We start from the raw sequence: 72,089 nt of genomic DNA on the forward strand, positions 1-72,089 counted from the left end.
GTGCCCCCACTGGTACTATTCGGGCAGATCAGCTCTGATCTGTTCAGATTACGGAAAATACATATAAAGATAACTGCCGGTACAAGCACTCGGCAGAAGTCTCGGGGACTACACCCACTGGGTTCACTCGGAGTGAACCCACTGCAAAATCATCCTACTGTATCCGAGTATATCGCTGAAACCCCCAGTGGGTAACAAGAGGAAAGTAAACACTTACTAGCGCACTTACTCGGATATCGTCCCGAAGTTCCAAGATTTTCTTGTACAAAGACGCGATGGAGTCATACGCTCCCTTGGCGTCACCCACCATCACCTCCATCTGCACCATGGCATCCTTGGCGGCCCCCACCTGGTCTTCCGGGAGGCATCGGGCGTCATATTGAACGGTTGACGGAGTCGGTGCGACAGAAGACTCCTTGGGCATCCCGAGCTCCGCTCTAGTCGGTTACGCCGTGAGGGGCGCCGTCTCAGTCGGTGGCACGTTCATGGTGGGAGCAGCAGTAGATGGGACAACCTCAAGGACAGGCGCCAAAGCTGGCTCCGACCCCCTTTGGTCGTCGTCCTCCAGATGGATCACCTCCGAAGGAAGCCCGACTGAACAACATGAAATTACAGAAAAAGGGCAAGATCAAAGACAACACTCGCGAAACAATAAGACAAACTCTCGGAGTCGTGACAACGTACCTTGCTGGGACGTGGTGGCGTTATCCGTGTCCATGGGATCATCGTCCTGGCGCGGCAGAGAGGTGGCGGAGGTAGCAGCTCTGTTGAGTGAAATCCACTCGACGGATAAGCATGAGTTCAATCAGATATTGAAGGAAGATGGAAGAACAAGACACTTACGCTGAGGCGACTGGAACAGCGATCCTCATCCGAGGCAAAGCTTTCCGAGGCTTAGGCCCACTAGGTTTGGCCACCTTGGACGGCTGGTCCGTGGGATCGGCAGCAGCGTCCCTGGTCCTCTTCACACTCCGAGCACTCGGAGCCACGCGAGGGGCTGGCGGAGCATCCGGGGCCGCTGGAGGAGCCGGCGGAGCAGCGGGATCATGACGACGCTTAGTTCGGTGCTCTGGTGGTGAAGGTGGCGAGCTCTGCTCCCCATCCTCCTCCTCCTCCTCTTCCGTCTCCTCCTCCGTCTCCCCACTGTCGGAGGCGTACTCGGCGCTATCCACGCTGCCCTCCTGGCTGCCCTCCTCTTCCTCGGCTGGATTCCCGTTCGAGACGGCAGAATACGAGTTGGTCCACTCCTGCACAAAACACAGTCGGCAACGTCAGTCGGCGGGACAAGAAAAGCAATAAATCTAAGAAGATTAAAAGCACTCGACAAGATTGTTGGAAATATGCCCTAGAGGCAATAATAAATTAGTTATTATTATATTTCTTAGTTCATGATAATCGTTTATTATCCATGCTATAATTGTATTGATTGGAAACACAATACTTGTGTGGATACATAGACAAAACACTGTCCCTAGTAAGCCTCTAGTTGACTAGCTCGTTAATCAAAGATGGTCAAGGTTTCCTGGCCATAGGCAAGTGTTGTCACTTGATAACGGGATCACATCATTAGGAGAATCATGTGATGGACTAGACCCAAACTAATAGACGTAGCATGTTGATCGTGTCATTTTGTTGCTACTGTTTTCTGCGTGTCAAGTATTTATTCCTATGACTATGAGATCATATAACTCACTGACACCGGAGGAATGCTTTGTGTGTATCAAACGTCGCAACGTAACTGGGTGACTATAAAGATGCTCTACAGGTATCTCCGAAGGTGTTAGTTGAGTTAGTATGGATCAAGACTGGGATTTGTCACTCCGTGTGAACGGAGAGGTATCTCGGGGCCCACTCGGTAATACAACATCACACACAAGCCTTGCAAGCAATGTAACTTAGTGTAAGTTGCGGGATCTTGTATTACGGAACGAGTAAAGAGACTTGCCAGTAAACGAGATTGAAATAGGTATACGGATACTGACGATCGAATCTCGGGCAAGTAACATACCGAAGGACAAAGGGAATTACATACGGGATTATATGAATCCTTGGCACTGAGGTTCAAACGATAAGATCTTCGTAGAATATGTAGGATCCAATATGGGCATCCAGGTCCCTCTATTGGATATTGACCGAGGAGTCTCTCGGGTCATGTCTACATAGTTCTCGAACCCGCAGGGTCTGCACACTTAAGGTTCGACGTTGTTTTATGCGTATTTGAGTTATATGGTTGGTTACCGAATGTTGTTCGGAGTCCCGGATGAGATCACGGACGTCACGAGGGTTTCCGGAATGGTCCGGAAACGAAGATTGATATATAGGATGACCTCATTTGGTTACCGGAAGGTTTTCGTGCATTACCGGAAAAGTTTCGGGCTCATCGGTAGTGTACCGGGAGTGCCGGGAGGGGTGCCGGGGACCATCGGGAGGGGTGTCACGCCCCAAGGGGTCTCATGGGCTATGGGAAGAGATAAACCAGCCCCTAGTGGGCTGGAATAAGTTCCCACTAAGGCCCATAAGGTTTGAGAAGGAAAAAACACAAGGTGGAAAGAGTTTCCAAGTGGGAAGGTGGAATCCTACTCCAAGTAGGATTGGAGTAGGACTCCTCCACCTCCAATTTCGGCCAAACCTTTAGGTTTTGAGGCTGCCTCCTCCCCTCCCTCCCACCTATATATACGGAGGTTTTAGGGCTGATTTGAGACGACTTTCTCACGGCTGCCCGACCACATACCTCCATAGTTTTTCCTCTAGATCGCGTTTCTGCGGAGCTCGGGCGGAGCCCTGCTGAGACAAGATCATCACCAACCTCCGGAGCGCCGTCACGCTGCCGGAGAACTCTTCTACTTCTCGTCTCTCTTGCTGGATCAAGAAGGCCGAGATCATCGTCGAGTTGTACGTGTGCTGAACGCGGAGGTGCCGTCCGTTCGGTACTAGATCGTGGGACTGATCGCGGGATTGTTCGCGGGGCGGATCGAGGGACGTGAGGACGTTCCACTACATCAACCTCGTTCACTAACGCTTCTGCTGTATGATCTACAAGGGTAGGTAGATCACTCATCCCCTCTCGTAGATGGACATCACCATGATAGGTCTTCGTGCGCGTAGGAAATTTTTTGTTTCCCTTGCGACGTTCCGCAACAGTGGCATCATGAGCTAGGTTCATGCGTAGATGTCTTCTCGAGTAGAACACAAAAGTTTTTGTGGGCGGTGATGTGCGTTTTGCTGCCCTCCTTAGTCTTTTCTTGATTCCGCGGTATTGTTGGATTGAAGCGGCTTGGACCGACCTTACTCGTACGCTTACGAGAGACTGGTTTCATCGTTACGAGTAACCCCCTTTGCTCAAAGATGACTGGCAAGTGACTGTTTCTCCAACTTTAGTTGAATCGGATTTGACCGAGGAGGTCCTTGGATGAGGTTAAATAGCAACTCATATATCTCCGTTGTGGTGTTTGCGTAAGTAAGATGCGATCCTACTAGATACCCTCGGTCACCACGTAAAACATGCAACAACAAAATTAGAGGACGTCTAACTTGTTTTTGCAGGGTATGATTGTGATGTGATATGGCCAACGATGTGATGTGATATATTGGATGTATGAGATGATCATGTTGTAATAGAAATATCGACTTGCACGTCGATGGTACGGCAACCGGCAGGAGCCATAGGGTTGTCTTTATACTAACGTTTGTGCTTGCAGATGCGTTTACTATTTTGCTAGGATGTAGCTTTAGTAGTAATATCATAAGTAGCACGACAACCCCGATGGCAACACGTTGATGGATGATCATGGTGTGGCGCCGGTGACAAGAAGATCGTGCCGGTGCTTTGGTGATGGAGATCAAGAAGCACGTGATGATGGCCATATCATGTCACTTATGAATTGCATGTGATGTTAATCCTTTTATGCACCTTATTTTGCTTAGAATGACGGTAGCATTATGAGGTGATCTCTCACTAAAATTTCAAGACGAAGTTGTGTTCTCCCCGACTGTGCACCGTTGCGACAGTTCTTCGTTTCGAGACACCACGTGATGATCGGGTGTGATAGACTCAACGTTCACATACAACGGGTGCAAAACAGTTGCACACGCTGAACACTCGGGTTAAGCTTGACGAGCCTAGCATGTGCAGACATGGCCTCGGAACACATGAGACCGAAAGGTCGAGCATGAATCGTATAGTTGATATGATTAGCATAGGGATGCTTACCACTGAAACTATTCTCGACTCACGTGATGATCGGACTTGAGATAGTGGATTTGGATCATGTACCACTCAAATGACTAGAGAGATGTACTTTTTGAGTGGGAGTTCTTAAGTAATATGATTAATTGAACTAATTGTCATGAACATAGTCTAATGGTCTTTGCGAATTACGATGTAGCTTGCGCTATAGCTCTACTGTTTTTTTATGTTCCTAGAGAAAATTTAGTTGAAAATTGATAGTAGCAAACTTTGCAGACTGAGTCTGTAAAACCGAGGATTGTCCTCGTTGCTGCGCAGAAGGCTTATGTCCTTAATGCACCACTCGGTGTGCTGCACCTCGAGCGTCGTCTGTGGATGCTGTGAACATCCGACATACACGTTTCTGATGACTACACGATAGTTCAGTGCAAAGTACTTAATGGCTTAGAAGCAAGGCACCGAAAACGTTTTAAACGTCACGGAACATGAGTGATGTTCTAAAGAGATGAAATTGTGATTTCATGCTTGTGCCCTTGTTAAGAGGTACGAGACCTCCAACAAAATTCTTTGACCACAAAGTAAAGGAGAAAAGCTCAATCGTTGAGCGTGTGCTCAGATTGTCTGAGTACGACAATCACTTGAATCAAGTGGGAGCTAATCTTCCAGATGAGATAGTGATGGTTCTCCAAAAGTCACTGCCACCAAGCTTTGAGAGCTTCGTGATGAACTATAACATATCAAGGATAGATACAATGATCTTTAAGAGATTCGCGACGTTTGACACTGCGAAAGTAGAAATCAAGAAGGAGCATCAATAGTTGATGGTTTGAAAAACCACTAAGTTTCAAGAAAGGCGAGGGCTAGAAGGGATACTTCGTGAAACGGCAAAACAGTTGCTGCACTAATGAAGAGACCCAAGATTAAACCCAAACCCGAGACTAAGTGCTTCTGTAATAAGGGGAACAGTCACTGAGGCGGAGCAACTCTAGATACTTGGTAGATAAGAAGGCTGGCAAAAGTCGAGAGAAGTATATTTGATATACATAAATGTTGATGTGTACTTTACTAGTACTCCTAGTAGCACGAGGGTATTGGATACTGGTTCGGTTGCTAAGTGATTAGTAACGCGAAATGAAAGCTACGGCATAAACGGAGACTAGCTAAAGGCGAGGTGACGATACGTGTTGGAAGTGTTTCCAAGGTTGATATGATCAAACGTCACACGCCCCCTTTACCATCGGGATTGGTGTTGAACCTAAATAATTGTTATTTGGTGCTTGCGTTAAGCATGAACATGATTGGATCGTGTTTATTGCAATACGATTATTCATTCAAAAGGAATAATGGTTACTCTATTTGCTTGAATAATCACCTTCAATGGTTTATTGAATCTCGATTGTAGTGTTACACATTGGTGCCAAAAGATACGAGTTAAATGATGATAGTACCACTTACTTGTGGCACTGCCGCTTGAGTCATGTTAGTATAAATTGCATGAAGAGGCTCCATGCTGATGGATCTTTACTCACCTGATTTCGAATCACTAGTGACATGCAAATCATACCACATGAGCAAGGCCTTGTTTTCATTGAGATGAAACAAGATAGTAACTTGTTGGAAGTGATACATTTTGATGTATGCAGTCCAGTGAGTGTTGAGGCACGCAGTGGATATCATTATGTTCTTACTTCACTGACGACTTGAGTAGATACAGGAGTATTTACTTAATGAATCACAAGTCTGAAATATTGAAAAGTTCAATTCTGTTTCAGAGTGAAGTTCGTCGTAACAAGAGGATGAACTGTCTACGATATGATCATAGAAATGAATATCTGAGTTACGAATTTTTGGTACACAGTTAAGACAATGTGGAAATTGTTTCACAGTTCATGCCACCTGGAACATCATGGTGTGATGATGTGTCTGAACGTCATAGCCACGCACTATTTAGTATGGTGCATGCTGGGATGTCTCTTATCGAATTACCACTATCGTTTATGGGTTATGCATTAGAGACAACCACATTCACTTTAAATGGGGCACCGCGTATTTCCGTTGAGATGACACAGTATAGACTGAGGTTTAGAGAAATCTAAACTGTCGTTTCTTGAAAGTTTGGGGCTTCGAAACTTATGTGAAAAAGTTTCAGTCTGATAAGCTCGAACCCAAAGCGGATAAATGCATCTTCACAGGATATCCAAAACAGTTGGGTACATCTCCTATCTTAGATCCGAAAGCAAAGTGTTTGTTTCTAGAAACGGATCCTTTCTCGAGAAAAGGTTTCTCTCGAAAGAATTGAGTGGGAGGGTAGTAGAACTTGATGAGGTTATTGAACCATCACTTCAACCAGTGTGTAGCAGGGCGTAGGAAGTTGTTCCTGTGGCGCCTACACCAATTGAAGTGGAAGCTGATGATGGTGATCATTAAGCTTCGAATCAAGTTACTACAAACCTCGTAGGTCGACAAGGTCGCGTACTGCTGCAGAGTAGTACGGTAACCCTGTCTTGGAGGTCATGTTGTTGAGCAACAGTGAACCTACGAGTTATGGAGAAAGCGATGGTGGGCCCAGATTCCGACAAATGGCTGGAAGCCATAAAATCCGAGAGAGGATCCATGTGTGAAAACAAAGTGTAGACTTTGGTAGAACTACTTGATGGTCATGGGACTATTGGGTAAAATGGATCTTTAAAAGAAGACAGACGATGATGGTGATAAGTCACTATTAAGAAAAGCTCGACTTGTCGCAAAGATGTTTTCGACAAGATCAAACAGTTGACTATGATGAGTCTTTCTCACTCGTAGCGATGCTAAAGGTCTGTTACAATTATGTTAGTAGTTGCTGCATTATTTATGAAATATTGCACGTAGGATGTCAAAACATTGTTTCCTCGACGGTTTCCTTGAGCAAACATTGTATGTGATACAACCAGAAGGTTTTGTCGATCCTAAAGATACTAGCAAGTATGCAAGCTCCAGTGATCCTTCAATGGACTGGTGCAAGCATCTCGGAGTTGGAATAATCACTTTGATGAGATGATCAAAGATTTTGGGTGTGTACAAGGTTTATGAGAAACTTGTATTTCCAAAGAAGTGAGTGGGAGCACTATAGAATTTCTGATGGGCATATGTGGTTGACATATTGTGGATCAGAAGTAATGTAGAATTTCTGTAAAGCATACAAGGTTGTTTGAAAGAAGTTTTCAAAGGAGTACCTGGATTATGCTACTTGAAGGTTGAGCATCAAAGATATATGGAGATAGATCGAAAGCGCTTAATAGAAGTTTCAACAAGATGCATGCCTTGACAAGTTTTTGAAAGAGTTCAAAATAGACCAGCAAAGAAGGAGTTCTTGGTTGCGTTGTGAGGTGTGAATTTGAGTAAGACTCAAAACCCGACCACGGCAAAATAAAGAGAATAGATGAAGGTCGTCTTCTATGCCTTAGCCGTAGAACCTAAAGTATGCCATGTTGTGTACCGCACCTGAAGTGTGCCTTGACTCAAAGTATGTTGAGAGGTACAGAGAGTGATCCATGTTTGAATCACTAGCAGCGGTCAAAATTTATCCTTAGTAACAAATGGACTAAGGAATTTTTCTCGATTATGGAGGTGGTTAAAGAGTTCGTCGTAAAGGGTAACGTCGATGCAAGCTTTGACACTAATTTGAATAACTATGAGTAGTGAAACGGATTCATATAGTAGAGTGGATATTTGGAGCATTTCTGAATAGCACGTAGTAGCAGCATCTATAAGATGACATAAATATTTGTAAAGAACGCACGGATCTGAAAGTTTCAGAACCGTTGACTAAAACCTCTCTCACAAGCAAGACATGATCAGACCCCATAACTATATGGGTGTTGGATTCGTTGGAATCACATGGTGATGTGAACTAGATTATTGACTCTAGTGCAAGTGGGAGACTGTTGGAAATATGCCCTAGAGGCAATAATAAATTAGTTATTATTATATTTCTTAGTTCATGATAATCGTTTATTATCCATGCTATAATTGTATTGATTGGAAACACAATACTTGTGTGGATACATAGATAAAACACTGTCCCTAGTAAGCCTCTAGTTGACTAGCTCGTTAATCAAAGATGGTCAAGGTTTCCTGGCCATAGGCAAGTGTTGTCACTTGATAACGGGATCACATCATTAGGAGAATCATGTGATGGACTAGACCCAAACTAATAGACGTAGCATGTTGATCGTGTCATTTTGTTGCTACTGTTTTCTGCGTGTCAAGTATTTATTCCTATGACCATGAGATCATATAACTCACTGACACCGGAGGAATGCTTTGTGTGTATCAAACGTCGCAACGTAACTGGGTGACTATAAAGATGCTCTACAGGTATCTCCGAAGGTGTTAGTTGAGTTAGTATGGATCAAGACTGGGATTTGTCACTCCGTGTGAACGGAGAGGTATCTCGGGGCCCACTCGGTAATACAACATCACACACAAGCCTTGCAAGCAATGTAACTTAGTGTAAGTTGCGGGATCTTGTATTACGGAACGAGTAAAGAGACTTGCCAGTAAACGAGATTGAAATAGGTATACGGATACTGACGATCGAATCTCGGGCAAGTAACATACCGAAGGACAAAGGGAATGACATACGGGATTATATGAATCCTTGGCACTGAGGTTCAAACGATAAGATCTTCGTAGAATATGTAGGATCCAATATGGGCATCCAGGTCCCTCTATTGGATATTGACCGAGGAGTCTCTCGGGTCATGTCTACATAGTTCTCGAACCCGCAGGGTCTGCACACTTAAGGTTCGACGTTGTTTTATGCGTATTTGAGTTATATGGTTGGTTACCGAATGTTGTTCGGAGTCCCGGATGAGATCACGGATGTCACGAGGGTTTCCGGAATGGTCCGGAAACGAAGATTGATATATAGGATGACCTCATTTGGTTACCGGAAGGTTTTCGTGCATTACCGGAAAAGTTTCGGGCTCATCGGTAGTGTACCGGGAGTGCCGGGAGGGGTGCCGGGGACCATCGGGAGGGGTGTCACGCCCCAAGGGGTCTCATGGGCTATGGGAAGAGATAAACCAGCCCCTAGTGGGCTGGAATAAGTTCCCACTAAGGCCCATAAGGTTTGAGAAGGAAAAAACACAAGGTGGAAAGAGTTTCCAAGTGGGAAGGTGGAATCCTACTCCAAGTAGGATTGGAGTAGGACTCCTCCACCTCCAATTTCGGCCAAACCTTTAGGTTTTGAGGCTGCCTCCTCCCCTCCCTCCCACCTATATATACGGAGGTTTTAGGGCTGATTTGAGACGACTTTCTCACGGCTGCCCGACCACATACCTCCATAGTTTTTCCTCTAGATCGCGTTTCTGCGGAGCTCGGGCGGAGCCCTGCTGAGACAAGATCATCACCAACCTCCGGAGCGCCGTCACGCTGCCGGAGAACTCTTCTACCTCTCCGTCTCTCTTGCTGGATCAAGAAGGCCGAGATCATCGTCGAGTTGTACGTGTGCTGAACGCGGAGGTGCCGTCCGTTCGGTACTAGATCGTGGGACTGATCGCGGGATTGTTCGCGGGGCGGATCGAGGGACGTGAGGACGTTCCACTACATCAACCTCGTTCACTAACGCTTCTGCTGTATGACCTACAAGGGTACGTAGATCACTCATCCCCTCTCGTAGATGGACATCACCATGATAGGTCTTCGTGCGCGTAGGAAATTTTTTGTTTCCCTTGCGACGTTCCGCAACAAAGATGTGCTCACCTCATTCAGAGGAGGATTGTCGGCGCGGAAGGGCTTCACCCGCCGGGCTCCTTCGGGGTTGTCACACGCGCCTGTGATGCCGCGGACCCACGCTCTCATAGTCTCCCCGGTCACGCACTCTGGATGAGACTGAGTGGAATCCGAAGGCCCCGCGTAGTGCCACATGGCGTGGTGTCGGGCCTGCAGTGGCTGGATGCGCCGACCCAGAAAAGTCTCCAGCAGGTCCGTGCCGGTGACTCCCTTGCGGACGACGGCTATCAGCGCGTCGACCAAAGGCTGGATCTGGATCCTTTCCCCCTTAGAGAGCGCAAGCTTCCTGGGAGGGCCCGGACGGTCTAGGCTAAAAGGTGGCAACCCACTCGAAGCATTCGGACAAGCAATCTCCTGGCAATAGAACCAGGTCGATTGCTAGTTCCTAACTGACTCGGACAACTAGAGGGGGGGAGGTAGCTACTCTTTGTTTTCTTCTGGAAGCCTAAACCCCCGCAGAGCTGGAGGAGATGGGTCTTATCGTCCGACTGGCTAAGCTTTTTGACGGTTTGGGATCTAGCGGAGAAGACGTACTTAAAGAGCCCCCAGTGGGGGGGGGGACATCCAATAAAGCACTCGCAAAGGGTGACGAATGCAGCAAGGTGGGCTATTGCGTTCGGAGGAAAATGATGGAGCTGCGCCCCGAAGTAAGTCATGATACCTCGGAAGAAGGGGTGGGGAGGCAAGGAGAAGCCGTTGAACACGTGGCTGAGCAGCAGAACGCGCTCCCCCTCCTTTGGCGCCGACTTGGTCTCGCCTTCCGGCAACCTCCATGACTTGTTGACGATCATGCCATGCTCCACCATCTCCAGCAAGTCGTCCTCCGTCACCGAGGAGGGGAGGAAATCCACCTGGATCCAACCCGCCGGTAGCGCTCGCTGCCGCCGCTGAGTAGGGGCCGCCCCCTTCTTCTTCTTCTTCTGTGACTCAAGTTTGCTGGTCTGCCCCTTCGTCATGGCGAAGGCGACGGATCCACAGAGGAGGAGGGGAAGGAGGAGTCTTGAGGCGTGCAGAGAGCTGCGGGAGGAGCAGGATTAATGCGAGGAAGATGAGCAGCGCAACAAGAAATCCCGCCGGAGAGGCTTAAATAAGCTTCCGACTGGGTCACCAACAGGTGGACCCGAAATCTTATCTCCCCAACCGACTGCTGCGATGTTAGTGGAGAAGATAAAGGTGCGGTAATCGAGGCGGCAAAACCTACTCGATGGCGATGTCTTCATCCCCGCTGAGCGCGCGGCAACCAAAATTGGAGGATCCCGCAAAATCCGGCGCTGTCAGTTTCACCAGTCACGTCGAAAGATTCCGCGAAAGCACCCGGTCTCTGACGGTTCATTTCACTGATATATTCACTCGGATCACTGGTTGAAAGGATAAAATGGATCGAGGCAAACAACGCCAAAGTCACCTCCATACCATTCGGATCCATACTCCAGACATCACTTCATCGTTCCAACCCCGATCCATTCGGGGACTAATGATTGGGTTATAGTCCCAGGGTAGGGTCATAGGCCTGCCCTATAGGTCCTACCCAAGGACTACCCTTCATAGAGGACAAGGCCCTTAGACAGTTCCGACTGAACTAAGGACTCCCCCATCATCCAGTCGGTGACGAGCACTCGGAGCATATTTAACGTACCGACTGGATTCCACTCTGTACATCGTAACCTCCCAGGAGGACAACGGTCATACGTTTTCATACACCATTATTAACATTTAAGGCTTACATTACCTATAACGTAGGCATTTATTCGCCACTATTCCACCCCTGTCCACCGGGCCATTATGACAGGCAGCGCACTCTATATAAGCCGCTCTTCCCCACTGGTGCAGGGGTTGGCTTTTGGCTGTAATCCTATAATCCACTCGACACTAAGCTCCCAAGAGCACTGAGACGTAGGGGTTTTACCTCCACCATAGAGGAGCCTGAACTCATACATCCTCGCCGTAGCTAAGGCTCTGCCCATCCTTTCGTACCCTACACTTCTACTGTCAGACTTATACCCACGACAACGGCTGAGACAAGTAGACCTATACTGTCTGCATCTACTACTATTACTCCACACATCGACCGCTATCCAACATGCATCTAGTGTATTGAGTTCATAACAAACAGAGTAACGCCTTAAGCAAGATGACATGATGTAGAGGGATAAATTCATGCAATAGATATAAACCCCATCTTTTTACCCTTGATGGCAACAACACGATGCGTGCCTCGCTACCCCTTCTGTCACTAGGTGAGGACACCGCACGGTCTGAACCGAAAACCAAGCACTTCTCCCATTGCAAGAATTATAGATCAAGTTGGCCAAACGAAACCCACAACTCGAAAAGAATTACAAGGATACGAAATCATGCTTATAATAGATCAGAGGAAACTCAAATAATATTCATAGATAATTTGATCATAAATCCACAATTCATCGGATCTCGACAAACACACCGTAAAAGAAGGTTACATCGGATAGATCTCCATGAAGATCATGGAGAACTTTGTATTGAAGATCCAAGAGAGAGAGAAGAAGCCATCTAGCTACTAGCTATGGACCCGAAGGTCTATGGTGAACTACTCACGCATCATCGGAGAGGCAATGGTGTTGATGAAGAAGCCCTCCGTGTCCGAATCCCCCCTCCGGCAGGGCACCAGAACGGTCCCCAGATGGGATCTTGCGGAGACAGAAGCTTGCGGCGGCGGAAAAGTATTTTCGTGGCTCTCTCTAGTGGTTTTGGATTTTTAGAGAACTTATAGGCGGAAGAAGTTGGGCAAAGGACCCACAGGGGCTTGTGACCTCCCCGGGGGTCCTTTGCCTTGGTTCTCAAGTCCCCTGCGTATCTTTTGTTATGGAAAAAATCATTCCGCAGGTTTTATTCCGTTTGGACTCCGTTTAATATTCTTCTCTGAAAAAGGTCAAAAACACGAAAAAAAACAGAAACTGGCACTTGGCACCGAGTTAATAGGTTAGTCCCAAAAAAGATATAAAATAGCATATTCATGCATACAAAGCATCCAGAGTTGACAAGATAATAGCATGGAACCATCAAAAATTATAGATACGTTGGAGACGTATCAAGCATCCCCAAGCTTAACTCCTGCTCGTCCTCGAGTAGGGAAGTGATAAAGAATGAATTTTTGATGTGTAATGCTACCTAACATGTTTGTCCTTTGTAACTTATTTCTTGTGGCATGAATGTTCAGATCCGTAAGGTTCAAAACAATAGTTTACTATTGACATGAAAACAATAATACTTCAAGCATACTATCAAAGTGATCATAAACTTTTGAAGTAACAAGGCCAAAGAAAGTTATCCCTACAAAATCATATACTCTGGCTATGCTCCATCATCCCCACACAACGAATTTAAATCATGCACAACCCCGGTATTGGCCAAGTAATTGTTTTCGCACTCTTACTTTCTCAAACTTTTTCAACTCTCACGCAATACATGAGCGTAAGCCATGGATATAGCACTATAGGTGGAATAGAGTGTGGTGGAGGTCGTGAGGCAAAAAGGAGGAGATGGTCACATCGACTCGGCGTATCAATGGGCTATGGAGATTCCCATCAATAGATATCAATGTGAATGAGTAGGTATTACCATGCAATGGATGCACTTAGAGCTATAAGTGTGTGAAAGCTCAAAAGGAGAACTAGTGGGTGTGCACCCAACTTGCTTGCTCACAAAGACCTAGGGCAATTTTGAGGAAGCCCATCATTGGAATATACAAGCCAAGTTATATAATGAAATTCCCACTAGTATATGGAAGTGTCAAAACAAGAGACTCTCTATCATGAAGAACATGGTGCTATTTTGAAGCACAAGTGTGGGAAAAGATAGTAGCATTGTCCCTTCTTTCTTTCTCTCTCTCTCTTTTTTGTTTGGGCTCTTTGGACTCTTTTCATTTTTTTGGTGGGCATCTTTGGCCTCTTCTTTATTTTTTTCCTCACATGGGACAATGCTCTAATAATGATGATCATCACACTTTTATTTACTCACAACTCAATGCTTAGAACACTGATGACTCTATAGGAAATGCCTCCGACAGTGTACCGGGATGTGCAACGATCTAGCTTAGCGTATGACGTTGAAACATCTCGCTAGCTATCTTACGATCATGCAATGGCAATATGAAAGTGACAACACATGTCATGATACGAAACGGTGGGAGTTGCATGGCAATATATCTCGGAATGGCTATGAAAATGCCATAATAGGTAGGTATGGTGGCTGTTTTGAGGAAGGTATATGGTGGGTTTGTGCACCGGCGAAAGTTGCCCGGCACTAGAGAGGCTAGCTATGGTGGAAGGTGAAAGTGCATCTATACCATGGACTCACATTAGTCATGAAGAACTCATATACTTATTGCAAAACTTTTATTAGTAATGTAAACAAAGTGCTAAACGCATACTCCTAGGGGAAGGGTAGGTACGTGTTAACCATCGCGGGATCCCGACCGCCACACAAAGGTTGACAATCAATAAATCAATTATGCTCCAACTTCCTAACACATCGGTTCACCATACGTGCATGCTACGGGAATCACTAACTTCAACGCAAGTATTTCTAGATTCACAACACCCTACTAACATAACTCTAATATTACCAAATCCATATCTCAAAACTTAATTGTTAGGAATCAAACTTATCTTACTAATCAATGCACTTGAATATGGAAGTTTTTATTATATCCTCTTTGCATGCCTATCATCTTTAGGACTACTTTCATAGCACAAGCCAATTACCAAGTTACTGAGAGAGAGCACTCTCAAAAAGATATAAGTGAATATCGAGAGTTTTTATTTCTTCAAAATATGACACCGCCGTGCTCTAAAAAGATCTAAGTGAAGCACTAGAGCAAAGTTATCTAGCTCAAAAGATATAAGTGAAGCACATGCGAGCTAAATTGCCTAACTCAAAAGATATAAGTGAAGCTCAACGAGTATTCTAGCAAATTCACGATGAGTGCATGTCTCTCTCAAAAAGGTGTGCAGCAAGGCTGATTGCGACAAAACAAAAAGAAAAGACTCCTATAATACACGACGCTCCAAGCAAAACACATATCATGTGGTGAATGAAAATATAGCTCCAAGTAATGTTACCGATGGATTGAAGACGAAAGAGGGGATGCCTTCCTGGGGCATCCCCAAGCTTAGGATTTTTGGTGTCCTTGAATTTGGCTTGGGATGCCTTGGGCATCCCCAAGCTTGAGCTCTTTCCACTCTTTATCCCATTGTCCATGAGAACATCACCCAAAACTTGAAAACTTCACAACACAAAACTTAAACAGAAAGTCGTGATATCATTAGCATAAGAAAACAAACTACCAACTCTTTAGGTACTGTAATAAACTTGATTTTTATTTATATTGATGTTAGATTACTGTATTATCGCTTTTCCATGGCTAGTACCCCCCGATACTATCCATAGTTTCATCAAAATAAGCAATTAACACAACAAAAACAGAATCTGTCAAAAACAGACCAGTCTATGGCAATCTGTATACTTCGTATACTTCTGTTATCTCACAAATTATGAAAAATTATGACAATTAGGGCAATTTGCATGTCACCAGAAGGGAAAAGAATCAACTCAGAATCTATTTCTGGATAGGAATTAAAAATAATTTCGTGAGCGCAAAGTTTCTGTCTTTTTCAGCAAGATAAAACAACCATCATCAAAACTAGTCATAAAGGTTTTACTTGGCACAAACACAAAAAGGAACACAAAAACCACAATCGTAACATAATTATGATGGTGTGGACACAACAAAACAGAAAGAAAAAAGCAAAGATAAATTCATTGGGTTGCCTCCCAACAAGCGCTATTGTTTAACGCCCTTAGCTAGGCATAAGGCGATAGAATCAAGTATCGTCGTCTTTGGTGCTGAAACCATAAGTAGCCCTCGTCTTCATAAGGCAATCTTATTTTCTTTATAGGAAAGTGTTCCATGGCCTTATTTAATGGAAATTGAAATCTAATATTCCCTTCCTTCATATCGATGATAGCACCAATAGTCCTAAGGAAAGGTCTACCAAGAATGATGGGACATGTCGGATTGCAATCAATATCAAGCACAATGAAATCTACGGGTACATAGTTCCTATTTACAATAATAAGAACATCATTGATCCTTCTCATAGGTTTCTTAACAGTAGAATCCGCAAGATGCAAATTAATAGAGCACTCATCAATCTCATTGAATCCTAGAACATCACATAAAGACTTTGGAATAGCGGAAACACTAGCACCCAAATCACACAAAGCATTGCATTCATAATTTTTAATCTTGATTTTGTTAGTAGGTTCCCACTCATCATGAAGTTTTCTAGGAATAGCTATCTCCAACTCAAGTTTCCCTTCAAGAGATTTCATCATAGCATTGACGATATGATCGGTAAAAGCCTTGTTTTGGCTATAAGCATGTGGAGAGTTTAGCATGGATTGCATCAAGGAGATACATTCAATCAAAGAGCAACTATCATAATTGAATTCCTTGAAATCAAAAGTAGTAATTACATCACTACTCAAAGTTTTGATATCCTCTACTCCACTTTCAGTGCTTTTAGCATCAAGATAGATAGACTCCGAATCATTGGGGCGTTTCTCAACCAAAGTGGATTCATATCCAGCCCCATCATCATTAGGATTAACATTAGAAAACAAGGATTAAATAGGAGTCACACCAAGCACTTTAAGATCTTCGTGATTCTCATCACGAGAACACACCCTTTTGAGCCATTCATGTCTAGCACGAATTTGGGCGGTTCTTTCTTTACTCCCATTCATGGAAACACGCATAGATTTCAAAGTTTCACCCATATTAATCTTGGGAGGAGCACATGTCAATTTCAAAGCATCAATATCAAGAGACATTCTATCAACGGTCCTAGCCAAGTCATCAATATTGAGCAGTTTTTCTTCTATGGACGCATTGAAAATCTTTTGCGAGTTGATAAACTCTTTAATATTACTCTCAAGATCAGAGGTTAATTTATTGTAATTTCCATGAGCATTGTTGTAGGAATTGCCAAAGTTATTAGAGGGATTACTAGGAAAAGGCCTAGGAATAAAATTACCTCTATAAGCATTGTTGTTGCCAAAATTATTCCTACCAACTAAATTAACATCCAAGATTTCATTGCTATTCTCAATCAAGGAAGACAAAGGCATATCATTTGGATCTAGAGGAGCACCTTTAATAGCAAACAATTTCATTAACTCATCCATCTTAGCACTCAAAGAGTTAATTTCTTCTATAGCATGCACTTTTTTACTAGTAGGTGACCTTTCAGTGTGCCATTGAGAATAGTTTTTCATGATATTATCTAGGAGTTTTGTGGCTTCTCCTAATGTGATTTCCATGAAAATTCCACCGGAGGCGGAATCCAAGATATTTCTAGAAGCGAAATTCAAACCAGCGTAGAAGATTTGTATAATCATCCAAAGACTCAAGCCATGAGCAGGACAATTTCTAATCATCAATTTCATTCTCTCCCAAGATTGTGCAACATGTTCATGATCTAGTTGCTTAAAATTCATGATATCATTACGGAGAGAGATAATCTTAGCCGGTGGAAAATATTTGGATATATAAGCATCTTTACACTTGTTCCAAGAATCAATACTATTTTTGGGTAAAGAGGAAAACCAAGTTTTTGCTCGATCTCGTAATGAGAACGGAAATAGCTTCAATTGAATCACATCATTAGCCACATATTTCTTCTTTTGCATATCGCGTAACTCAATGAAAATATTAAGATGGGATGCGGCATCTTCGCTAGGAAGGTCGGAAAATTGCTCTTTCATAACAAGATTCAGCAAGGCAGCATTGATTTCATATGATTTCGCACTAGTGGCGGGAGCAATCGGAGTACTAATAAAAACATTATTATTAGTATTCGAGAAGTCACACAATTTGGTCTTTTCAGTCATGGTGACTCAGCAAGCAGAGAAGCACACAAGCGAACACAAAGCAAGTGAAAGAAAAGGGTGAACGAAAAAGGAAAATATTTTTGTAATTTTTGTATTTTTCAAAAGTGGGGGAGAGGAAAATGAGAGGCAAAAGGCAAATAATGTAAATGCAAGAGATGAGTTTGCGATAGTTACTTGGATATGCTTCACTTTGAATACTCCCCGGCAACGGCGCCAGAAATTCTTCTTGCTACCTCTTGAGCTTGCGTTGGTTTTTCCCTTGAAGGGGAAAGGGTGATGCAACACAGTAGCATTAAGTATTTCCCTCAGTTTGAGAACCAAGGTATCAATCCAGTAGGAGTATCAAGATGAGGCACCAATGTACCTGCGCAAAAACAACAAACTTGCACCCAACGCTACAAAGGGGTTGTCAATCCCTTCACGATTATTTGCAAGGTGAGATCTGAAGGTGGAAAGTGCAACAAAGTAAAAGTGTAGATCTGAAAATATGATGTGAAGTAGACCCGGGGGCCATAGTGTTCACTAGAGGCTTCTCTCATGATAGCAAGTATTACGGTGGGTGAACGAATTACTGTCGAGCAATAGATAGAATCGTGCAAAGTCAAGATGATATCTAAGGCAATGATCATACATATAGGCATGATGTCCAAGACAAGTAGACCGATACTATTTGCATCTACTACTATTACTCCACACATCGACCACTATCCAACATGCATCTAGTGTATTGAGTTCATAACAAACAGAGTAACGCCTTAAGCAAGATGACATGATGTAGAGGGATAAATTCATGCAATAGATATAAACCCCATCTTTTTACCCTTGATGGCAACAACATGATGCGTGCCTCGCTACCCCTTCTGTCACTAGGTGAGGACACCGCACGGTATGAACCCAAAACCAAGCACTTCTCCCATTGCAAGAATTATAGATCAAGTTGGCCAAACGAAACCCACAACTCGAAGAGAATTACAAGGATACAAAATCATGCATATAAGAGATGAGAGGAAACTCAAATAATATTCATAGATAATCTGATCATAAATCCACAATTCATCGGATCTCGACAAACACACCATAACAGAAGGTTACATTGGATAGATCTCCATGAAGATCATGGAGAACTTTGCATTGAAGATCCAAGAGAGAGAAGAAGCCATCTAGCTACTAGCTATGGACCCGAAGGTCTGTGGTGAACTACGCACGCATCATCGGAGAGGCAATGGTGTTGATGAAGAAGTCCTCCGTGTCCGAATTCCCCTTCCGGCAGGGCACCAGAATGGTCCCCAGATGGGATCTTGCGGAGACACAAGCTTGCGGCGGCGGAAAAGTATTTTCGTGGCTCTCTCTGGTGGTTTTGGATTTTTAGAAAATTTATAGGCGGAAGAAGTAGGGAAAAGGAGCCATGGGGGGCCCACAAGCCTGCTAGGCGCACCCCAGGCCGTGACTAGGCGGCTTGTGACCTCCCCCGGGGTCCTTTGACTTGGTTCTCAAGTCCCCTGCGTATCTTCTGTTATGGAAAAAATCATTCCGCAGGTTTTATTCCTTTTGGACTCCGTTTAATATTCTTCTCTGAAAAAGGTCAAAAACATGGACAAAACAGAAACTGGCACTTGCCACTGAGTTAATAGGTTAGTCCCAAAAAAGATATAAAATAGCATATTCATGCATACAGAACATCCAAAGTTGACAAGATAATAACATGGAACCATAAAAAATTATAGATACGTTGGAGACGTATCAACCGCCTTCTTATCAGCCAGATACTTGGGGCAGTTGCGCTTCCAGTGACCCATAACCTTGCAATAATAGCACTCTGTTTCAGGCTTAGGTCCAACTTTGGGTTTCTTCATCGGATTGGCAACAGGCTTGCCGCTCTTCTTTGAATTACCCTTCTTTCCTTTGCCGTTTCTATTGAAACTAGTGGTCTTATTCACCATCAACACTTGATGCTCTTTACGGAGTTCTGACTCTGCGACTTTCAGCATCGCGAATAACTCGCCGGGTGACTTGTTCATCCCTTGCATGCTATAGTTCAACACAAAGCTCTTATAGCTTGGTGGCAGTAATTGAAGAATTATGTCAGTGATAGCCTCTTGCGGGAGTTCAATCCCCAACTCAGCTAGACGGTTTGAGTAACCAGACATTTTGAGCACATGTTCACAGACAGACGAATTCTCCTCCATCTTGCAAGCTTATAATTTAGAGAAGGTCTCATACCTCTCGATCCGGGCGTTCTTCTGAAAGGTAAACTTCAACTCCTGGAACATCTCATATGCTCCATGACGCTCAAAGCGACATTGAAGTCCCGGCTCTAAGCCATACAAGACTGCACATTGAACTACAGAGTAGTCCTCCTTACGTGCTAACCAAGCGTTCTTAGCATCTTGGTCAGCCGCGGCGGGTGGTTCATCTCCTAGTGCAACATTAAGGACATAATCCTTCTTCCCAGCTTGCAGGAGCAACTTAAGATTATGAGCCCAGTCTACAAAGTTGCTTCCATCATCTTTCAACTTAGCTTTCTCTAGGAACGTATTAAAATTCAGGGTGACTATCGCGTGAGCCATTGATCTACAACACAAATATTTTCAAAGTGGACTTAGACTATGTTCAAGATAATTATAGTTTAACTAATCAAATTACTTGCTAAACTCCCACTCAAAAAGTACATCTCTCTAGTCATTTGAGTGGTACATGATCCAATTTCACTAGCACAAGTCCGATCATCACGTGAGTTGAGGATAGTTTCAGTGGTAAGCATCCCTATGCTAATCATATCAACTATATGATTCATGCTCGACCTTTCGGTCTCATGTGTTCCGAGGCCATGTCTGCACATGCTAGGATCGTCAAGCTTAACCCAAGTGTTTCGTGTGTGCAACTGTTTTGCACCCGTTGTATGTGAACGTTGAGTCTATCACACCTGATCATCACGTGGTGTCTCGAAACGACAAACAGTAGCAACGGTGCACAGTCGGGGAGAACACAATTTCGTCTTGAAATTTTAGTAAGAGATCACCTCATAATGTTACCATCGTTATAAGCAAAATAAGGTGCATAAAAGGATTAACATCACATGCAATTCATAAGTGACATGATATGGCCATCATCATGCGCTTCTTGATCTCCATCACCAAAGCACCGACACGATCTTCTTGTCACCAGCGCCACACCATGATCTCCATCATCATGATCTCCATCAACGTGTCGCCATCGGGGCTGTCGTGCTACTTATGCTATTACTACTAAAGCTACGTCCTAGCAATATAGTAAACGCATCTGCAAACACAAACGTTAGTTTAAGGACAACCCTATGGCTCTTGCCGGTTGCCGTACCATCGACGTGCAAGTCGATATTAACTATTACAACATGATGATCTCATACATCCAATATATCACATCACGTCATTGGCCATATCATATGACAAGCATACCCTGCAAAAACAAGTTAGACATCGTCTAATTGTTGTTGCACGTTTTACGTGGCTGCTATGGGTATCTAGTAGATCGCATCTTACTTACGCAAAAACCACAATGGAGACATGCAAATTGCTATTTAACCTCTCCAAGGACTGCCTCGGTCAAAACCAATTCAACTAAAGTTGAAGAAACCGACACCCGCCAGTCATCTTTATGCAACGAGGTTGCATGTCAAGCGATGAAACCAGTCTTTCGTAAGTGTACGAATAATGTCGGTCCGGGGCGCTTCAATCCAACAATACCGCCGAATCGAGAAAAGGATAAGGAGGGCAGAAAATCGAACATCACCGTCCACAAAACCCTTTGTGTTCTACTCGAGATTACATCTACGCATGAACCTAGCTCATGATGCCACTGTTGGGGAACGTCGCATGGGAAACAAAAAATTTCCCACGCGCACGAAGACCTATCATGGTGATGTCCATCTATGAGAGGAGATTTGGATCTACGTACCCTTGTAGATCGCACAACAGGAAGAGTTTAAGAAATGCGGTTGATGTAGTGGAACGTCCTCACGTCCCTCGATCCGCCCCGCGAACCGTCCCACGAACCGTCCCGCGATCCGTTCCGATCTAGAGCCGAACGGACGGCACCTCCGCGTTCAGCACACGTACAACTCGATGATGATCTCGGCCTTCTTGATCCAGCAAGCAAGACGGAGAAGTAGATGAGTTCTGCGGAAGCATGACGGCAATCCGGTGGTGGTGAAGGATCTACTCCTGCGGGGCTCCGCCCGAGCTCCGTAGAAATACGATCTAGAGGGAAAACTATGGTGTCTAGATCTGAGTTGCACGTGACAAAGTTGTCTCTAATCAGCCCTAAATCACGAGTATCTATAGGAGGGAGTGGGAGGAGGCTTGCCTTGAGGACCAAGTCCTCAAGGGTGCGCCGGACAAGGAGGAGGAGGAGTCCACCTCCAATCCTAGTCCAACTAGGATTGGAAGGTGGAGTCCTTCTCTTCCTTCCCACCTATTTTTTCTCTCTTTTCTCTTTGATTTTCTTATCCTTGGCGCATAGACCTTATTGGGCTTTCCCACCAGCCCACCAAGGGCTGGTGCGCCACCCCTAGGGCCTATGGGCTTCCCCGGGTGGGTTGGGCCCCTCCTGGTGAACATCCAGAACCCTTTTGTCACTCACGGTACATTTCCGATAATGCTCGAAAACTTTCCGGTAACCAAACGAGGTCATCCTATATATCAATCTTTGTCTTCGGACCATTCCGGAAACCCTCATGACATCCGTGATATCATCTGGGACTCCGAACAACATTCGGTAACCACACATATAACTCAACTATACTAAAACATCGCCGAACCTTAAGTGTGCAGACCATGCGGGTTCGAGAACTATGTAGACATGCCCCGTGGTACTCCTCGGTCAATATCCCATAGCAGGACCTGGATGCCCATATTGGATCCTACATATCCTCCGAATAAATTATCGGTTGAACCTCAGTGTCAAGGATTCAGGCAATCCCGTATGTCATTCCCTTTGTCCTTCAGTATGTTACTTGCCCGAGATTCGATCGTCGGTATCCGCATACCTATTTCAATCTTGTTACCAGCAAGTCTCCTTACTCGTTCCGTAATACAAGATCCCGTGACTTACACTTAGTCACATTGCTTGCAAGGCTTGTGTGTGATGTTGTATTACCGAGTGGGCTCCGAGATACCTCTCCGTCACACGGAGTGACAAATCCCAGTCTTGATCCATACTAACTCAACGGACACCTTCGGAGATACCTGTAGAGCACCTTTATAGTCACCCAGTTACGTTATGACGTTTGATACACACAAGGCATTCCTTCGGTGCCAGTGAGTTATATGATCTCATGGTCATAGGAACAAATACATGACACGCAGAAAACTATAGCAATAAAACGACACGATCAATATGCTACGTTCATAGTTTGGGTCTAGTCCATCACATGATTCTCCTAATGATGTGATCCAGTTATCAAGCAACAACACTTTGCACATAGCCAGAAAACCTTGACTATCCTTGATCAACTGGCTAGCCAACTAGAGGCTTGCTAGGGACATTGTTGTGTCTATGTATCAACACATGTATCTATGTTTTCATTCAATACAATTATAGCATGGATAATAAACAATTATATTTAAATAGAAAATATAATAATAACTATTTATTATTGCCTCTAGGGAATATTTCCAACATTAGTATGGATCAAGACTGGGATTTGTCACTCCGTGTGACGGAGAGGTATCTCGGGGCCCACTCGGTAATACGACATCACACACAAGCCTTGCAAGCAATGTGACTAAGTGTAAGTCATGAGATCTTGTATTACGGGATGAGTAAAGAGACTTGCCGGTAACGAGATTAAAATAGGTATGTGATGACCCACAAGTGTAGGGGATATATCGTAGTCTTTTCGATAAATAAGAGTGTCGAACCCAACGAGGAGCAGAAGGATCTGACAAGTGGTTTTCAGCAAGGTATTCTGTGCAAGCACTGAAATTATCGATAACAGATAGTTGTGTGATAAGATGATTCGTAGCAAGTAGCAAGTAACAATAGTAACAAAGGTGCAACAAAGTGGCCCAATCCGTTTTGTAGCAAGGGACGAGCTTGGACAAACTCCTATAGGAGGTAAAGCGCTCCCGATGACACATGGGAATTTCTATCAAGCTAGTTTTCATCAAGTTCATATGATTCACGTTCGCTACTTTGATAGTTTGATATGTGGGTGGACCGGTGCTTGGGTGCTGCCCTTACGTGGACAAACCTCCCACTTATGATTAACCCCTCTCGCAAGCATCCGCAACTACGAAAGAAGAATTAAGACAAAGTCTAACCATAGCATTAAACTAGTGGATCGAAATCAACCCCTTACGAAGCAACGCATAAACTATGGTTTAAGCTTCTGTCACTCTAGCAACCCATCATCTACTTAATACTTCCCAATGCCTTCCTCTAGGCCCAAACAATGGTGAAGTGTTATGTAGTCGACGTTCACATAACACCACCAGAGGAAAAACAACATACAACGCATCAAAATATCGAACGAATACCAAATTCACATGACTACTTATAACATGACTTATCCCATGTCCTCGGGAACAAAAGTGACTAATCACAAAGCATAATAATATTCATGACCAGAGAGGTATTGAATAGCATCAAGGATCTGAACATATAATCTTCCATCGAGTAATCCAACTAGCATCAACTACAAAGAGTAATTAACACTACTAGCAACCTTACAAGTACCAATCAGAGTCGCGAGACGGAGATTGGTTACAAGAGATGAACTAGGGTTTGGAGATGAGATGGTGCTGATGAAGATGTTGATGGTGATGAGTCCCCTCCGATGAGAGGAGTGTTCGGGATGACGATGGCAACGATTTCCCCCTCCGGGAGGGAAGTTTCCCTGGCGGGACGACCCTGTCGGAGCTCTAGATTGGTTCTGCTCAAGTTCCGCCTCATGGCTGCGGCGATTCCTCCCGAAAGCCTCCTCTTGAGTTTTTCTAGAGGACCAACAGGGAGCCCACAAGCCCCGTAGGTGCGGCCAGGGGGTTGGCCGTGCCTAGCAAGCTTGTGGCCTCCTGGTGGCTCCCCTCTCGTACTTCTTCGGCCCAGTATTTTTTATAAATTACAAAATAAATCCTCGTTGGTTTTCACGGCTTTTGGAGTTGCGTAGAATAGGTATCTCAAACTTTCTCCTTTTTCAGGCCAGAATTCCAGCTGTCGACATTCTCCCTCTTCATGTAAACCTTGAAAAATAAGAGAGAAAAGGCATAAGTATTGCACCGTGAAGTGTAATAACAACCCATAAAGCGATAAATATCAACATGAAAGCATGATGCAAAATGGACGTATCAACTCCCCCAAGCTTAGACCTCGCTTGTCCTCAAGCGAAAGCCGAGATCAATAAATATGCCCACATGTTTAGAGAGAGAGGTGTCGACAAAACAAGATATGGACATGCAGGCATCATGATAATAGTCAGAACAACAATATCATCATATAATCTCTTATGCTAAAGTGATAATTCCTTCACAAAGTAAAGTATGGATCAAGAACCTTACTGAGAATTAACAACCAATAGCCTTTAGTGATTGAAGCAATTGCAATTTATCATAACATCGGAAATAGTCAAATAAGAGCTTGTAAAGAAAATCCACATACTCAATCATCCTTTCGTCTCCTACAATTGCTACAACTCACGTGGTACTCATGAGATGAAAGTTTCAGTTGGACACAGAGAAAGATAGGGGCTTATAGTTTCGCCTCCCAACTACTTACCTCAAGGGTAATGTCAACAATAATAATTCATGAATACTTACTTCCAAGTTGACGTATCAATATAGATCTTTCCCTAGCATATGACGTTAGCCAAGATAAAGGCGTAATAAGTAATTGGTGTAGATCACTATGACTCTTTCAAGGGAAAAAAGTAAAGGTTCAAGATATACCCTTCGCAGAGGGAAGCAGAGGTTGTCATGCGCTTTTGAGGTTTGGATGTGTGTCCTCTTAGTGTGAAGGAACGTCACGTTATACTGCCTCCTGTGATAAAGAACTTTATTATGCAGTCTGTCGCTTTTATGTCTTCCTCATCACAGGTTCGTACAAAGCTTATTTTCCACACACTAATAGATCATACATATTTAGGGAGCAATTTTTATTGCTTGCACCGATGACAACTTACTTGAGGGATCTTATTCAATCCATAGGTAGGTATGGTGGACTCTCATGGCAAAACTGGGGTTGAAGGTTTGTGGATGCACAAGTAGTATCTCTACTTGGTGTGGGAGTTTTGGCTGATATGGGGTGGAAGCAATCGTCACATGCCAAGGGATCTCTAGTCATATAATCATTCTTCGGAACCAAGCAAACATAATTCATTATGTTGTCTTCCTTGTCCAACATCTACTTCTAAGCATGCAATAGTTCAATGAGTGTTCACAATCATAGACGGTGTCAAATATGATATATTTATATGTGAACCTATCCTTCTTTATCACTTCCTAGTAATTGCAACAATGACCAAGGTCTACGTTTGTCTATCCTCAACAAGCTTCAATCAACATTCTTTTTAGATGTGAAGTTATCACTTCCCATAAGATCATTACATGATCTTTCATGCTTTTGTTCTTTTATCATTCTCTTGATCAAGGCATGAGGCAAGGCCCTTAACTAAAATACTCTTTATTATATGACTCATGAGCACATATACATCGGGGGTGACACAAAGCAAAACTCAAGGCTAGAACACTAAGAACTTTAATCTACTAGAGAAAGGTAAAACCAAAAAGGATCGAACTAAGAAAAGGTAAATGCAGGAGATGTGATGGTGATACGATACCGGGGAAACTCCCCCAAGCTTGGCACAAGTCAAGGGGATTGCCCATACCCATGCTTAGTTGTCTTCCTTCAAAGGTGATGGTGGTGGAGTTGTTTTGTCCTTTGATTCCAAGAGGGCCATCAATCTTTGATTTATACCTTGGAGCTCTGTGATATGTTTCTCCGGCAAAACAACTTCACGAGTGAGATAAATATTACGAACACGAGTTATTTCACATAACCTCAAGAGCTCGATCAAGGATGGAGGTAAAAGGTGGAGGTAAGGTTGAAGAAAATCCTCTTCCTCAACTTCTTCCTTGTTGAGCACAGATTGCCCTTCGTCCAACGCCGGATTCTTCTCCTTACTTTTGCCCTTAGTTTCTTTAGGTAGCCTTTCCTTGACCTCCATGACCTCCATTCTTTTTAGATCAGCATTTACTTCTTCATAGACTTGAGGGAGATCGTTCTCCCCTAAGATTCCTAAGACGACATCTTGCTCTAAATCTGCGGCAGAAACAGGCTCGAAACGAAAACACAGGAAAATTGCGTGATACGAGGGTCAGACCTTTCGGGAGAATATATAATGATTTTTTTCCGACCAGAAGGAGTACTCTGCAAGAACACGGAGTCCGGGAGGCACACGAGGTGGTCAGAAGCCTCCTCGTGCGCTTTCCGAACTACTTTTAAATTTTTCTATTTTTCTAAAAATTCCAAAACGGAGAAAAATTCCTACTGGAAAAGTTTTGGAGTCGGTTTACTTACCGAATCACATACCTCTTCGTTTTCGGAGTCTGAAATAGGCTGATAAATATCCCTTATGTACTCCTCCATAGTTATGGTATTGATAATATTGCTTTCAACATTTATGGGAGTACCTCAGATATAATGCTTGATTCTTTGCCCATTTACCACTCTAGGAAAATTACCTTCCGTGTTGTTGATCTTGATGGCATCGGAACGATATACTTCCTCAACAATGTAAGGACCTTCCAATTTAGAGAGAAGCTTGCGTGCAAAAAATCTTAAACGATAATTATATAGGAAGACATAATCACCTACATTGAACTCACATTTTTGTATCCTTTTATCATGCCACCTCTTAACCTTTTCTTTGAACAACTTGGCATTTTCATATGCCTGAGTTCTCCATTCATCAAGCGAGCTAATATCAAATAACCTCTTCTCACCAGCAAGTTTGAAATCAAAGTTGAGCTCTTTGATTGCCCAATAAGCCTTATGCTCTAGCTCAAGAGGTAAATGACATGCTTTACCGTAAAACATTTTGTACGGAGACATGCACATGGGATTCTTATAAGCAGTTCTATAAGCCCACGGTGCATCGTAGAGCTTCTTAGACCAATTCTTTCTAGACCTATTGATAGTCTTTTGCAGAATTAGTTTAATCTCTCTATTGCTTAGCTCTACTTGACCACTGGACTGAGGATGATAGGGAGATGCAATTCTATGATTGACATCGTAATTAGCAAGCGTTTTACGGAAAGCACCATGAATGAAATGTGAACCACCATCGGTCATTAGATATCTAGGGACTCCAAATCTAGGGAAAATAACTTCTTTAAGCATCCTGATAGAGGTGTTGTGATCAACACTACTAGTTGGGATAGCTTCTACCCACTTAGTAACATAATCAACAACAACTAGGATATGAGTATACCCGTTGGATTTTGGAAATGTCCCATATAATCAAAGCCCCAAACATCAAATGGTTCAATGACAAGTGAATAATTCATAGGCATTTCCTGACGTTTACTGATATTACCTATTCTTTGACATTCGTCACAAGACAAGACAAACTTACGTGCATCCTTGAAGAGAGTGGGCCAATAGAAACCTGATTGCAATACCTTGTGTGCAGTTCTATCTCCCGCATGGTGTCCTCCGTAAGCCTAGGAGTGACACTTCTGTAGGATCTGTCCCTGTTCATGTTCAGGTACACAACGTGTAATAACACCATCTACTCCTTCCTTATAAAGGTGAGGATCATCCCAAAAGTAATGTCTCAAATCAAACAAGAATTTCTTCTTTTGCTGGTATGTGAAACTAGGTGGTATATATTTGGCAACGATATAATTTGCATAATCAACATACCATGGTGTACTATGTGAAGTATTGATGACATTCAATTGCTCATCAGGAAAGCTATCATCAATAGGTTGTGGGTCATCAAGAAAATTCTCCAACCTAGACAAGTTATCTGCTCGGGGTTCTCAGCACCCTTCCTATCGGCAACATGCAAATCAAATTCTTGTAGCAAGAGAACCCATCTGATAAGTCTAGGTTTAGCGTCTTTCTTTCCATCAGGTATTTAATAGCAGCGTGATCAGTGTGAATAGTGACTTTGGAATCAACTATGTAAGATTTGAACTTTTCACATGCAAACACGACTGCTAAAAATTCCTTTTCAGTAGTAGCATAGTTTCTTTGGGCACTGTCTAGAGTTTTACTAGCATAGTGAATAAGATTCAACTTCTTATCAACTCTTTGTCCTAGAACAACACCAACATCATAATCACTAGCATCACACATGATTTCAAAAGGTAAGTTCCAATCAGGTGGTTGAACAATAGGCACAGTTATCAAAGCCTTCTTAAGTATTTCGAAGGCTTCCTCCCAATCATCTTCAAAAACAAAAGGAATATCATTTTGCAAGAGATTGGTAAGAGGCCTAGAAATCTTAGAAAAGTCCTTAATGAACCTTCTATAGAAACCAGCATGACCAAGGAAACTTCTTATACCTTTGATATCTGTGGGGCATGGCATTTTCTTGATCGCATCAACCTTAGCCTTATCGACTTCAATACCTCTTTCAGAAATTTTATGTCCTAAGACGATGCCTTCGTTAACCATAAAGTGGCACTTCTCCCAATTCAAGACAAGGTTGGTATCTTTACATCTCTGCAAGATTCGATCAAGGTTGCTGAGGCAATGATCAAAAGAAGACCCGTAAATGGAGAAGTCATCCATGAAAACCTCAACAATGTTTTCACAAAAGTCAAAGAATATAGCCATCATACATCTTTGAAAGGTAGTAGGTGCATTACATAAGCCAAAAGGCATACGTCTGTAAGCAAAGGTACCGAAAGGGCAAGTGAAAGTGGTTTTCTCCTAATTAGATTGTGCAACAGGTATTTGGGAGAAACCAGAATAACCATCTAGAAAGCAGAAGTGTGTGTGTTCAGACAGTCTTTCTAGCATTTGGTCGATAAAAGGCAAAGGGTAAATATCTTTCCTAGTGGCTTTATTCAATTTCCTAAAATCAATCACCATTCTATAGCCAGTAATAATCCTCTATGGGATCAATTCATCCTTATCATTAGGGACAACGGTAATACCTCCCTTCTTAGGGACGCAATGCACCGAACTCACCCAATCACTATGAGCAATAGGATAGATAATACCTGCTTCCAGGAGCTTTAATATTTCTTTTCTTACTACCTCTTTCATCTTAGGATTTAATCTCCGTTGATGATCGACAACTAGTTTGGAATGAGGATCGGTTTTAATCTTGTGCTGGCATAGAGTGGGACTAATGCCCTTAAGATTGTCAAGAGTATATCCAATAGCAGCACGATGCTTCCTCAGACTTTTTAGTAACTTCTTTTCTTCATGCTCTGAGAGGCTAGCACTAATAATAACAGGATATATCTCTTTTTCATCAAGATAAGCATACTTAAGAGTATCAGGCAACTGTTTAAGCTCAAACACAGGATCACCCTTTGGTGGGGGTGGATCTCCAAGCAGTTCAACAGGCAAATTATTATTAAGGATACGATGTTGTTCAAAGATAACTCTATCTATCTCATTTCTTTAATCCATATGCATATCATTTTCATGCTCAAGCAAGTATTGCTCTAAAGGATCAGTAGGAGGCACATTAATAGAAGCTAGATCAATAATTTCATCCTTACTAGACAACTCTTTTTCATAAGGTTGTCTACCGTACTTGGAGAAATTGAACTCATGTGACACACCTTCAAAGCCAACAGTGACAATTTGCGTCTCACAATCAATATGAGCATTGACAGTATTGAGGAAAGGTCTGGCAAATATGATGGGACAAAAGCTATCTTGTGTGGTAGCAAGAACGAGAAAATCAGCAGGATACTTTGTTTTACCACACAAGACTTCAACATCTCTAACAATTCCCAAAGGGCAGATAGTATCTCTATTGGCAAGCTCAAGAGTGACATCAATAGATTCCATCTCAACAGTTGCAATCTCGTCTTTAATTTCATCATATAAGGATTGAGGTATTGCACTAACACTAGCACCCACGTCACATAAACCATGATAATAATGATCTCCTATCTTAACAGAAACAACAGGCGTGCCAATAACAGGCATGTGTTTGTCTCTAGCATGTGGTTTAGCAATTCTAGCAGCATCTTCACAGAAGTGAATATCATGGCCATCAACATTGTCGGACAGGAGATCTTTGATAATACTAATGCTAGGTTCAACTCTAATTTTCTCAGGGGGTGTAGGTGTTCTAATGTAGCCCCTACGTATCATAGTTGAAACCTTAGAATGATTCTTTAACCTAACAGGGAAAGGTGGTTTCTCAATGTAAGCAGTGGGAACAATAGGATCATTATAGGCAATGACTTTCTCTTCAACTGGATTGGGTTTAACTACATTGACTTCTAAGGGAGGATGATATTTGAACCACTTCTCTTTAGGGAGATCAATATGAGCAGAAAATGATTCACACAATGAAGCTACTATCTCAGAGTCAAGTCCATATTTAGCGCTAAAATCACAAAAAGTATTTGTTTCAACAAAGGATTTAACGTCATCACACTTGAGATTCATACCTGACTCCTTACCTTCATCAAACTCCCAATCTTCAGAGTTGCGTTTAATTCTTTCCCATAAATTCCATCTGAAGTCAATATCTCTCTTCATAAAAGAACCGATACAAGAAGTGTCAAGCATGGTGCGATCATCATGAGAAAGTCGAGCATAGAAATTCTGAATGATAATTTCTCTCGAGAACTCATGGTTGGGGCATGAATATAACATTGATTTAAGCCTGCCCAAGCTTGAGCGATGCTTTCTCTGTCACGAGACCAAAAATTATAAATATAATTCCGATCACGATGTACTAGATGCATAGGATAAAACTTTTGATGAAATTCCAATTTCAACCGGTTGTAGTTCCATGATCCAATATCATCACATAGCCTATACCATGTCAATGCTTTATCCCTCAGAGATAAGGGAAATACCTTCTTCTTGATCTCATCCTCGGGCAAACCTGCAAGCTTAAATAAACCACAAACTTCATCTACATAGATTAGATCCAAGTCTGGATGTGATGTTCCATCTCGTGTAAAAGGATTAGCCAACAGTTTCTCAAGCATACCCGAAGGAAATTCATAGAAAATATTCTCACTAGGTGCAACAAGTTGAGAAACAACTCCTTGTGCTTCCGTTCAAGGTGAAGATACCCCGAACAAGCTCCTCAAAGGATTAGTTTCCATAGTGACAAGTGATAATAAATTTCAGCACACTATATAAATGTTTCCTTACCAAATTCCACTTACCAAAGGCACTTCACTCCTCGGCAATGGCGCCAGAAAAGAATCTTGATGACCCACAAGTGTAGGGGATCTATCATAGTCTTTTCGATAAGTAAGAGTGTCGAACCCAATGAGGAGCAGAAGGATCTCACAAGTGGTTTTCAGCAAGGTATTCTCTGCAAGCACTGAAATTATCGGTAACGAATAGTTGTGTGATAAGATGATTCGTAGCAGGTAGCAAGTAACAATAGTAACAAAGGTGCAGAAAAGTGGCCCAATCCCTTTTGTAGCAAGGGACAAGCCTGGACAAACTCTTATTGGAGGTAAAGCGCACCCGAGGACACATGGGAATTTCTGTCAAGCTAGTTTTCATCAAGTTCATATGATTCGCGTTCGCTACTTTGATAGTTTGATATGTGGGTGGACTGGTGCTTGGGTGCTGCCCTTACTTGGACAAACCTACCACTTATGATTAACCCCTCTCACAAGCATCCGCAACTACGAAAGAAGAATTAAGACAAAGTCTAACCATAGCATTAAACTAGTGGGTCCAAATCAGCCCCTTACGAAGCAACGCATAAACTAGGGTTTAAGCTTCTGTCACTCTAGCAACCCATCATCTACTTACTACTTCCCAATGCCTTCCTTTAGGCCCAAACAATGGTGAAGTGTTATGTAGTCGACGTTCACATAACACCACTAGAGGAAAAACAACATACAACACATCAAAATATCGAACGAATACCAAATTCACATGACTACTTATAGCATGACTTATCCCATGTCCTCAGGAACAAAAGTGACTAATCACAAAGCATAATAATATTCATGACCATAGAGGTATTGAATAGCATCAAGGATTTTAACATATAATCTTCCACCGAGTAATCCAACTAGCATCAACTACAAAGAGTAATTAACACTACTAGCAACCTTACAAGTACCAGTCGGAGTCGCGAGATGGAGATTGATTACAAGAGATGAAATAGGGTTTGGAGATGAGATGGTGATGATGAACATGTTGATGGTGATGAGTCCCCTCCGATGAGAGGAGTGTTGGTGATGACGATGGCGACGATTTTGCCCTCCGGGAGGGAAGTTTCCCGAGCAAGACGACCCTGCCGGAGCTCTAGATTGGTTCTGCTCAAGTTCCGCCTCGTGGCGATGGCGATTCCTCCCGAAAGCCTCCTCTTGATTTTTTCTGGAAGGAAACCCTCCTAATAGCAAAAGAGGGGGGCTAGAGGGCCAACAGGGAGCCCACAAGCCCCCTAGGCGCGGCCGGGGGGGGGGGGTAGGCCGCGCCTAGCAGGCTTGTGGCCTCCTGGTGGCTCCCCTCTGGTACTTCTTCGATCCAGTATTTTTTATAAATTCCAAAATAAATCCTCATTGATTTTCACGGCTTTTGGAGTTGCGCAGAATAGGTACCTCAAACTTGCTCCTTTTTTAGGCCAGAATTCCAGCTGCCGGCATTCTCCCTTTTCATGTAAACCTTGCAAAATAAGAGATAAAAGGCATAAGTATTGTATCGTGAAGTGTAATAACAGCCCATAAAGCGATAAATATCAACATGAAAGCATGATGTAAAATGGACGTATCAGTATGCGGATACCGACGATCGAATCTCGGGCAAGTAACATACCGAAGGACAAAAGGAATGACATACGGGATTATATGAATCCTTGACACTCAGGTTCAACCGATAAGATCTTCGGAGAATATGTAGGATCCAATATGGTCATCCAGGTCCCGCTATTGGATATTGACCGAGGAGTGCCTCGGGTCATGTCTGGACAGTTCTCGAACCCGCAGGGTCTGAACACTTAAGGTTCGATGATGTTTTAGTATAGTTGAGTTATATGTGTGGTTACCGAATGTTGTTCGGAGTCCCGTATGAGATCACGGACGTCACGAGGGTTTCCTAAATGGTCCGGAAATGAAGATTGATATATAGGATGGTTTCATTTGGTTACCGGAAAGTTTTGGGCAATTCCGGAAGTGTACCGGGAGTGACGAATGGGTTCCGGGTGTTTACCAGGAGGGGCCCACCCACCCGGGAGTGAGCCCAAGGCCGTAGGGTGTCGCACCAAGCCCCTAGTGGCCTGGTGGAGTCAGCCCAAGAGGGCTATGGCGCCACATAAGAAAATACCAAAAGAAAAGAAGAAAAAAAATGAAAGAGGGAGGTGGGAAGGAAGAGGAGGACTCCTCCTTCCCAAACAGAATTGGAGGAGGAGTCCTCCTCCTCCTGGCGGCCGGTGCACCTTGAGGCCCTTGTGCATCAAGGCTTGCCGCTCCCCTCCTCCTATATATAGTGGTGGTTTAGGCTTGTTGAGACGGAACTTTGCCACGTGCAACTCAAGGCTATTCCACATAGTTTTATCTCTAGATCGGATTTCTGCGGAGATCGGGCAGAGCCCTGCAAGAGAAGATCGTGACCACCACCGGAGCGCCGTCACGCTGCCGGAGAACTCATCTATTTCTCCATCTTTCTTGCTGGATCAAGAAGGCCGTGATCATCGTCGAGCTGTACGTGTGCTGAACACGGAGGTGCCGTCCGTTCGGCACTAGATAGGAACCGTTCGATGGACGGATCGTGGGACGACGGTGATTTGAATCACGAAGTTGTACCACTACGTCAACCGCGTTTCTTAACGCTTACCGCTGTGCAATCTACAAGGGTACGTAGACCTAATCTCCTCTCGTAGATGATATCAGCATGATATGTCTTCGTGTGCGTAGGAAATTTTTTGTTTCCCATGCAACGTTCCCCAACAGTGGCATCATGAGCTAGGTTCATGCGTAGATGTTATCTCGAGTACAACACGAAAGGTTTTGTGGATGGTGATGTTCGATTTGCTGCCCTCCTTAGTATTTTCTCAATTCGGCGGTATTGTTGGATTGAAGTGGTCCGGACCGACATAACTCGTACGCTTACGAGAGACTGGTTTCATCGATTGACATGCAACCTCGTTGCATAAAGATGACTCGCAGGTGTCGGTTTATTCAACTTTAGTTGAATTGGTTTTGACCGAGACGGTCCTTGGAGAGGTTAAATAGCAATTTGCACATCTTCGTTGTGGATTTTGCGTAAGTAAGATGCGATCATACTAGATACCCATAGCAGCCACGTAAAACATGCAACAACAAATTAGAGGACGTCTAACTTGTTTTTGCAGGGTATGCTTGTGATATGATATGTCCAATGACGTGATGTGATATATTGGATGTATGAGATGATCATGTTTTAATAGTTAATATCGACTTGCACGTCGATGCTACGGTAACCTTCAGGAGCCATAGGGTTGTCTTTAAACTAACGTTTGTATTTGCAGACGCGTTTACTATATTGCTAGGTCATAGCTATAGTAGTAATGGCATAGATAACACGACAACCTCGATGGCGACACGTTGATGGAGATCATGGTGTGGCGCCGGTGACAAGAAGATCGTGCTGGTGCTTTGGTGATGGAGATCAAGAAGCACAAGATGATGGCCATATCGTGTCACTTATGAATTGCATGTGATGTTAATCCTTTTCTGCACCTTATTTTTCTTAGAACGACGGTAGCATTACAAGGTGATCTCTCACTAAAATTTCAAGATGAAATTAGGTTCTCCCCGACTGTGCACCATTGCGATAGTTCGTCATTTCGAGACACCACGTGATGATCGGGTGTGATAGACTCAACGTTCAGATACAACAGGTGCAAAATAGTTGCACACGCGGAACACTTGGGTTAAACTTGACGAGCCTAGCATGTGCAGACATGGCCTCGGAACACATGAGACCTAAAGGTCGAGCATGAATTGTATAGTTGATAAGATTAGCATAGGGATGCTTACCACTGAAACTATTCACAACTCACGTGATGATCGGACTTGAGTTAGTGAATTTGGATCGTGCACCACTCAAATGACTAGAGAGATGTACTTTTTGAGTGGGAGTTTAGCAAGTAATTTGATTAATTGAACTCTAATTATCTTAAACATAGTCTAAGTCCACTTTGCAATATTTGTGTTGTAGATCAATGGCTCACACAACAGTCACCCTGAATTTTAATATGTTTCTAGAGAAAGCTAAGTTGAAACATGATAGAAGCAACTTTGTAGACTGGGCTCGTAATCTTAAGTTGCTCCTGCAAGCTGGGAAGAAGGATTATGTCCTTAATGCTGTGCTAGGAGATGAACCACCCGCTACGGCTGACCAAGATGTTAAGAACGCCTGGTTAACACGTAAGGAGGACTACTCAGTAGTTCAATGTGCAGTCTTGTATGGCTTAGAGCCGGGACTTCAACATCGCTTTGAGCGTCATGGAGCATATGAGATGTTCCAGGAGTTGAAGTTTATCTTTCAGAAGAACGCCCGGATAGAGAGGTATGAGACCTCCAATAAATTCTATGCTTGCAAGATGAAGGAGAATTCGTCTGTCAGTGAACATGTGCTCAAAATGTCTGGGTACTCAAACCGTCTAGCCGAGCTGGGGATTGAACTCCCGCAAGAGGCTATCACTGACAGAATTCTTCAATCACTGCCACCAAGGTACAAGAGCTTTGTGTTGAACTATAACATGCAAGGGATGAACAAGTCACCCGACGAGTTATTCGCGATGCTGAAAGTCGCAGAGTCAGAACTCCGGAAGAGCATCAAGTGTTGATGGTCAATAAGACTACTAGTTTCAAGAGAAACGACAAAGGCAAGAAGGGTAATTCCAAGAAGAGAGGCAAGCCTGTTGCCAATCCGACGAAGAAACCCAAGGCTGGACCTAAGCCGGAAATAGAGTGTTATTATTGCAAGGGACTGGGTCACTGGAAGCGCAACTGCCCCAAGTATTTGGCTGATAAGAAGGCGGTTGTAGCGACCCGACTCAAGACGAGTCAAGCCTCTGGTGTTTCCGTACCATCCCAAGATCATGCTGGTACACACTCAGTACATAATGTATATATTCAAGAGTTCAATCACACAGCTTTATTAATCGAAATCTCATAAAGAGTACTTTATTACAATAAAGAATTACAATAAAGTGGCTGAAGGCCAACTCATGAGATATCTAACGAAGACTAGCGGAAGCATCAGGTAGATGAGTCCATCCGACTCCAAGGGCATGTCGCTGAGCGTAGATCGTAGCCTCACTCCTGGTCGGAAAAGTACTCTGCAACATGATATGTTGCAGCCGTGTAGGTCAGCATATTGAATATGCTGGCAAGTCATCAAAGAGAGGAGTAAAATAATAATCAACTATCTCTACATGCATATCTGGCCGGTGGGGCTATGAGTTTTGCATAAAGCCAGTTTTATCCTACAACAAGAGGGGTTGGAAGAAAAATATTACTACATTGTTTGTTGTTAACGAGATGGTTCCGCCAACCAATTCTCGTGCCCGAATAGTTGTTAACACCCACATCATTATTAAGTTGTGTCAAGAGTTCAGGGGAAATTCAATGCCTTCGGCTCAAGTTGTCCATGACCGTGGACACGGCTAATCGATTAGGTTGGGCACTCTGCAGAGTTTTGCACACGTTCCCCACAAGATTTGATCGCCTCCGGGTTTGTCCTCGCACTTCAGGGTGTTTGAACACCAGATGATCAAAACATGGTCTTTCAACGGGTCCCTCTGAATCCCTGTCGGTGCCCATCCATTCCTACCGTTCTTCTACATCTGCTAGCACCGCCTGTCCAGAGTCGCCACGTTGTCCAACAAAGCCAGAGCCCATAATGACTTGTGGCTGTGCAGGTAAGCCTTGAGTCTTGAAGTCTCCGTCCGTCTCTTCGACCCTGGGTGAAGCTTTCCGCAGGATGACATGGCCTCTCCAGCATCCCGGGCATCCACTGGGTTCTCCAGGGAGCCGATCAACCGTCCTTCACCCAGAGTTGCATTGCGTCCGAGGTCTTGAAAATCTTGTCTTAGCCGGTCTTGATTATTATATCAACCTCGCATCACTCGTGATATACACTCAACCGAGAACCCGTCTACTCAAGCATAGCATTAAGAAATTGTCGTCCCGGGGCCAAGTATCGGGGTTGTTGTGTTCCTACCACATGATACTACAACTTATACTAAAGTTTCCAAGTACCTAGGCAGCATGCAAGTGGGCAAAGAAAGGTGATCTACGATGCATCGAAAACATAGGTAAAATTATATGATCAAAATGACTTGCCTTGATGATAGTTGTCCTGCTCGAGCGCTTCTAAGTAACACGCTTCGCACTCCGGATGATCTACCGATACAAACACAAAACACACCTTAAGCACTTCAATCAATCCACAAGTAAAAAAATAACATCACAAGTAAGGATTTGCTAAAGCCTAAGTAAAAGAATTCATCACGCGCCGGTATGGCAGAAACTTGATTCTGTTGAAAACACCAGTACAAATACTATAAAAAATTTTACACTTCTACCACAGTAAGATTTAATCACTAGGAAGCAGTAGCAAAAGGAATCAACTCAAAATCATTTTTTAAACTCCTGGAATAGGCAAAACAAGGTTTAAACTAAATCTGATCTAACTTATATTTGAAAATTTCAAACATAGACAAATTATATGTTTTTAAACACTACAGAAAAATTGGAGTCTACTGGAACAAGAATCAATATCATTGGAGTTCAGGATCAAAAGTTGTGGCCAAAACAAAACAGAAACTTTTCTGTTTTTGCAATTAGGTAGAAAAATGAAAATAACTAGCTAACTAATGGGGGGTAGACGTGGCGTGCTGTGATAGGCTGCGGGTGATGTTTGTTGCAACGGTTGGAGCAAACGGCCGAGGGCTAGTAAAACTTGCTGGCTAACTGATAAGTGAAATAAAAACCGCCGGTTTTCTACTCTAAACCGAAGGGTTATTTCTAAGATCTAATCTAAACCACACCTCTAAGATCTAACGGCTACAAAAGAAAAAAAAAGAAACAACAGAGGAATGGGGGTGTCACTGTGGCTGGGCTGGCTACTCCGGCGGGGAAGGGGTGGTCGCCGGCGAGGGGAGGGCTTCGGGGGGCGGTGGAGGAGACGGGGCGGCGGCGGCGGTGGTCCTCCTCCGAGGGGAAGCGTCGGGCGGAGCGGAGGCGGCTCGGGTGCTGCTCCCAGGTGGGCAACCGAAGGTGCAGGAGCTTCGGCTCCGGCGTGCGGCGGCAGGGGGCGGCTGGGGCGGCGGCTCGTCGTGGGCGTGCTGGGAACGGGGGCGGTCGGTGGCGGTGGTATTTATAGGCTAGGAGGGGAGAGGAAAGGAAGGAGAGAGGTGGATCGGGGAAGGAATCCCGAGTCCTGGGGGGGCTCGGTCTCGGGCAGTAGCTTTGGAAGGAGGAAGAAGAAGGTGGCCGCGGGAGAGAGAAGTCGGCCAGTGGGGCCCGCTGGTCATAGAGAGGGAGGCGGGGAAAGAAGGAAAGGTCGGCCGAGATCTAAGGCCTTCGGGATCCCGGGTTCCAGGGGATTCGGCCCACGACTATAGTGCGCCCGGCAGCGGTTTCTAAAAAAAAACCTTTTTCCGAAACAGAAAACAAAAGCTAATAAAAGGAAAGTAAATAAAAATATTAATATAGGGTATTATATACCAAAAAAATCAGAAAAACATTCTCTACCCGAATAACATTTTTCCAAAGCAAAAATAAAAACTTTAAAAAAATATTTTTTTTCAGAAATTCCTAAAAATGCTTTATTTTCTTTTTGCAAATGATCTTTGGATTTTCTTGGCTCCAACATTTCAGAAATTGCCCGCACTTTGGAGTGTCATTTTCCTCCGCTCTCTCTCTCTTGCGTGCAAGAGAGTATTTCTCCGGGCATTTCTCGTGCGAGGAAAAATGGAAATGCAAATCAAAAGGACGAAGGAATTCACGTGCTAAATTTATTTCAGTCAATATCCATAGATGCTTAGCTACAATGTAAAACATTCCCAATTAGGAAAATTGGGATGTTACAAACCTACCCACCTTAAGATGAATCTCGCCCTCGAGATTCGGGTTGGCTAGAAAACATGTGCGGGTGGTCTCGGCGAAGATCCTCTTCTCGTTCCCAGGTCGCTTCTTCCTCGGTGTGGTGGCTCCACAACACCTTGCAGAACTTGATGATCTTGCTGTGGGTAACTCTGTTGGCAGTCTCGAGAATCCTGACGGGTTTCTCCTCATACGTCAGATCACTGTCAAGCTGTATGGCCTCTAGGGGCACTGTATCTCTCAACGGAACATCGGCCATCTCAGCGTGGCATTTCTTCAACTGGGAAACATGAAATACATCATGAACTCCGGACCATCCTTCCGGCAGTTCCAGTTTGTATGCAACTTCGCCTCTATGCTCAACAATTTTGTAGGGGCCAATGAAACGAGGTGCTAATTTTCCTTTCACACCGAATCTCTTGATTCCTCGAAGTGGAGACACCCGAAGATATGCTCGGTCTCCCACTTCATACGTTACTTCCTTGCGTTTGCTGTCGGCATAACTCTTCTGCCTGGACTGAGCTATCTTGAGTCGGTCACGAATTAGCTTGACCTTCTCTTCAGAATCTCGGATAAGGTCGGGACCAAAAAGTTGTCGGTCCCCAACTCCATCCCACATCAACGGTGTTCTGCACCTCCTTCCGTATAGAGCTTCGAAAGGGGCCATCTTCAGACTGGTCTGGTAGCTGTTGTTGTATGAGAACTCGGCATGCGGTAAATTGTCATCCCAACTAGACCCATAGTCTAATGCGCAAGCTCTCAACATGTCTTCCAGAATTTGATTGACTCTCTCGGTCTGTCCATCTGTCTGCGGGTGAAAAGCTGTGCTGAACTCCAATCTCGTTCCCAAGGTTTCATGCAGTTGGTGCCAAAATTTTGATGTGAACTGAGTCCCTCTATCTGACACAATGCTCTTCGGTACTCCGTGCAGACATACGATCCTCGTCATATATATCTTGGCCAGCTTGGCACTCGTGTAAGTAGTCTTCACCGGGATGAAGTGAGCTACCTTGGTCAAACGATCGACCACAACCCAAATAGAATCATAGCCAGAACGGGTCCTGGGTAATCCTGTGATGAAGTCCATAGCAAGCTTTTCCCATTTCCACTAGGGTATCGGCAGAGGTTGGAGCAAACCTGCTGGCTTCTGATGCTCGGCTTTTACTCGCTGAGAAACATCGCATATTGCTACGAACTCGGCAATGTATTTCTTCAATCCTGTCCACCAGAAACTTTCTTTCAGATCCAGATACATCTTGGTGTTGCCAGGGTGTATCGAGTACGGGGAATCATGGGCCTCCTGAAGTATCAACTTCCTGAGTTCGGGATCATTGGGCACGTAGATGCGATCCTCAAACCATAAAGTTCCGTGTTCATCCTCACGAAAACCTTTAGCCTTCCCGTCTTCCATTTTCTGCTTAATCTCAGCTCTCTCCTTGTCTGATTTCTGTGCCTCGCGGATCTTTTCTGTCAAAGTGGACTGAATTTCCAGAGTGGCAACAAATCCTCTTGGAATTATTTCCAATTTGAGCTCTCGGAGGTCATCGACTAACTCCTGGGGTAATCCTCCTGCTGTGAGTGTGTTCACATAACTCTTGCGGCTCAACGCATCGGCTACAACATTTGCCTTGCCTGGGTGATAATGCAATCTCATGTCATAGTCCTTGATCAACTCTATCCATCGCCTCTGTCTGAGGTTCAACTCCTTCTGCGTGAAGATATATTTCAGGCTCTTGTGATCAGTGTAAACATCACAACTATTTCCGATCAGGAAATGTCTCCAGGTCTTGAGAGCGTGCACTACGGCTGCTAGTTCCAAGTCATGTGTGGCATAATTCAACTCATGTGGTCTGAGCTGTCTGGACGCATAGGCTACAACTTTGCCTTCTTGCATGAGCACTCCTCCGAGTCCTTGATGAGAAGCGTCACAGTAAACCTGGAAATCCTTCCGAATGTTCGGCAATATCAGCACTGGGGCTGTAACAAGACGTTTCTTCAGCTCTTGAAAACTGGTTTCACATTCCTCAGTCCAAATATACTTGGATTCCTTCTTCAACAGCTCTGTCATGGGCTTGGCAATCTTTGAGAAATTCTCAATGAACCTCCGGTAATATCCGGCAAGTCCGAGGAAACTGCGGATCTCCTTGACTGAAGTGGGTGCTACCCATTCGGTGACTGCTGCGACCTTGGCAGGGTCCACTGCTATTCCTTCTCCTGAGATGACGTGTCCGAGAAATCCGACTTCCTTCAACCAAAACTCACATTTGCTAAACTTTGCGTATAGCTTATGCTCTCGAAGCTTCTCCAGAACTAGACGCAGGTGTTCCTTGTGTTCCTCTTCGTTCTTGGAGAATATCAGTATGTCATCGATGAACACCACGACAAACTTGTCCAAGTATTCCATAAATACCTTGTTCATCAGATTCATAAAATATGCCGGAGCATTAGTCAGTCCAAATGACATGACCGTGTACTCATACAAGCCGTACCGAGTGGTGAAGGCTGTCTTGGGTATATCCTGTTCACGAATCTTCAACTAATGATACCCGGATCGAAGATCGATCTTTGAGAATACGCGAGCTCCAACTAATTGATCAAACAGATCATTGATCATCGGCAAGGGGTACTTGTTCTTGATGGTCACATCGTTCAATGCACGATAATCGACAACCATTCTCAAGGACTTGTCTTTCTTTTCAACCAAGAGCACTGGGGCTCCCCAAGGTGAAGAACTTGGGCGAATATACCCTTTGTCCAACAACTCCTTAATTTGCTTCTTGATTTCTATCAAGTCATTTGCGGGCATCCGATAGGGTCTCTTAGATATCGGGGCTGTTCCGGGTAATAGCTCAATCAAGAACTCAATCTCTCTATCGGGTGGCATGCCCGACAATTCCTCCGGAAATACATCTGGGTACTCCTGTACAATCGGTACTTCCTCCTGGAATACTCCCGTGAGAGAGTTTACTCACTTACTCCGTGTCGGGCGCTGAGACACGTACTTAATCCGCTTCTGCTCGGGGGTGGTGAGAAAAATAGACTTAAGGGCACAATCAATATTCCCTTCATACTTGGCCAACCAATCCATGCCTAGGATTACATCCAATCCCTGGGACTCTAATACGATGAGGTCGGTGGGAAACTTATGGTTCCCGATGTTGAGACTCAAAGCATGGCATCCTATCCCGGCTGTCATCATGCCTCCTGGGGAACTGACCTTAATAGGCTGGCTGAGGGTTCTAGTTGGCAAACTATACTTTTCCACAACTACCCTTGATATGAATGAATGTGTTGCACCAGAATCAAAAAGTACCAATATTGGACGTGAATTTAGCAAAAACTTACCAACCACAGTATCGGGGTGATCATAGACCTCTTCAACATCAAGGTGGTTCACCTGAGCTCGAGGAAAAGGATTGGGCTTCTTTGCTGCAGAGTTGCCGTTGCCATTTCCATTCCCCTGCTTGTTCTGGGGACATTCAGTGGCATAGTGTCCCGTCTTCTGACACTTGAAGCAGGTGATGTGAGTCAGATCCTTCTGAGCTGGAGCTGAATGCTGCTGAGTGCCAGTACCGCCATTCTTGAAGTTGCTGTTGTTGCGGTGGTTCCCATTTCCTCCATGGTTGTGGCCTCCATGGTTGTGCACCGGGTGGTTATGCTGAACGTGTCCACCAAACTTACCGGATCCAGTCCCGGTATTCCCTGGATAGGGGGTGTAGCGAGGCTTCTGCTGAGTGCCGGAGTTGAACTTTCCAACCCCATACTTTCGCTTGCGGTTCTCCATCTGCTGGTGTTTCCCCTCCAAGATGAGGGCCTTATCAACCAGCTACTGGTAGTTGTTGAAGGTGGCTACAGTCAACTGAATTCTCAGCTCATCATTGAGCCCCTCCAAGAACTTTTCCTGCTTGGCCGCATCATCGGCCACATCTCCAGGTGCATAACGGGCGAGCATGCTGAATTCATCGACGTACTAGGCCACAGAGCGATTCCCCTGGCGTAAGTTGCGAAACTCACGCTTCTTCAGACTCATTGCACCAGCTGAGACATGTGCGGTGCGGAAGGCTTGCTTGAATTGCTCCCAAGTGACTCCAGCAATGGGGTAAGTGGTGGTGTAGTTCTCCCACCAAGCAGCTGCAGGGCCTTCAAGTTGATGCGCGGCAAAGCGCACCTTCTCAGCTTCAGAACAACCAGCAGTGATAAGTTCACGCTCCATCTTGCGGAGCCAATCATCTGCCACAATGGGCTCAATGCTGCTGGAGAAAGTTGGAGGGTTCAACCTCAGGAAACGGGTGAGATTGTCGGCCTGGGGTGGGTGACGGTTGTTGTTATTGTTCTGGTTCTGGATGATCAGCTGCATCAGGGTGTTTTGTTGCTGGATCAACTGGGTTAGTTCCGGCGGGAAGTTGGACTCAGGGGCGCGTCTCGGAGGCATCTGATATTTGTGGAGGGGTGAGATTAGCATAGAACAATGGTCTAAGAGTAATTACACTACCCATATGAATGCAACACACAAGTATCACACCACACATTTTATTCAATACCATGACAAAGGTTCACACGGGGATACAAAATTCGATAATCCTAAACATCGGCCTAAAACGTATAACGATAAAATAAATTTGGTGGTCTAGTCTAAGTGTCCTCCTCAGAAAAGCATGGTGGTGGGTCCTTCGGTGGAGCTTTCTTCATAGTCCTCGTCGTTGCGGATCAAGGGGGCTACGTGTCCTTCGGGATGGAGGTTCTCGCCCATGTCCAGTTCCTCCTCCAGGTATGCAACTCGAGTCTTCAGCTTCTCGATCCGCTCCAGAAAGTCCTTCACCTCCAGTTCATGTTCATAGTGGGCTTCCCGGGCTGCTTCTTCTAGTTCAAGCTCGCGGAGTGACAGTTGCTTGATCTTCCTGGCGTCCTTGATCACAGGATGCTCCAGAGTCCCGCTGTGCTTCTCCAAGGTCTAGGCATAACACAAGAGAGCGTCCTTGGTCTTGCTTGAGATGATTTCTCCGTCTTTGTTTCTCTGGGATACGGTGAATAGGTCTGGGGAAATATGGCAGCCTTTGTATTCTTCCTTGATACGTCCGAGTGCACAATGGATCGCCATGTCCCTTCCGAGAATCCAGTTGGGTGCGATGAACTTCAAATCCACCGGCTCAGTGCGTGGCTGGAATGTCCTTCCGCGAACGTGCACCTCGATCCTGTAGCGTGAATCCTCCGGGTAAGACGAAGTTGGCTTCCCTGTGATAGTCGGCAGAGCAATCCTCAAGTCCTTGGTGATCAGCACCAGCTCCTTTCCGAACGGCATAGTGGCGTCGGGCTGGCAAAACTCTGTGAACTTAACAGGGACGAAGGTGGCCATCTAAAACATTGGAAAATCGAAGAGGAGTCAGAAATGATCAGAAGAGGAAATAGAAGATTTATAGACATAAGAGAAAATAGTTTTTCTTCCTAAGGCTTTTCCATTCCTAGAGGTTACGTCCTAAGGTCAGCGTGTGCTCTGATACCATTTCTGTAGCGACCCGACTCAAGACGAGTCAAGCCTCTGGTGTTTCCATACCATTCCAAGATCATGGTGGTACACACTCAGTACATAATGTATATATTCAAGAGTTCAATCACACAGCTTTATTAATCAAAATCTCATAAAGAGTATTTATTACAATAAAGAATTACAATAAAGTGGCTGAAGGCCAACTCATGAGATATCTAACGAAGACTAGCGGAAGCATCAAGTAGATGAGTCCATCCGACTCCAAGGGCATGTCGCTGAGCATAGATCGTATCCTCACTCCTGGTCGGAAAAGTACTCTACAACATGATACGTTGCAGCCGTGTAGGTCAGCATATTGAATATGCTGGCAAGTCATCAAAGAGAGGAGTAAAATAATAATCAACTATCTCTACATGCATATATGGCCGGTGGGGCTATGATTTTTGCATAAAGCTAGTTTTATCCTACAACAAGAGGGGTTGGAAGAAAAATATTACTACATTGTTTGTTGTTAACGAGATGTTCCGCCAACCAATTCTCGTGCCCGAATAGTTGTTAACACCCACATCATTATTAAGTTGTGTCGAGAGTTCAGGGGAAATTCAATGCCTTCGGCTCAAGTTGTCCATGACCGTGGACACGGCTAATCGATTAGGTTGGGCACTCTGCAGAGTTTTGCACACGTTCCCCACAACATTTGATCGCTTCCGGGTTTGTCCTCGCACTTCAGGGTGTTTGAAGACCGGATGATCAAAACATGGTCTTTCAACGGGTCCATCTGAATCCCTGTCGGTGCCCATCCATTCCTACCGTTCTTCTACATCTGCTAGCACCGCCTGTCCAGAGTCGCCGCGTTGTCCAACCAAGCCAGAGCCCATAATGACTTGTGGCTGTGCAGGTAAGCCTTGAGTCTTCAAGTCTCCGTCCGTCTCTTCGAGCCTGGGTCAAGCTTTTCGCAGGATGACATGGCCTCTCCAGCATCCCGGGCATCCACTGGGTTCTCCAGGGAGCCGATCAACCGTCCTTCACCCAGAGTTGCATTGCGTCCGAGGTCTTGAAAATCTTGTCTTAGCCGGTCTTGATTATTATATCAACCTCGCATCACTCGTGATATACACTCAACCGAGAACCCGTCTACTCAAGCATAGCATTAAGAAATTGTCGTCCCGGGGCCAAGTATCGGGGTTGTTGTGTTCCTACCACATGATACTACAACTTATACTAAAGTTTCCAAGTACCTAGGGAGCATGCAAGTGGGCAAAGAAAGGTGATCTACCATGCATCGAAAACATAGGTAAAATAATATGATCAAAATGACTTGCCTTGATGATAGTTGTCCTGCTCGAGCGCTTCTAAGTAACACGCTTCGCACTCCGGATGATCTACCGATACAAACACAAAACACACCTTAAGCACTTCAATCAAGCCACAAGTAAAAAAAATAACATCACAAGTAAGGATTTGCTAAAGCCTAAGTAAAAGAACTCATCACGCGCCGGTATGGCAGAAACTTGTGTCTGTTGAAAACACCAGTAAAAATACTTTAAAATTTTTGACACTTCTACCATAGTAAGATTTAATCACTAGGAAGCAGTAGCAAAAGGAATCAACTCAAAATCATTTTTTAAACTCCTGGAATAGGCAAAACAAGGTTTAAACTAAATCTGATCTAACTTATATTTGAAAATTTCAAACATAGACAAATTATATGTTTTTAAACACTACAGAAAAATTGGAGTCTACTGGAACAAGAATCAATATCATTGGAGTTCGGGATCAAAAGTTGTGGCCAAAACAAAACAGAAACTTTTCTGTTTTTGCAATTAGGTAGAAAAATGAAAATAACTAGCTAACTAATGGGGGGTAGACGTGGCGTGCTGTGATAGGCTGCGGGTGATGTTTGTTGCAACGGTTGGAGCAAACGGCCGAGGGCTAGTAAAACTTGCTGGCTAACTGATAAGTGAAATAAAAACCGCCGGTTTTCTACTCTAAACCGAAGGGTTATTTCTAAGATCTAATCTAAACCACACCTCTAAGATCTAACGGCTACAAAAGAAAAAAAAAGAAACAACAGAGGAATGGGGGTGTCACTGTGGCTGGGCTGGCTACTCCGGCGGGGAAGGGGTGGTCGCCGGCGAGGGGAGGGCTTCGGGGGGCGGTGGAGGAGACGGGGCGGCGGCGGCGGTGGTCCTCCTCCGAGGGGAAGCGTCGGGCGGAGCGGAGGCGGCTCGGGTGCTGCTCCCAGGTGGGCAACCGAAGGTGCAGGAGCTTCGGCTCCGGCGTGCGGCGGCAGGGGGCGGCTGGGGCGGCGGCTCGTCGTGGGCGTGCTGGGAACGGGGGCGGTCGGTGGCGGTGGTATTTATAGGCTAGGAGGGGAGAGGAAAGGAAGGAGAGAGGTGGATCGGGGAAGGAATCCCGAGTCCTGGGGGGGCTCGGTCTCGGGCAGTAGCTTTGGAAGGAGGAAGAAGAAGGTGGCCGCGGGAGAGAGAAGTCGGCCAGTGGGGCCCGCTGGTCATAGAGAGGGAGGCGGGGAAAGAAGGAAAGGTCGGCCGAGATCTAAGGCCTTCGGGATCCCGGGTTCCAGGGGATTCGGCCCACGACTATAGTGCGCCCGGCAGCGGTTTCTAAAAAAAAACCTTTTTCCGAAACAGAAAACAAAAGCTAATAAAAGGAAAGTAAATAAAAATATTAATATAGGGTATTATATACCAAAAAAATCAGAAAAACATTCTCTACCCGAATAACATTTTTCCAAAGCAAAAATAAAAACTTTAAAAAAATATTTTTTTTCAGAAATTCCTAAAAATGCTTTATTTTCTTTTTGCAAATGATCTTTGGATTTTCTTGGCTCCAACATTTCAGAAATTGCCCGCACTTTGGAGTGTCATTTTCCTCCGCTCTCTCTCTCTTGCGTGCAAGAGAGTATTTCTCCGGGCATTTCTCGTGCGAGGAAAAATGGAAATGCAAATCAAAAGGACGAAGGAATTCACGTGCTAAATTTATTTCAGTCAATATCCATAGATGCTTAGCTACAATGTAAAACATTCCCAATTAGGAAAATTGGGATGTTACAAACCTACCCACCTTAAGATGAATCTCGCCCTCGAGATTCGGGTTAGCTAGAAAACATGTGCGGGTGGTCTCGGCGAAGATCCTCTTCTCGTTCCCAGGTCGCTTCTTCCTCGGTGTGGTGGCTCCACAACACCTTGCAGAACTTGATGATCTTGCTGTGGGTAACTCTGTTGGCAGTCTCGAGAATCCTGACGGGTTTCTCCTCATACGTCAGATCACTGTCAAGCTGTATGGCCTCTAGGGGCACTGTATCTCTCAACGGAACATCGGCCATCTCAGCGTGGCATTTCTTCAACTGGGAAACATGAAATACATCATGAACTCCGGACCATCCTTCCGGCAGTTCCAGTTTGTATGCAACTTCGCCTCTATGCTCAACAATTTTGTAGGGGCCAATGAAACGAGGTGCTAATTTTCCTTTCACACCGAATCTCTTGATTCCTCGAAGTGGAGACACCCGAAGATATGCTCGGTCTCCCACTTCATACGTTACTTCCTTGCGTTTGCTGTCGGCATAACTCTTCTGCCTGGACTGAGCTATCTTGAGTCGGTCACGAATTAGCTTGACCTTCTCTTCAGAATCTCGGATAAGGTCGGGACCAAAAAGTTGTCGGTCCCCAACTCCATCCCACATCAACGGTGTTCTGCACCTCCTTCCGTATAGAGCTTCGAAAGGGGCCATCTTCAGACTGGTCTGGTAGCTGTTGTTGTATGAGAACTCGGCATGCGGTAAATTGTCATCCCAACTAGACCCATAGTCTAATGCGCAAGCTCTCAACATGTCTTCCAGAATTTGATTGACTCTCTCGGTCTGTCCATCTGTCTGCGGGTGAAAAGCTGTGCTGAACTCCAATCTCGTTCCCAAGGTTTCATGCAGTTGGTGCCAAAATTTTGATGTGAACTGAGTCCCTCTATCTGACACAATGCTCTTCGGTACTCCGTGCAGACATACGATCCTCGTCATATATATCTTGGCCAGCTTGGCACTCGTGTAAGTAGTCTTCACCGGGATGAAGTGAGCTACCTTGGTCAAACGATCGACCACAACCCAAATAGAATCATAGCCAGAACGGGTCCTGGGTAATCCTGTGATGAAGTCCATACCAAGCTTTTCCCATTTCCACTAGGGTATCGGCAGAGGTTGGAGCAAACCTGCTGGCTTCTGATGCTCGGCTTTTACTCGCTGAGAAACATCGCATATTGCTACGAACTCGGCAATGTATTTCTTCAATCCTGTCCACCAGAAACTTTCTTTCAGATCCAGATACATCTTGGTGTTGCCAGGGTGTATCGAGTACGGGGAATCATGGGCCTCCTGAAGTATCAACTTCCTGAGTTCGGGATCATTGGGCACGTAGATGCGATCCTCAAACCATAAAGTTCCGTGTTCATCCTCACGAAAACCTTTAGCCTTCCCGTCTTCCATTTTCTGCTTAATCTCAGCTCTCTCCTTGTCTGATTTCTGTGCCTCGCGGATCTTTTCTGTCAAAGTGGACTGAATTTCCAGAGTGGCAACAAATCCTCTTGGAATTATTTCCAATTTGAGCTCTCGGAGGTCATCGACTAACTCCTGGGGTAATCCTCCTGCTGTGAGTGTGTTCACATAACTCTTGCGGCTCAACGCATCGGCTACAACATTTGCCTTGCCTGGGTGATAATGCAATCTCATGTCATAGTCCTTGATCAACTCTATCCATCGCCTCTGTCTGAGGTTCAACTCCTTCTGCGTGAAGATATATTTCAGGCTCTTGTGATGAGTGTAAACATCACAACTATTTCCGATCAGGAAATGTCTCCAGGTCTTGAGAGCGTGCACTACGGCTGCTAGTTCCAAGTCATGTGTGGCATAATTCAACTCATGTGGTCTGAGCTGTCTGGACGCATAGGCTACAACTTTGCCTTCTTGCATGAGCACTCCTCCGAGTCCTTGATGAGAAGCGTCACAGTAAACCTGGAAATCCTTCCGAATGTTCGGCAATATCAGCACTGGGGCTGTAACAAGACGTTTCTTCAGCTCTTGAAAACTGGTTTCACATTCCTCAGTCCAAATATACTTGGATTCCTTCTTCAACAGCTCTGTCATGGGCTTGGCAATCTTTGAGAAATTCTCAATGAACCTCCGGTAATATCCGGCAAGTCCGAGGAAACTGCGGATCTCCTTGACTGAAGTGGGTGCTACCCATTCGGTGACTGCTGCGACCTTGGCAGGGTCCACTGCTATTCCTTCTCCTGAGATGACGTGTCCGAGAAATCCGACTTCCTTCAACCAAAACTCACATTTGCTAAACTTTGCGTATAGCTTATGCTCTCGAAGCTTCTCCAGAACTAGACGCAGGTGTTCCTTGTGTTCCTCTTCGTTCTTGGAGAATATCAGTATGTCATCGATGAACACCACGACAAACTTGTCCAAGTATTCCATAAATACCTTGTTCATCAGATTCATAAAATATGCCGGAGCATTAGTCAGTCCAAATGACATGACCGTGTACTCATACAAGCCGTACCGAGTGGTGAAGGCTGTCTTGGGTATATCCTGTTCACGAATCTTCAACTAATGATACCCGGATCGAAGATCGATCTTTGAGAATACGCGAGCTCCAACTAATTGATCAAACAGATCATTGATCATCGGCAAGGGGTACTTGTTCTTGATGGTCACATCGTTCAATGCACGATAATCGACAACCATTCTCAAGGACTTATCCTTCTTTTCAACCAAGAGCACTGGGGCTCCCCAAGGTGAAGAACTTGGGCGAATATACCCTTTGTCCAACAACTCCTTAATTTGCTTCTTGATTTCTACCAAGTCATTTGCGGGCATCCGATAGGGTCTCTTGGATATCGGGGCTGTTCCGGGTAATAGCTCAATCAAGAACTCAATCTCTCTATCGGGTGGCATGCCCGGCAATTCCTCCGGAAATACATCTGGGTATTCCTGTACAATCGGTACCTCCTCCTGGACTACTCCCGTGAGAGAGTTTACTCGTTTACTCCGTGTCGGGCGCTGAGACATGTACTTAATCCGCTTTTGCTCGGGGGTGGTGAGCAAAATAGACTTAAGGGCACAATCAATATTCCCTTCATACTTGGCCAACCAATCCATGCCTAGGATTACATCCAATCCCTGGGACTCTAATACGATGAGGTCGGTGGGAAACTTATGGTTCCCGATGTTGAGACTCAAAGCATGGCATCCTATCCCGGCTGTCATCATGCCTCCTGGGGAACTGACCTTAATAGGCTGGCTGAGGGTTCTAGTTGGCAAACTATACTTTTCCACAACTACCCTTGATATGAATGAATGTGTTGCACCAGAATCAAAAAGTACCAATATTGGACGTGAATTTAGCAAAAACTTACCAACCACAGTATCGGGGTGATCATAGACCTCTTCAACATCAAGGTGGTTCACCTGAGCTCGAGGAAAAGGATTGGGCTTCTTTGCTGCAGAGTTGCCGTTGCCATTTCCATTCCCCTGCTTGTTCTGGGGACATTCAGTGGCATAGTGTCCCGTCTTCTGACACTTGAAGCAGGTGATGTGAGTCAGATCCTTCTGAGCTGGAGCTGAATGCTGCTGAGTGCCAGTACCGCCATTCTTGAAGTTGCTGTTGTTGCGGTGGTTCCCATTTCCTCCATGGTTGTGGCCTCCATGGTTGTGCACCGGGTGGTTATGCTGAACGTGTCCACCAAACTTACCGGATCCAGTCCCGGTATTCCCTGGATAGGGGGTGTAGCGAGGCTTCTGCTGAGTGCCGGAGTTGAACTTTCCAACCCCATACTTTCGCTTGCGGTTCTCCATCTGCTGGTGTTTCCCCTCCAAGATGAGGGCCTTATCAACCAGCTACTGGTAGTTGTTGAAGGTGGCTACAGTCAACTGAATTCTCAGCTCATCATTGAGCCCCTCCAAGAACTTTTCCTGCTTGGCCGCATCATCGGCCACATCTCCAGGTGCATAACGGGCGAGCATGCTGAATTCATCGACGTACTAGGCCACAGAGCGATTCCCCTGGCGTAAGTTGCGAAACTCACGCTTCTTCAGACTCATTGCACCAGCTGAGACATGTGCGGTGCGGAAGGCTTGCTTGAATTGCTCCCAAGTGACTCCAGCAATGGGGTAAGTGGTGGTGTAGTTCTCCCACCAAGCAGCTGCAGGGCCTTCAAGTTGATGCGCGGCAAAGCGCACCTTCTCAGCTTCAGAACAACCAGCAGTGATAAGTTCACGCTCCATCTTGCGGAGCCAATCATCTGCCACAATGGGCTCAATGCTGCTGGAGAAAGTTGGAGGGTTCAACCTCAGGAAACGGGTGAGATTGTCGGCCTGGGGTGGGTGACGGTTGTTGTTATTGTTCTGGTTCTGGATGATCAGCTGCATCAGGGTGTTTTGTTGCTGGATCAACTGGGTTAGTTCCGGCGGGAAGTTGGACTCAGGGGCGCGTCTCGGAGGCATCTGATGTTTGTGGAGGGGTGAGATTAGCATAGAACAATGGTCTAAGAGTAATTACACTACCCATATGAATGCAACACACAAGTATCACACCACACATTTTATTCAATACCATGACAAAGGTTCACACGGGGATACAAAATTCGATAATCCTAAACATCGGCCTAAAACGTATAACGATAAAATAAATTTGGTGGTCTAGTCTAAGTGTCCTCCTCAGAAAAGCATGGTGGTGGGTCCTTCGGTGGAGCTTTCTTCATAGTCCTCGTCGTTGCGGATCAAGGGGGCTACGTGTCCTTCGGGATGGAGGTTCTCGCCCATGTCCAGTTCCTCCTCCAGGTATGCAACTCGAGTCTTCAGCTTCTCGATCCGCTCTAGAAAGTCCTTCACCTCCAGTTCATGTTCATAGTGGGCTTCCCGGGCTGCTTCTTCTAGTTCAAGCTCGCGGAGTGACAGTTGCTTGATCTTCCTGGCGTCCTTGATCACAGAATGCTCCAGAGTCCCGTTGTGCTTCTCCAAGGTCTGGGCATAACACAAGAGAGCGTCCTTGGTCTTGCTTGAGATGATTTCTCCGTCTTTGTTTCTCTGGGATACGGTGAATAGGTCTGGGGAAATATGGCAGCCTTTGTATTCTTCCTTGATACGTCCGAGTGCACAATGGATCGCCATGTCCCTTCCGAGAATCCAGTTGGGTGCGATGAACTTCAAATCCACCGGCTCAGTGCGTGGCTGGAATGTCCTTCCGCAAACGTGCACCTCGATCCTGTAGCGTGAATCCTCCGGGTAAGACGAAGTTGGCTTCCCTGTGATAGTCGGCAGAGCAATCCTCAAGTCCTTGGTGATCAGCACCAGCTCCTTTCCGAACGGCATAGTGGCGTCGGGCTGGCAAAACTCCGTGAACTTAACAGGGACGAAGGTGGCCATCTAAAACATTGGAAAATCTAAGAGGAGTCAGAAATGATCAGAAGAGGAAATAGAAGATTTATAGACATAAGAGAAAATAGTTTTTCTTCCTAAGGCTTTTCCATTCCTAGAGGTTACGTCCTAAGGTCAGCGTGTGCTCTGATACCATTTCTGTAGCGACCCGACTCAAGACGAGTCAAGCCTCTGGTGTTTCCATACCATTCCAAGATCATGGTGGTACACACTCAGTACATAATGTATATATTCAAGAGTTCAATCACACAGCTTTATTAATCAAAATCTCATAAAGAGTATTTATTACAATAAAGAATTACAATAAAGTGGCTGAAGGCCAACTCATGAGATATCTAACGAAGACTAGCGGAAGCATCAAGTAGATGAGTCCATCCGACTCCAAGGGCATGTCGCTGAGCATAGATCGTATCCTCACTCCTGGTCGGAAAAGTACTCTACAACATGATACGTTGCAGCCGTGTAGGTCAGCATATTGAATATGCTGGCAAGTCATCAAAGAGAGGAGTAAAATAATAATCAACTATCTCTACATGCATATATGGCCGGTGGGGCTATGATTTTTGCATAAAGCTAGTTTTATCCTACAACAAGAGGGGTTGGAAGAAAAATATTACTACATTGTTTGTTGTTAACGAGATGTTCCGCCAACCAATTCTCGTGCCCGAATAGTTGTTAACACCCACATCATTATTAAGTTGTGTCGAGAGTTCAGGGGAAATTCAATGCCTTCGGCTCAAGTTGTCCATGACCGTGGACACGGCTAATCGATTAGGTTGGGTACTCTGCAGAGTTTTGCACACGTTCCCCACAACATTTGATCGCTTCCGGGTTTGTCCTCGCACTTCAGGGTGTTTGAATACCGGATGATCAAAACATGGTCTTTCAACGGGTCCATCTGAATCCCTGTCGGTGCCCATCCATTCCTACCGTTCTTCTACATCTGCTAGCACCGCCTGTCCAGAGTCGCCGCGTTGTCCAACCAAGCCAGAGCCCATAATGACTTGTGGCTGTGCAGGTAAGCCTTGAGTCTTGAAGTCTCCGTCCGTCTCTTCGAGCCTGGGTCAAGCTTTTCGCAGGATGACATGGCCTCTCCAGCATCCCGGGCATCCACTGGGTTCTCCAGGGAGCCGATCAACCGTCCTTCACCCAGAGTTGCATTGCGTCCGAGGTCTTGAAAATCTTGTCTTAGCCGGTCTTGATTATTATATCAACCTCGCATCACTCGTGATATACACTCAACCGAGAACCCGTCTACTCAAGCATAGCATTAAGAAATTGTCGTCCCGGGGCCAAGTATCGGGGTTGTTGTGTTCCTACCACATGATACTACAACTTATACTAAAGTTTCCAAGTACCTAGGGAGCATGCAAGTGGGCAAAGAAAGGTGATCTACCATGCATCGAAAACATAGGTAAAATAATATGATCAAAATGACTTGCCTTGATGATAGTTGTCCTGCTCGAGCGCTTCTAAGTAACACGCTTCGCACTCCGGATGATCTACCGATACAAACACAAAACACACCTTAAGCACTTCAATCAAGCCACAAGTAAAAAAATAACATCACAAGTAAGGATTTGCTAAAGCCTAAGTAAAAGAACTCATCACGCGCCGGTATGGCAGAAACTTGTGTCTGTTGAAAACACCAGTAAAAATACTTTAAAATTTTTGACACTTCTACCATAGTAAGATTTAATCACTAGGAAGCAGTAGCAAAAGGAATCAACTCAAAATCATTTTTTAAACTCCTGGAATAGGCAAAACAAGGTTTAAACTAAATCTGATCTAACTTATATTTGAAAATTTCAAACATAGACAAATTATATGTTTTTAAACACTACAGAAATATTGGAGTCTACTGGAACAAGAATCAATATCATTGGAGTTCGGGATCAAAAGTTGTGGCCAAAACAAAACAGAAACTTTTCTGTTTTTGCAATTAGGCAGAAAAATGAAAATAACTATCTAACTAATGGGGGGTAGACGTGGCGTGCTGTGATAGGCTGCGGGTGATGTTTGTTGCAACGGTTGGAGCAAACGGCCGAGGGCTAGTAAAACTTGCTGGCTAACTGATAAGTGAAATAAAAACCACCGGTTTTCTACTCTAAACCGAAGGGTTATTTCTAAGATCTAATCTAAACCACACCTCTAAGATCTAACGGCTACAAAAGAAAAAAAAGAAACAACAGAGGAATGGGCGGAGCGGAGGCGGCTCGGGCGCTGCTCCCAGGTGGGCAGCTGAAGGTGCAGGAGCTTCGGCTCCGGCGGGCGGCGGCAGGGGGCGGCTCTGGCGACGGCTCGTCGTGGGCGTGCTGGGAACGGGGGCGGTCGGTGGCGGTGGTATTTATAGGCCAGGAGGGGAGAGGAAAGGAAGGAGAGAGGTGGATCGGGGAAGGAATCCCGAGTCCTGGAGGGGGGGCTCGGTCTCAGGCAGTAGCTTTGGAAGGAGGAAGAAGAAGGTGGCCGCGGGAGAGAGAAGTCGGCCAGTGGGGCCCACTGGTCATAGAGAGGGAGGCGGGGAAAGAAGGAAAGGTCGGCCGAGATCTAAGGCCTCTGGGATCCCGGGTTCTAGGGGATTCGGCCCACGACTATAGTGCGCCCGGCAGCGGTTTCTAAAAAAAAACCTTTTTCCGAAACAGAAAACAAAAGCTAATAAAAGGAAAGTAAATCAAAATATTAATATAGGGTATTATATACCAAAAAAATCAGAAAAATATTCTCTACCCGAATAACATTTTTCCAAAGCAAAAATAAAAACTTCAAAAAAAATATTTTTTTCAGAAATTCCTAAAAATGCTTTATTTTCTTTTTGCAATTATTTTTGCAAATGATCTTTGGATTTTCTTGGCTCCAACATTTCAGAAATTGCCCGCACTTTGGAGGGTCATTTTCCTCTGCTCTCTCTCTTGCGTGCAAGAGAGTATTTCTCCGGGCATTTCTCGTGCGAGGTAAAATGGAAATGCAAATCAAAAGGTCGAAGGAATTCACGTGCTAAATTTATTTCAATCAATATGCATAGATGCTTAGCTACAATGTAAAACATTCCCAATTAGGAAAATTGGGATGTTACAGCGGCCAAGGAAAAATCAGGTATATTCGATATACATGTTATTGATGTGTACTTAACAAACTCTCGTTGTAGTGTGTGGGTATTCGATACCGGTATGTTTCTCATATTTGCAACTCGAAACACGAACTGCGGAATAAACGAAGGCTGGCGAAAGATGAAGTGACGATGCACGTGGGAAATGGTTCCAAGGTTGATGCAATCGCCGTCGGGATAGTTTCACTTCAGTTACCATCAAGATTAGTTATGAACTTAAATAATTGTTATTTAGTGCCTGCGTTAAGCATGAACATTATATCTGGATCTTGTTTATTGCGAGACGGTTACTCGTTTAAGTCAGAGAATAATGGTTGTTTTATTTCTATGAGTAATATCTTTTATGGTCATGCACCCAATGTGAGAGGATTGTTCATATTGAATCTTGATAGCGATGATACACATATACATAACATTGAGACCAAAAGATGTAGACTTAACAATGATAGAGCCATGTTTTTATGGCACTGCCGCTTAGGTCATATTGGTGTAAAGCGCATGAAGAAACTCCATTTCGATGGACTTTTGGAGTCACTTGACTTTGAATCACTTGACACGTGCGAACCATGACTCATGGGCAAGATGACGAAGACTCCGTTCTCCGGAACAATGGAGCGTGCAAGTGATTTGTTGGAGATCATACATATTGATGTGTGCGAACTGATGAGCATAGAGGCGCGCGGCGAATATCGTTATTTTCTCACCTTCACTGGCGATTTGAGTAGGTATGGATATATCTACTTGATGAAGCACAAGCCTGAAATGTTTGAGAAGTTCAAGCAATTTCAGAGTGAAGTTGAAAATCATGTAACAAGAACATCAAGTTCCTACGGTCTGATCGTGGGGGTGAATATCTGAGTTTCGAGTTTGTTGCTCACTTAAGACAATGTGGAATTGTTTCACAGTTGACACCGCCTGGAATACCACAACGTAATGGTGTGTCCGAACGTCGTAATCGTACTTTGTTAGAGATGGTGCGATCTATGATGTCTCTTACCGATTTGCCATTATCATTTTGGGGTTATGCATTAGAGACAGCTCCATTCACTTTAAATAGGGCACCATCAAAATCTATTGAGACGACACCATACGAACCGTGGTATGGCAAAAGACCGAAGTTGTCATTTCTTAAAGTTTGGGGATGTGATGCTTATGTTAAAAAGCTTCACCCTGAAAAGCTGGAACCCAGAGCGGAAAAGTGCCTCTTCATATGTTACCCAAAGGAGATAGTTGGGTACACCTTCTATATCAAATCCGAAGGCAAAGTGTTTGTTGCTAAAAATAGAGCTTTTCTTAAGAAGGAGTTTCTCTCGAAAGAATTGAGTGGGAGGAAGATAGAACTTGATGAGGTTGTCGAACCTCTAGTCCCTCTAGATGGTGGCACAGGGCAAGGGAAAACCCCTGTCGTTGCGACGCCGGTTAAGGAGGAAGTTGATGATGATGATCATGAAACTTCGGATCAAGTTCCTATCAGACCTCGCAGGTCGACAAGATCATGAACTACTCCTGAGTGGTACGGTAATCATGTCTTATCAATCATGTTGTTAGACAACAATGAACATGCGAATTATGAAGAAGAAATGTGGGCCCGGATTCCAACAAATGGCTGGAGGCCATGAAGTCCGAGATAGGATCCATGTACGAGAACAAAGTATGGACTTTGGAAGTACTACTTGAAGGCCGCAAGGCTATTGAGAACAAATGGATCTTTAAGAAGAAGACGGACGCAGACGGTAATGTGACCGTTTATAAAGCTCGACTTGTGACAAAGGGTTTTGCACAAGTTCAAGGAGTTGACTACGATGAGACTATCTCACCAGTAGCGATGCTTAAGTCCGTCCGAATCATGTTAGCAATAGCTGCATTTTTTGATTATGAAATCTGGCACATGGATGTCAAAACGGTGTTCCTTAACAGTTTTCTTAAGGAAGAGTTGTATATGATGCAACCCGAAGGTTTTGTCGATCTGAAGAATGCTAACAAAGTGTGCAAGCTCCAGCAATCCATTTATGGACTAGTGCAAGCATCTCGGAGTTGGAATAAGCACTTTGATGAGGTGATCAAAGCATTATGGTTTATAAGAGTGGGAGCTCTGTGGCGTTTCTAATATTATATGTGGATGACATATTGCTGATTGGAAACAACATGGACTTTTTGGAGAGCGTAAAGGATTACTTGAATAAAAGTTTCTCTATGAAGGACCTAGGAGAAGCTGCTTACATTCTAGGCATTAAGATCTATAGGGATAGATCGAGATGCCTGATAGGACTTTCACAAAGCACATATCATGATAAAGTTTGGAAGAAGTTCAAAATGGAACAATCCAAGAAAGGGTTCTTGCCAGTGTTACAAGGTATACAATTGAGTAAGAGTCAGTGCCCAGCAACTACGGAAGATAGAGAACAAATGAGTTCCGTCCCCTATGCTTCAGCCATAGGTTCTATCATGTATGGAATGTTGTGCACTAGACCAGACATCAGCTTGGCCATAAGTATGGCAGGCAGGTTTCAGAGTAATCCAGGAGTGGATCACTGGACGGCGGTCAAGAATATTCTGAAGTACCTGAAAAGGACTAAGGAAATCTTTCTCATTTATGGAGGTGATGAAGAGCTCGTCGTAAAGGGTTATGTCGATGCAAGTTTTGACACCGATTCGGATGACTCTAAGTCGCAAAGCGGATACATATTTGTTCTTAATGGGGGTGCGGTAAGCTGGTGCAGTTCCAAGCAAAGCGTCGTAGCAGATTCTACATGTGAAGCGGGGTACATGTCTGCCTCGGAGGCAGCAAAGGAGGGTGTCTGAATGAAGCAGTTCATGATGAATCTTGGAGTTGTGTCGAGCACACTAAATCCAATAACTCTGTTCTGTGACAACACTGGTGCCATTGCTTTAGCAAAGGAACCAAGGTTTCACAAGAAACCGGGCATATCAAACGACGCTTCAACCTCATCCACGACTACGTCGAAGGAGAGGACGTAAATATTTGCAAAGTGCACACGGATCTGAATTTAGCAGACCCGCTGACTAAACCTCTTCCATGGGCAAAACATGATCAACACGAGAACTGTATGGGTGTTATATTTATTACAATGTAAACCACATGGCGATGTTTGGACTAGATTATTGACTCTAGTGCAAGTGGGAGACTGTTGGAAATATGCCCTAGAGGCAATGATAAATAGTTATTATTATATTTCCTGTTACAAGATAATCGTTTATTCCATGCTATAATTGTATTGAATGAAAAGATAGATACATGTGTGGATACATACACAAAACAATGTCCCTAGCAAGCCTCTAGTTGGCTAGCCAGTTGATCAATGATAGTCAAGGTTTTCTAACTATATGCAAGTGTTTCACTTGATAATTGGATCACATCATTAGGAGAATTATGTGATGGACTAGACCCAAACTAAGAACGTAGCATATAGATCATGTCGTTTTATTGCTATTGTTTTCTGCGTGTCAAGTATTTATTCCTATGACCATGAGATCATGTAACTCACTGGCACCGGAGGAATACCTTGTGTGCATCAACTGTCGCAACGTAACTGGGTGACTATAAAGGTGCTCTACAGGTATCTCCGAAGGTGTCCGTTGAGTTAGTATGGATCAAGACTGGGATTTGTCACTCCGTGTGATGGAGAGGTATCTCGAGGCCCACTCAGTAATACAACATCATACACAAGCCTTGGAAGAAATGTGACTAAGTGTAAGTCACGAGATCTAGTATTACGGAACGAGTAAAGAGACTTCCCGGTAACGAGATTGAAATAGGTATGCGGATACCGATGATCGAATCTCGGGCAAGTAACATACCGGAGGACAAAGGGATTGACATATGGGATTATATGAATCCTTGACACTGAGGTTCAACCGATAAGATCTTCGGAGAATATGTAGGATCCAATATGGGCATCCAGGTCCCGCTATTGGATATTGACCGAGGAGTGCCTCGGGTCATGTGTGCATAGTTCTCGAACCTGCAGGGTCTGCACACTTTAGGTTCGATGATGTTTTAGTATAGTTGAGTTATATGTGTGGTTACTAAATGTTGTTCGAAGTCCCGGATGAGATCACGGATATCACGAGGGTTTCCGGAATGGTCCGGAGATGAAGATTGATATATAGGATGGTTTCATTTGGTTACCGGAAAGTTTTGGGCAATTCCGGCAGTGTACCGGGAGTGACGAATGGGTTCTGGGTGTTTATCGGGAGGGGCCCACCCACCTGGGAGTGAGCCCAAGGCCCTAGGGTGGCGCACCAAGCCCCTAGTGGGCTGGTGGAGTCAGCCCAAGAGGGCTATGGCGCCACATAAGAAAATACCAAAAGAAAAGAAAAAAAGGAAAAAGGGAGGTAGGAAGGAAGAGGAGGACTCCTCCTTCCCAAACCGAATTGGAGGAGAAGTCCTCCTCCTCCTGGCGACCGGTGCACCTTGAGGCCCTTGTGCCTCAAGGATTGCGGCTCCCCTCCTCCTATATATAGTGGTGGTTTAGGGCTTTTAAGACACAACTTTGCCACGTGCAACTCATGGCTATTGCACATAGTTTTACCTCTAGATCAGATTTCTACGGATGTCGGGGGAGCCCTGCAGGAGAAGATCGTCACCACCACCGGAGCGCCGTCACGCTGTCGGAGAACTCATCTACTTCTCTGTCTTGCTTGCTGGATCAAGAAGGCCGAGATCATCGGGGAGCTGTACGTGTGCTGAACGTAGAGATGTCGTCCATTCAACACTAGATCGGAACCGTTCGAGGGACGGATCGTGGGACAACGGTGATTTGAATCACGAAGTTGTACCACTACATCAACCACATTTCTTAACGCTTACCGATGTGCGATCTACAAGGGTACGTAGATCTAATCTCCTCTCGTATATGACATCACCATGATAGGTCTTCGTGTGCGTAGCAAATTTTTTGTTTCCCATGCAACGGTCCCCAACAGGAGGGGCTCAGGTTCACCGGTGACGAGGTAGCTGCGGCGGAGGTGGTAGATAAGGGCACAATTTTGCTCGGGGAAGAGAGGGGAAAGCCACCTGAGGTCACGGCGAGTGGTTTGGGGGGGGGGCAGAGGAACGCAGGAACCGACGTGTAGCCGGAGATAGACCGGAGCTCCAAGGCGGAGGGTCCTCGGTCGATCTCGAGCACAGAGGCTCTACTGGCTTACTGGGCGGATAGGGAGGTGACTGAGGTTGCTGCAATGAGGAATGAGGGGTGCTGGAGTGAGGGGAGAGGCTATAAATAGGCCCGCGACGGTGAGCCGACTCGAGAACGTCGGTGATTCACCGTGGCGCGCATGGGGGTGCAGAGAGCAGCTGGGGTTGAAACCATTGTCTCATGACGTGGTTTTGGACTGCCAGGACTCATTGGGAGGAACGGTGAGAGAGGAGAGGCGAGCACCCGTGTCCGCACATCTCTGGCCGGTTCTGGTGTGCATGGGCACGCGTCGCACCAACTCTTAGCGCGGGAGAGGAGGGGCCCTGATGGTCGCCTGATGCACAGGGCTGTCGGGGAAGAGGTTAGACACTTCGAGGGAGGCTGGAACTGGTCGAGAGCGTCGCCCCCACCTCGGTGGTTCTCTGTAGCGCGCCCAGAGCGCAGCTTTGGCATGCCCCGTCATGCTGGCACGCTCTGGGGTGCCTTGGACGTGTCTAGCGTGTCCTCGGCACTGGCTGAGAGATGCCTAGCCATTGGAGACCCGTGGGAACTTCGGCTGGTCAAGGGGGGCAAGGAAAACCGGTGCTGTCAGCCTTGAGCTAAAGCTTAGATTGGGGTTTTTGGCATTTCTACTTTGAACCAGAGAGGGGCTAGTTGAATGGGGCTTGGCATTGATGCTGGCCACCTAATCTGAGAGTTTGGGAGAAAGGGTTGGGGTTTAGCTAAGGTTAGGAGGGGTTTTACCCATCTGTCAGAAGGTGCTCGACAGTGGTTTGGGGTGGTTGCAACCCACCACTAGCTCTGCAACTTAACATGATTGGGTTTGGTGCTAAAACAAGGGGCTTCACCAAGTTTGAGCTCCATTGGACAAGTTTAGCTTTGGAAACTTGAAATATTCACCAAATGACCACATATGTTCCTTCCAAAGAGAGTGGGCAAATTAAGTCCCACAAATCCCATTTTTGGTATGGAGCCCTCATTTGAGGTATTAGGCACTCCTCCAAAGTTTCAACTCCATTGGACAAACTTTGCTATGTAGAGTTGCTCTAACTTCATTCTGGACAGAAGGGGTTTTGCAACTATTTGGTGTCCTTAATCACCTTGGATCAAGGTGGAATTTTATATGGGCACCAAATATGGCTTAGGGATACCATCGGAATTTTCTAGGAATTTATTGAGAATATTTCCTTTGGAAATATTTCAAAAGGTCAAAACAAACAGAAAGGGTTTTCATGGTTTTACTCAAATAATAATAATATAATAGGGGTCGAAAATCTTATGTATGGCAATTATATGTCCTTCTGATCATCTCCAAATTTACTCAGATTTTTCTAAGGCAGACAATTATTTTCCATATAGGAATACCATTTCTGGCCTCAGAAATGGACATGCAAATAAATTAAGAAAAAAATTCATAAAATAATTGTTGTGGTTTTGGTGCACTAAAATGGTGCTAGAACCAGATCACCAACTTTGGGTAAGAACACTCCTTGCCATCAAGGACTTGTAGTGCAACCCAAAGCAGGGTTTTACTTTAACCAGAAATAATAAAAAGGGTTTTGAAAATAATTAAGTCATGAGAAATGTGGTTTGTGATATCAAGCATACAAGCATACAATTACAATCATGGCACTCACAACATTAGTTTTGAAAAAGTTTTAATAAACTCAGATTTTTGAATTATAGAAAAAGTGGTTGTGAAAATAGGGTGTGAGAGACCTATCTCCCTTACAAGAATCTCGCCCCCCGAGATTCCTAAGCTAGGTGCTAAAAAGGTACGGAAACTCAGATCGGAGATAGACTTCATGCTCCCATGTTGCTTCTGCTTCGGTGTGGTTGCTCCACTGAACCTTGAAATACTTGATGGTGCGGCTTCTGGTGCAACACTCTGCTTCATCCAGGATGCGGATCGGCTTCTCGCGGTAAGTGAGATCTGGCTGAAGGTCAATGGCTTGATGGTCAATGTCCTTGTAAAGATCGGAACGGTTTGGCGCTTGAAGACACTTCCGAAGTTGTTGTTGGGGAACGTCGCATGGGAAACAAAAAATTTCCTACGCGCACGAAGACCTATCATGGTGATGTCCATCTACGAGAGGGGATATTCGATCTACTTACCATTGTAGATCGCACAGCAGAAGCGTTAGTGAACGCGGTTGATGTAGTGGAACGTCCTCACGTCCCTCGATCCGCCTCGCGAATCGTCCCGCGATCAGTCCCACGATCTAGTGCCGAACGGACGGCACCTCCGTGTTCAGCACACGTACAGCTCGACGATGATCTCGGCCTTCTTGATCCAGCAAGAGAGACGGAGAGGTAGATGAGTTCTCCGGCAGCGTGACGGCGCTCCGGAGGTTGGTGGTGATCTAATCTCAGCAGGGCTCCGCCCGAGCTGTGCAGAAACGCGATCTAGAGGTCAAACCGTGGAGATATGTGGTCGGGCTGCCGTGGCAAAGTTGTCTCAAATCAGCCCTAAAACCTCCGTATATATAGGGGGAAGAGGGGGAGCCTTGCCTTGGGGTCCAAGGACCCTCAAGGGGGTCGGCCGAGCCAAGGGGGGGAGTCCTCCCCTTCCAAACCGAATCCAACTAGGTTTGGAAGGAGGATTCCTTCCCCCTTTTCCCACTAAGGGCTGGTGCACCACCCCCAAGGCCTATGGGCTTCCTCGGGGTGGGTTGCCCCCCCGGTGAACACCCGGAACCCATTCGTCATTCCCTCTACATACCCGGTAACTCCGAAAACCTTCCGGTAATCAAATGAGGTCATCCTATATATCAATCTTCGTTTCCGAACCATTCCGGAAACCCTCGTAACGTCTGCGATCTCATCCGGGACTCCGTACAACATTCGGTAACCAACCATATAACTCAAATACGCATAAAACAACGTCGAACCTTAAGTGTGCAGACCCTGCGGGTTCGAGAACTATGTATACATGACCCGAGAGACTCCTCGGTCAATATCCAATAGCGGGACCTGGATGCCCATATTGGATCCCACATATTCTACGAAGATTTTATCGTTTGAACCTCAGGGCCAAGGATTCATATAATCCCGTATGGCATTCCCTTTGTCCTTCGGTATGTTACTTGCCCGAGATTCGATCGTCAGTATCCGCATACCTATTTCAATCTCGTTTACCGGCAAGTCTCTTTACTCGTTCCGTAATACAAGATCCCGCAACTTACACTAAGTCACATTGCTTGCAAGGCTTGTGTGTGATGTTGTATTACCGAGTGGGCTCCGAGATACCTCTCCATCACACGGAGTGACAAATCCCAGTCTCGATCCATACTAACTCAACGAACACCTTCGTAGATACTTGTAGACCATCTTTATAGTCACCCAGTTACGTTGCGACATTTGATACACACAAAGCATTCCTCCGGTGTCAGTGAGTTATATGATCTCATGGTCATAGGAACAAATACTTGACACGCAGAAAACAGTAGCAACAAAATGACACGATCAATATGCTACGTCTATTAGTTTGGGTCTAGTCCATCACGTGATTCTCCTAATGACGTGATCCAGTTATCAAGCAACAACACCTTGTTCATAATCAGAAGACCCTGACTATCTTTGATCAACTGGCTAGCGAACTAGAGGCTTGCTAGGGACAGCGTTTTGTCTATGTATCCACACATGTACGTAAGTCTTCATTCAATACAATTATAGCATGGTAATAAACAATTATCTTGATGCAGGAATTATAATAATAACTATATTTATTATTGCCTCTAGGGCATAATTCCAACAGTCTCCCACTTGCACTAGAGTCAATAATCTAGCCCTCACATCATCATGCGAATTACATTGTAATAAATCTAACACCCATACAGTTCTGGTGTTGATCATGCTTTGCCCGTGGAAGAGGTTTAGTCAGCTGGTCTGCTACATTCAGATCTGTGTGCACTTTGCATATATTTACGTCCTCCCCTTCGATGTAGTCGCGGATGAGGTTGAAGCGTCGTTTGATGTGTCTGGACTTCTTGTGAAACCGTGGTTCCTTTGCGAGGGCAATGGCACCCGTGTTGTCACAGAACAAGGTTATTGGATTCAGTGTGCTTGGCACTACTCCAAGATCCGTCATGAACTGCTTCATCCAGACACCCTCCTTAGCCGCCTCCGAGGCAGCCATGTACTCCGCTTCACATGTAGAATCTGCTATGATGCTTTGCTTGGAACTGCACCAGCTTACCGCACCCCCATTAAGAATAAATATGTATCCGGTCTGCGACTTAGAGTCGTCCGGATCTGTGTCAAAGCTTGCATCAACGTAACCCTTTACGGCGAGCTCTTCGTCACCTCCATACACGAGAAACATCTCCTTAGTCCTTTTCAGGTACTTCAGGATATTCTTGACCGCCGTCCAGTGATCCACTCCTGGATTACTCTGGAACCTGCCTGCCATACTTATGGCCAAGCTAACGTCCGGTCTAGTGCACAGCATTGCATACATGATAGAACCTATGGCTGAAGCATAGGGGACGGTGCTCATATGCTCTCTATCCTCATCAGTTGCTGGGCACTGAGTCTTACTCAATCTCGTACCTTGTAAAACTGTCAAGAACCCTTTCTTGGACTGTTCCATTTTGAACCTCTTCAAAACTTTATCAAGGTATGTGCTTTGTGAAAGTCCTATCAGGTGTTTCGATCTATCCCTGTAGATCTTAATGCCTAGAATGTAAGCAGCTTCTCCTAGGTCCTTCATAGAGAAACTTTTATTCAAGTAATCCTTTATGCTCTCCAAAAACTCTACGTTGTTTCCAATCAGCAATATGTCATCCACATATAATATTAGAAACGCCACAGAGCTCCCACTCACTTTCTTGTAAATACAAGATTCTCCAACCACTTGTATAAACCCAAATGCTTTGATCACCTCATCAAAGCGTTTGTTCCAACTCCGAGATGCTTGCACCAGCCCATAAATGGATCGCTGGAGCTTGCACACCTTGTTAGCATTCTTAGGATCGACAAAACCTTCGGGTTGCATCATATACAACTCTTCCTTAAGGAAACCGTTAAGGAACGCCGTTTTGACATCCATCTGCCAGATTTCATAATCGAAAAATGCAGCTATTGCTAACATGATTCTGACGGACTTAAGCATCGCTACGGGTGAGAATGTCTCATCGTAGTCAACTCCTTGAACTTGTGAAAAATCCTTTGCCACAAGTCGAGCTTTATAAACGGTCACATTGCCGTCAGCGTCCGTCTTCTTCTTAAAGATCCATTTGTTCTGAAAAGCCTTGCGGCCCTCAAGTAGTACTTCCAAAGTCCATACTTTGTTCTCATACATGGATCCTATCTCGGACTTCATGGCCTCTAGCCATTTGTTGGAATCTGGGCCCACCATTGCTTCGTCATAATTTGCAGGTTCATTGTTGTCTAACAACATGATTGACATGACGGGATTACCGTACCACTCTGGACCAGCACGTGGTCTCGTCGACCTGCGTGGTTCGACAGGAACTTGAACCGGAGTTCCATGATCATCATCATTAACTTCCTCCTCAACCGGCATTGCAATGACAGAGGTTTCCCCTTGCCCTGCGCCACCATCTAGAGGGATGAGAGGTTTGACAACCTCATCAAGTTCTATCTTCCTCCCACTCAATTCTCTCGAGAGAAACTCCTTCCCGAGAAAAGCTCCGTTTTTAGCAACAATCACTTTGCCCTCGGATTTGAGATAGAAGGTGTACCCAACTGTCTCTTTTGGGTAACCTATGAAGATGCACTTTTCCGCTTTGGGTTCCAGCTTTTCAGGCTGAAGCTTTTTGACATAAGCATCACATCCCCAAACTTTAAGAAACGACAACTTTGACCTTTTGCCATACCACAGTTCGTATGGTGTCGTCTCAACGGATTTTGATGGTGCCCTATTTAAAGTGAATGCAGCTGTTTCTAATGCATAACCCCAAAACGATAACGGCAAATTGGTAAGAGACATCATAGATCGCACCATCTCTAATAAAGTACGATTACGACGTTCGGACACACCATTACGCTGTAGTGTTCCAGGCGGTGTCAACTGTGAAACAATTCCACATTGTCTTAAGTGAGCACCAAACTCGAAACTCAGATATTCACCCCCACGATCAGACCGTAGGAACTTGATCTTCTTGTTACGATGATTTTCAACTTCACTCTAAAATTGCTTGAACTTTTCAAATGTTTCAGACTTGTGCTTCATTAAGTAGACATAACCATATCTACTCAAATCGTCAGTGAAGGTGAGAAAATAACGATATCCGCCGCGTGCCTCTACGCTCATCGGACCGCACACATCGGTATGTATGATTTCCAACAAGTCACTTGCATGCTCCATTGTTCCGGAGAACGGAGTTTTAGTCATCTTGCCCATGAGGCATGGTTCGCACGTGTCAAGTGAATCAAAGTCAAGTGACTCCAAAAGTCCTTCGGCATGGAGTTTCTTCATGCGCTTTACACCAATATGACCTAAGCGGCAGTGCCACAAAAATATGGCGCTATCATTGTTAACTCTAACTCCTTTGGTCTCAGTGTTATGTATGTGTGTATCACTATCAAGATTCAATACGAACAATCCTCTCACATTGGGTGCATGACCATAAAAGATGTTACTCATAGAAATAGAACAACCATTATTCTCCGACTTAAAAGTGTAACCGTCTCGCAATAAACAAGATCCATATATAATGTTCATGCTCAACGCAGGCACTAAATAACAATGATTCAAGTTCATAACTAATCCTGATGGTAACTGAAGTGAAACTGTGCCGACGGCGATTGCATCAAGCTTGGAACAATTTCCTACGCGCATCGTCACTTCATCTTTCGCCAGCCTTCGTCTATTCCGCAGTTCCTGTTTCAAGTTGCAAATATGAGCAATAGAACCGGTATCGAATACCCAGGCACTACTACGAGAGACGGTTAAGTACACATCAATAACATGTATATCAAATATACCTGATTTTTCTTTGGCCGCCTTCTTATCAGCCAGATACTTGGGGCAGTTGCGCTTCCAGTGACCCATACCCTTGTAATAGTAACACTCTGTTTCAGGCTTAGGTCCAGCTTTGGGTTTCTTCGTCGAATTGGCAACAGGCTTGCCGCTCTTCTTTGAATTACCCTTCTTGCCTTTGCCGTTTCTCTTGAAACTAGTGGTCTGATTCACCATCAACACTTGATGCTCTTTACGGAGTTCAGACTCTGCGACTTTCAGCATCGCAAACAACTCGCCGGGTGACTTGTTCATCCCTTGCATGTTGTAGTTCAACACAAAGCCTTTATAGCTTGGCGGCAGTGATTGAAGGATTCTGTCAGTGATAGCCTCTTGCGGGAGCTCAATCCCCAGCTCAGCTAGACGGTTTGAGTACCCAGACATTTTGAGCACATGTTCACTGACAGACGAGTTCTCCTCCATCTTGCAAGCATAGAATTTATCGAATGTCTCATACCTCTCGATCCGGGCGTTCTTCTGAAAGATGAACTTCAACTCCTGGAACATCTCAAATGCTCCATGACGCTCAAAGCGACGTTGAAGTCCCGGTTCTAAGCCATACAAGACTGCACATTGAACTACTGACTAGTCCTCCTTACGTGTTAACCAAGCGTTCTTAACATCCTGGTCAGCCGTAGCGGGTGGTTCATCTCCTAGCGCAGCATTAAGGACATAATCCTTCTTCCCAGCTTGTAATATTATCTTAAGATTACGAGCCCAGTCTACCAAGTTGCTTCCATCATCTTTCAACTTAGCTTTCTCTAGGAACGTATTAAAATTCAGGGTGACTGTCGCGTGAGCCATGATCTACAACACAAATATATTCAAAGTGGACTTAGACTATGTTCAAGATAATTAGAGTTTAACTTAATCAAATTACTCGCTAAACTCCCACTCAAAAAGTACATATCTCTAGTCATTTGAGTGGTTCATGATCCACTTACACTAGCTCAAGTCCGATCATCACGTGAGTTGAGTATAGTTTCAGTGGTAAGCATCCGTATGCTAATCATATCATCTATATGATTCATGGTCGACCTTTCGGTCTCATGTGTTCCGAGGCCATGTCTGCACATGCTAGGCTCGTCAAGCTTAACCTGAGTGTTCTGCGTGTGCAACTGTTTTGCACCCGTTGTATGTGAACGTTGAGTCTATCACACCCGATCATCATGTGGTGTCTAAAAACGACGAACTGTAGCAACGGTGCACAGTCGGGGATAACACAATTTCGTCTTGAAATTTTAGTGAGAGATCACCTTATAATGCTACTGTCGTTCTAAGCAAAATAAGGTGCATAAAAGGATTAACATCACATGCAATTCATAAGTGACATGATATAGCCATCATCACGTGCTCCTTGATCTCCATCACCAAAGCACCGGCATGATCTTCTTGTCACCGGCGCCACACCATGATCTCCACCAACGTGTCGCCATCGGGGTTGTCGTGCTACTCATGCTATTACTACTAATGCTACATCCTAGCAAAATAGTAAATGCATCTGCAAGCACAAACGTTAGTTTAAAGACAACCCTATGGCTCCTGCCGGTTGCCGTACCATCGACGTGCAAGTCGATATTATCTATTACAACATGATCATCCCATACATCCAATATATCACATCACATCGTTGGCCATATCACATCACAAGCATACCCTGCAAAAACAAGTTAGACGTCCTCTAATTTTGTTGTTGCATGTTTTACGTGGTGACCATGGGTATCTAGTAGGATCGCATCTTACTAACGCAAACACCACAACGGAGATATATGAGTTGCTATTTAACCTTATACAAGGACCTCCTCGGTCAAATCCGATTCAACTAAAGTTGGAGAAACTGACACTTGCCAGTCATCTTTGAGCAACGGGGTTACTCGTAGCGATGAAACCAGTCTCTCATAAGCGTACGAGTAATGTCGGTCGAAGCCGCTTCAATCCAACAATACCGCGGAATCAATAAAAGACTAAGGAGGGAAGCAAAATGCACATCACCGCCCACAAAAACTTTTGTGTTCTACTCGAGAAGACATCTACGCATGAACCTAGCTCATGATGCCACTGTTGGGGAACGTCGCATGGGAAACAAAAATTTTCCTACGCGCACGAAGACCTATCATGGTGATGTCCATCTACGAGAGGGGATATTTGATCTACGTACCCTTGTAGGTCACACAGCAGAAGCGTTAGTGAGCGCGGTTGATGTAGTGGAACGTCCTCACGTCCCTCGATCCACCCCGCGAACCGTCCCGCGATCAGTCCCACGATCTAGTGCCGAACGGACGGCACCTCCGCGTTCAGCACACGTACAGATCGAGGATGATCTCGGCCTTCTTGATCCAGCAAGAGATACGGAGAGGTAGATGAGTTCTCCGGCAGCGTGACGGCGCTCCGGAGGTTGGTGGTGATCTAATCTTAGCAGGGCTCCGCCCGAGCTCTACCGAAACGCGATCTAGAGGTAAAACCGTGGAGATATGTGGTCGGGCTGCCGTGGCAAAGTTGTCTCAAATCAGCCCTAAAACCTCCGTATATATAGGGGGAAGAGGGGGAGCCTTGCCTTGGGGTCCAAGGACCCTCAAGGGGGTCGGCCGAGCCAAGGGGAGAGTCCTCCCCTTCCAAACCGAATCCAACTAGGTTTGGAAGGAGGAGTCCTTCCCCTTTTTCCCACCTCCTCTTTTTTTTCCTCTTTGATTTTCTTCCTATGGCGCATAGGGGCTTCTTGGGCTATCCCACCAGCCCACTAAGGGCTGGTGCGCCACCCCGAA

This window comes from Hordeum vulgare, chromosome 7H (genome assembly GCF_904849725.1).
Source record: "Hordeum vulgare subsp. vulgare chromosome 7H, MorexV3_pseudomolecules_assembly, whole genome shotgun sequence".
NCBI classification, from domain to species: Eukaryota; Viridiplantae; Streptophyta; class Magnoliopsida; order Poales; family Poaceae; genus Hordeum; species Hordeum vulgare.